Here is a 60,948-nt window from a genome sequence, read left to right as displayed (position 1 = left end):
CACATGGAGCTGCCACTGAAGTCAACGGAATGAAGCTCAGTTGCTGAATCAGTTGCTTAGAGTTCAAATGTCAAGCACATCTTGTGCAGTACCTCTCAATTATTTGCGACTCCAACAATTCTGCAGAGGGGTGTCTCTTACCAGCACAGTGGGGAAAAAACTACAAAAACATGTTGTAACAGACAAGCTGTTTATTATAAATAAAGCATCTCTGTGGCATCTGTTATTGAGTGATAATGTGCAAGGTTGGACAGCATCCTCACAGCTTATAACTCAGGGCACTTTCCGGCTGTCCAAAGTACGGCTGTTTCACCAAAGTAAGGAGATGAGCACTGAGTGGGAGGAGGGCTTGAGGATGGCATGATAACGTGGAACAAAAAATTCTCCAAAGTCTTACATGACCATTCATCACAGGGGGATCCCTAAAGCTAGCATTGAAAGCCAAATTCCACTGGCATTTAGATTAACTCTTCAAATGAAAATGAATAATCAGAATGGTCTGCTCAATAAATAAAAGACCATCTCCATAAAAAATTGGACTAAATCAAGGTGTTTGCACTTCATGGTAGCCTACACCAAGAAACAAAATCAGGCGAGGGCCATGTGAAGGTCACACAGATATACTGCACAACAGTTAATGCACTGTACAACAATAGCCTCCAGACCAATTAATGACACCTTACTGCATGTGTGATTGGTAATTATCTGCTAACTGTCCGACTATCCATCCATGCCTTTCTAGAGATTGTCCATACCATAACACCTAGGCGTCAAATATGGGGTTACTGAAAGACCATCTTTTCTGCCTCTCCTTCCATAGCATCAAAGGTCTACAACTGGAGTGGAGCTGCGTGGAACGAATCTCTTTGGAAAAAAGATGAGTATTTCCCCAATAAAAGTGTACCGGTAACTTCTCGTTAAATGTCTCAATCAGATCTATGCATTACGTGCTATATTTCAGTATATAGTAAAATGGAAGCTATTGCCATCTTAAACAACATCACTGTTATGTCTGATGCCATGTGGGTTTTGTTTAGTATAGAATTTGAATATATTTGAAGATAGGCTTATCGCAATAATGAAGACTGCTCCTGTCTCTCAGCAAGTTGTTAATGTAAACTTTGCACACGATACCATAGGAGAGCTTCCCATGGAGCATCATTAAGAGGCCTGGAAAGAGACGAAACTGATAAGCAGTTCTGATAGCGCTCTGAATGAGTATGAGTCATGAGAGTCATTAATATGCTCACAGGAAGTAGAAGGGTGCACTGGGAGAGGGGAAAGGAGATTGATGGCCTTTCCTGTCATGAGGAAATGCAGATCAGTCAGTGTCAGAATGAAGCTCAGCCAACTTCTCTAGAAGAACAGTGCAATAAAAAAAGAAGTGGCATTGAAACACTGTAAAGGGACAGAGGGCCTGATCCACAGTCTGTTGGAGTCGGTGGAAAGACGCCATCTTTGAGCTCAGGGGGCTTTGGATGAATGGGGTGTTTGAGAGGCTCACAGTATTTGGTGTTGCACAATTTTAAATTAACCTCAATAAAGGACTTGATACTATAAGATACTGAGAATGCTCAAGTCTGTCTATCCACCTATTTACTCACCGCCTCCCGCACTAGCTGGCTCAGTTCTGAAAGGTATTCAGATCCTCCTGTGAAAGCTCAGTACCCTTAGCTCCCATTAAATTCAGTGGACCCAATCCTGCAAGGTACCAAGTGCCCTCTGTTACCAAGACTGCAAGGTTCTGAACACCATCTATCAGGAGGTGAGCATCCTCAACTCCCAGTGGCTTCAGTGGGAGTCAAGGACACTCAGGATATTGCAAGATCCAACCCTAAAGCAGCACCTTGACAAACTACTGGATAGAAAGGGGAAAATACACATTTTAATTTACTAATAAGGGATTTAAGCAAAAAACGATGCATATAAAAAAGCCAAATCCTGATTTGAACGCATTTAACAAAGTGAATAACCTCATAGGAGAGGAAAGGGAGTCAATGGGCTTGTCTACACAGAAGCTTCCACTGGTTAAATTAAAGCACTTTAGTTAACCCATTGCAAAGCGCTGTGTGGACACTCACCATTGTTTCGGTACCAGAGCGGGTTATTTTATTGTAACTTTAGCCTGTTGACAAAAAGTTTCTTGAGTATTTACATGGCCCCCCATTACTGCGGTATCTGAGTACCCCACAATCTTTTAATGCATTCATCCTCCCATCACCTCTAGGGGGAAGAGAAATACTATTACCCCTATTTTAGAAATGGAGAACCGAGGCATAGAGAGGCCAAGGGCCACATTTGCAGAGGGACTTAGGTGTTACAATGCTCATCACTGCAACACCTAACTTTTAGGTGCCTAAAAAGTCACTGGTATTCACCAAGGCTGGTTAGGCTCCTAGGCTCCCTAAACAATGAATGGGGAGAGATAGGCTGCTAAGAATGGGAGCCACAAAAGCCAGCACAGCAACCCACCTCAGCTGGGCAATAGAAGATGGTTCTTGTGACAGATATTGTCATCTTTGGGGACCAGCTTATATTTTATGTTTAAAACATCAAACTTCAGCTAGCCATAATATTGAGATGGGCAGACAGTATGAGCTGTAGAATATCCATAGCCCTTTGTGTCAATACAGGTGATGTGTATTTGTGTGTTCTTGGCTCACTGGTGTGCGTGAGGAAGGCAAGGGATGGGGTTTCCTGCATATTCTGGAATCACTAGGGGGCGATTACTGTAAAATCCCAAGGATGCCTATGGGAATTCCCCAGCCTTTGAAGCTTGACCTCCTGGAGAATAGGAGAAGGGATTGGTTTTACCTATTTTGGGATGCTGGGGTAGGGTGGCCTCTGACACATCCCCAGAATACAGGACATTCCTGCCCCTGTCTGCATCAGCCCACCTGCATGGACCCACCCCCACCTGAGTCACTCCACACAGTTGTGTTGCCCCCACTCAGGTCCCCACTGGCATCCTCCTGCATCCACAATCTCCTCCTGTCATTTTCATCAGACAAAGCCACATCTGGTGCTAAGTCTCTAATGGACAAGGACAGCACTCCACAAAACTAGCACTGTCCACCCCACACTTTAGTTCCGCTGCAGATTATTCCCACCAGAAGCTACATTTGGGGTTTTATTGCCTGATTAGCGTGCATTTATGCATAAAAATGTGGGACCAGATCTTTAGTGTAAATTGGTGTTGTTCGATTCTGGTCACTTAAAACCCTGCTACAGGCTCTGACTCAACTATTCCAGTAACACAGCATTATCGTCCTTCGTGGTTTTCAGTGGGAAGCTAAGGGTGAGTTTATCAGTTCACCTAGCACAGCGCACACTGTTAACACTTACCACAGTGATTAGAAGCAAGCAAAAAAGGAGTGCTAAAGATACAAGGCTCATAAAACTTCTCAGAAGCTCATTTCCAGCAAAGCTTGTGCCCTGTGTCAGGTATCTTTTGCCACAATATTACAGGCAGCTTTGTCATTTTCTTTGATCTTCCAAACTGGAGATGTTGATTCCAGCTGCCTTACCACACACACAGAGACTTGCCCATAAAACCAACCCACACATCCACAGGCTTGACCATAAAACCAACCCACTGCTTTGGTCAGTAAGCATGGAGCTAGCCTCTGCCCCCTTAGACAATCGCTGGGAGCATCCCATAACAAAGGGCCTTCATACTGGGACAGTTTGAGATCCAAATCAGCAAAAAACCATCAGCCACTCTGTGATACACTGAAAGCAAATGCTTACTTGACAAATCATCACAGCAACCAAAAGAGGTCGAGGCTTAAAAAAAAAACAAATATGACTTTAATTAATGGCATACTCCTCCATGCATTCCCCAGGCCATATCATCCACTGGTATAAATTGGTGTAGTCCCATTAATTTCATTGGTGCAACACCAATCGACCCTAAAGATCTGGTCCCATATTTTTAGGCATATATGCAGCCTAATCAGGCAATAGGTTGTATACTCAAACCCAAATGCAGCTCCTGATGGGAATAATCTACAGCGGAACTGAAGTGTGTGGTGGGGGGCTAGCATATGTGTGGCTGTGATGAGACAAAATAGGGGTGCACTTTAGCATTGCTTCTGCATTTGGAGAAGGGAGTTTCACATGGTCCCAAAATATCCAGTTTTACCCTGACTCGTTTCCTAATTTCCCTGATTAAAAGGGAAAAGTGAAACACCCTTTAAACATGCAGGCCAAATTCTGTTCTCACTTCTACCAGTGCAAGTACAGATGTCAGCAGTGACTGTCTCAGCACTTCCTTCCATGATGATCACTGGAGTATTCCCAGTCATGACAGAACTGAAACTAGCAGATCCCCACAACACTAACCCCTCGTGGTCCAGCCTCATACTCTCTTCCAGACCCATGGAATCTCAGCCACGGAGGAGCTTGGAGAGGACTCCCACTATCTAGAGCTACAAGGAAGCACACTGGAGGGGCACTTCTGTGTGTTGGGACACTTTTCAAGCCAATTTTGCTCCCCTCTGCTGTCTGTAGCATTACGTGGCCTTACAGAAACTGAAGATAGAAAAGAGCTGTTAGGTCATCAAAGACCAAACTGTGCACCGACATATAACCCACACAACCCCAAAGACTTTAGTAGGGGTGCAAAGGGTGTAAACCTGCACAGGATTTGACCCTTAATTCATCCCCCTTTGTAGGATTGTCCACACAATATATTTTCCCATGCGTTATGGAATCTTGTTTTAGCAATTGTCCCATGCAACTGGGCTGCCACTGCTACCCTTGGAAATGCATCCCACAGTCTATGAGATGCCACCATTAGAACTAGTTTAATGGTCTACAGAAAAGGAAAGGTAACTTTAAGGGCTAGTTTCCCACCTTGTTCCACTTACATGACTCCCTTGTGGCCAAATTCTTATCTGGCTTACATTGACAGTGTAACTCCACTGGAGCTAGTTCAGATTTACACTGACGTAACTGGGATCAAATGGCCAAAGCTATTTATGAGCTTGATGTACTTGTTATAACTGATGAAAAAATGGAACAGCAATGTTTGTTTAGATCTGGGATTAAAACCTACATTTTTGTGTCTTGCCAAAAACATTTGCATAAAATGACTGTCTAGTAACGTCAGCCAACATTTTAATCCAGTTTATAATATTTGGGAATTTAAGGAATTAGGGTGCAAAGCAACATTGGTCCATGTAGTCCATGAGTTCTCAACCTGCACATCATGACCCCCAATGTCACAAGCAGGTTTCAGGGTGAGGTCACAACCACCCTTCCCTTCTTTATGGGTAGCTGAGAATGGTTCCCAACATTTTTCTTCTGTTACATGGTGGCATGACATGGAAAAGGTTTATAATCACTCATAGTCCATTTCTGTGCCCTTCTAAAGGGCCGACATGTTTCTTAGCAGTTATATCCAGCAATGCTATCTGTCCCTAAATACTCATCTATTCCAGCCCTAATCTCTGTGGACTCAGTGCTGAGGTCGGCCCACTCTGAAGTCAGCAGGAGTGGTGTGTTCATTAGAAGAATTGGATTCTTAGATGTTTTAATAGCTTCATGTATTTAACTGGCATTTCATACTGTATTGTTGTACACATGGAGGGGAATACTATGTACATTTAAAAACAAATTCTGCCACCCTTTTGCCAAAAATCTAAACAATAATATCTATGTTTTTATAGGCCCTACACAAAAATAGTTTATGCTCCTATGCTCCTATGCCATCTTGGCAGCAGCAAACTAATAAACACTATGGGCAAAATTCTGCTCTGAGATCTACATATTGGATCTTGATTGATATTCAGCTGTTCCCAATGGCATACATGTAGGGAGATCCGATTATCAGTGATCAAGAACACAATACTTTGCCTTTTTGCTAGAGCTGTGGCACATCCCGAATGACATCTTCCACAATGCTAGGGCACATATGACAACTGACCCCCACCCCGCACTGCTCACCAGCAGGGTTTGATCTCAGGACCTTCAGTGTTGAGCTCTACCAGCTGAGATAAGGAACAATTCCATTAGGGGATACCAGCTGTAGACTTTTATTCTAGGGAAGACCAGCTACTAAAGGAGATGAGATACATTCTGCTCTTATTTGTTACCCTACCTCCTCTATCCCTCCCCAGCCTCCTTATTTGTCCCATCGACCTGTTATGTCTTCTCTTTTACCCCGCAAGCTCTTTGGGTCAGGGATTGTCATTGATTATATGTTTCTACATAATCTATCACAATGGGGCCCAATTTGACTGTGGCTTTTAAGTGCTACCATAATATCAATATTAAATACTACTACTCTGCCAGTGTGCTACCCACACACACACAAACTCACCCGGGAATAAACTGGATCTCTTGGCTGTTAGTCTATTAAAAGAACTGGGAGACAATTATGAAAAGGCAAAACCTTCATGGGCAAAACATCCTGAAAAAAGAGGTTACAAACAGGATTTAAAAAAAAAAAAAAGCCTAAAATTATTATTTTAAAAACATGATCCTTCACAAAGTTTTTATCGATGTTTTGAATTGCAGGGTCAACAACATTTCCCCTTCACATTCTATATTCACCCAGAATTGTTAGGATTTACGGCCAAACAAAAAACTATCCCAATTTCATTTTTCACATTCTTTCTGTGATTTGTAGTCACACAAAGCTGTTAATTTGAATGCTCCTTTGAAAAAAGAAAGTTGTCTGTTGGCCAAAGAGCCTTCTTCTTATCTGTTCAAGTTCCATGAGCCTAGAAATCCTTCACCTGCAAGATCTTCAGGAATTGCAAGCATTTCAAAGAAAATATACACCTCCTTCCTAAAAAGTGGAGCATGTTGCTGTGGGATCCAGGCAATAATTTTGCACTTGTTGTTAGTATCACATCCTACTTCAATTTTTTATTTTGATCTGTGTCTATAATTTCACCATGTGTTGAGGTGTTTCCCCATAATATTCTGTCAAGTTATTATCCTATCTGGTATCATGAGGTTGGAGAAGGAAGTTATCCAGGATTTAGGGGTAGATTATTATTTAGTAGTAGCATTACAATAGCACCTAGAAATCAGGCCCCATTGGACAAAGCAATCTACAAATACATTGAAAGAGACCATCCCTGCTCCTAAAGGATTATAATCTAATAAAACGAGACAGACAAATGGTGAAGGGAAACAAAGGGGAAGTGATTTATCCAAGCGACATGGCAAAGCAGTGACAGAACTGGTGTGAGGAACGGCCATGCACAGAGCAGCACCAGACTGAGGGGAACACAAAGGGAGATTTAAACCAATTCTGCACGTACACCCTTGACTAGAACTCTCTGCAGTTCAGCCAGCTGCACCAGCAAATCTAGCCTAAAGCACCTGGCTAGGCAAATGCACATTTCAGCCACATGAATGGAGAGCATGGCTCAGACAAGAAACACCTTGGAACCCTGCTCTGCTCAGTATGAGAAATAAAAAGACAACTGTATTCAGAGGAATAACATCATAGCTGTTAGATGGAAAAGAGCTATTCAGCCCTCCAGCCCATCCCCCAGCCTACAGAGGCCATTTGCTAGTGTTCTGACAAGTCTAGTTTGAAAAGTCCCCAACGATGGGGTCTCCAAGATTTCCTCTGGGTGACTATTCCACAGATATGTAAGCAGAGTCAGGATGAGCTCCACCCTGACATCTGGTGGTGAGGTGTGGTAAGTTGTGGAAAAGAACTTCAGGGGCTGATCTCATTTGCATAGGCACACCCACTCTGCCTAGAATGAGGCCATAGCTGCCCAAATGGTCACTTTGGCTGTTGTGGGATCCCCAGTCTCTCTGTTATTGGCAGGAAGAATAAATTGTTATTACCCTGATTATGGGAATCAAGGACAGTGGAACTGTACTTGGCCTTTTGTATGATGGAGGGACTCACCATCAACTAAGTAGCACTCGCTAGACAAGGGACATGGGTTTCAAAACTCTGTGAATGGGGAGAGGTTTGAGATAGGCATTAGTAACTGGTGGTGTGGGCCCTTTGTGAGGGCCTAAAACACCAGTTGCACCTCTGTCTCTCTCCACTGTGGAATGTCAGAGCTAATTTTGGGTCTATTAAGAGTCTTGCTACAGGCACTATGCTGAATTCACTTTGGCCTTATGGTGCACCAGCACTAAGGCTAACACTACTACAAACTGAAATCTCTGAGCACTGTGTCAAGTAGCAGGGAGCCTGAAGATCTAGAGTGCAGTGGGGCTGTTTGTGGATGGGCTGGCAGAGTGTTTGTGAGACGGTGAGCGGAGCGGAGCCGTTCGTGAAACGGTGAGCAGAGCGGCTTCTGGAGCGGTTCAGAGTGAAGCCCTGTGGGGCAGTCAGCTTCAGGTCACGTAAGGTGCCCCTTACCTCTTTCCCCCCCCACACACATTTTTACCCAGACTGGGGAGTAACACTCTGCAGATGAACTTTTGAACTCTGGGGCTGGACTTTTTGGACTTTGGGTGATTTTTGGATTGCTGGACTCAAGAGACGTTTGGGCTGTGGGACTCAAGAACCCGAGGGAAAGGACGTGGCCCAATTTGCTGGGGTGGGTCTTTGCTCATGGTTTGGTTAATGAACACTAGCTGTGGTGTTTTCCCAATTTAATGCTGATGTCGTTTACCTCATGTTATTAAAGATTCTCTGCTACACCGAGACTCTGTGCTTGCGAGAGGGGAAGTATTGCCTCTTTGAGGCGCCCAGGGGTGTGTGTAAGATTTTCCCAGGTCACTGGGTGGGGGCTCGAGACAGTTTTGCATTTGCTTTGATGAGTGGGAACCCCTGTGTACTGAACCCAGCCCTTGCTGCTATCAACTCGGCCTGGCAGAAGGGTTACAGATAGATACGCCTCACACGCAAGGAGATTTTCCTGACATTCAGGTTGAAGTTTCCCCCTCTGAGGCTCTGTTTACACTTGGAGCTGGGGTGTAACTCCCAGCACGAGCAGACACGCTCACGCAGCGGCACATGCTAGCTGCCCTGAGTACGTGGGAGGGTACGCACTCGGAGCGGCTAGCCCACACCATGCTGCTATTTTTAGCATACTAGCTCAATGAGAGCAGGCGCAAGTAGCCCACCCCGCAGCGCCAAGTGTAGACATAGCTTTACTCTGAGTTATACCCAGTGTAGCTCGCTAAATTCTTCTCCCTCCTTTATGTTTATGGTCTTCAAATTTTTGCAGACTAGTATGCTGCGACCCCCTTCACCTACAATCAATTAGTTGCCAAGTTATACATATTAAGCTCTTTAATTTTCCCTCACACATCAATCCCTTGAGACCCCAGCTTTCCAACAGATGGTTCTCTGAAATGACTGCAATCTCCCATGTGCAGTCGCATCACAGCTGTACAGCATATGCAGTTCAGGAAGGGGAGGGGTACAAAACTGGGTTTAGGCCACTTTTATCCTCCCCTGCTCCCAGGTCTGCTTTGAATCTCTCCAGTCCACTGGCATGATGAAGAGCTGCCTCGGATCACCGAGGAGAATGGATGCTCAGGGCCGAGTCTCCTTCACTCCAGTCATGTCCTCTGTGTTGTGGAGCAGAATTGGGGCATCAGAGCTACTCTACCAGCTCCGCACCACTGTGACTGAAGGATTGCCCCATACGGGAGAAATTTCTCCCCTGCCCCCATTGACCTTTAGTTGTATTTACATCTGCTTTACACCACTGGAGCCATACAAAGGAGATTTAGTAGGGCCAAATACTGGGCCAGTTGTTACAACGGGTGAAAAATGGAGGGGGAACTCTTAGCACAGCAGCCATGGAGTGGGGAGAGCTGTGGTAAAGCACACTGAACCTATGTGTTCAAATGCTGCATTCAACAGACAGATTTTTGTAAGGGCAGTTAATGTCTCTAGCAGAGTAAAACTGTTGCTGGAGAGCATGGTAGTAACTATCAGAAACCAAAGAGTACAATAACATCAACCCTGATTTGTAACTACTTTCGTGAATAAAATCCCAGAGTTTGGTTCACTCTGATTTGTGGGGATCTAATTACTACTTACTGGTGGGTATTCTGATGGCGGCCAGGTATGTGTGGGTACATGCTCATGAATCCTAAAACACTCAGGAATATAAATTCATGCAAAAAGCAACACTGTAAGTATATTCAGGATTTGTCATTCTCCTGTTTAAGTAGTGTCACGCATCCAATCCAGATTAAGAAACAATCCCCCGTGATGTAGGTGACACAAAGAAACAAATGCAGACTAGGGAAAGTGAACCACACAAGAATAACCCATGGCAAAAATTAATCCATGAGACTATTTGGTGAATACTCACAAATAACAATGGAGCCTCAGAAATCAAGGCTGGTTGATCAATGACATTCTAACCAAAAGAGGATAAATTTGTAACAAATATTTTTTTAAGATAGTCCAGCTTGCTTTAGAAGTAGCTAAACTCTCTTTTGGCAACTGTTGGACAGAAGCCTCTCTACTTTATACATTCGAGGAAGAGTTAAATTACAGTTTTCCTACGGGTCAGACAGAGAACATCTGGTTTGCATCACCAAGATCTTGTCTCTTTGTGCATGTGTGTGAAATAACTTCATTACCAGGCACCTTCTCACTATCTCCCACTTCAGACCAGTATCGTATTCAAAAAATCACATGCCTTCATATCTCAACACATCACTGGGAACCGGAAGGGAGTTCTCACTCAGGTCCCCCCTAAATGTTTTGAACAAACATTTGAATAGAATTAGTAATGAGGAGAAATGAGAAAATCATGACATTAGTCACTTCTGTATATTTCTCCAAAAGAATCAACTTTGAAGTCTATTTTCCATAACTGAGAAAGAAGTGGGTTAAAAAAATAAACCTTGTCTAAACTCAGCCTCTTACTTTCCCCCAGACTCCCCAGCTGTGCTTAGCTAACAAGATGGTCTTGGAAGCCCTGAGCTGGCTAGGTTGTTTTCTGGCAGACTCCCTTTGCTTGGAATCATTATTTATCAAGAGAAGAGTCCACATCTTGGTGCTTGGAAGAAGGTTCTCAAGTCTCTTGGATGCTTTGTCAAAAATGTGTGGGCACATAGATTATAAAATGAGAAGCAGGAATCAAGAGTCAGAGGATGATCCTTGGAACTTAAATACCAGGCCAAATTCATCTCTGGTTCATCACTGGTGTTACATCAGGTAAATCTGTCCCAAATGGTTTAGCACCATAGATGTAGACTTGTCAGAATTCAGTTTTAATTTTTTTATATAATTTTGACAGGTATCGATGTTTATTTTTAAGCATTTTTCTATTTTTATTAGGGCTGTCAAACGATTAAAAATTAATCGTGATTAATCATGAGATAAAAATAATCACAATTAATTGCAGTTCTAATCCCACTGTTACATTATAATAGAATAGCATTTGTTTAAATATTTTTGGATGTTCTCTACATTTTCAAATATATTGATTTCAATTACAACACTGAATACTATGGGTACAGTGCTCACTTTATATTATTATTTATATAATTTTATATTATATTCAGGAATTTGCATGCCAAATATGCTAAACATTTGTATGCCCCTTCATGCTTCGACCACCCATTCCAGAGGACATGCTTCCATGCCGATGACAGGTTCTGCTCACTAATGATCTAAAGCAGTGTAGACTGATGTACATTCATTTTCATCATCTGAGTCAGATGCCACCAGCAGAAGGTTGATTTTCTTTTTTGGTGGTTCAGGTTCTGTAGTTTCTGCATCGGAGTGTTGCTCTTTTAATGACTTCTGAAAGCAGGCTCCACACCTCGTCCCTCTCAGATTTTGGAAGGCACTTCAGATTCTTAAACCTTGGGTCGAGTGCTGTAGCTATCTTTAGAAATCTCACATTGGTATCTTCTTTGCGTTTTGTCAAATCTGCAGTAAAAGTGTTCTTAAATCGAACAACATGTGCTGGGTTGTCATCCGAGACGGCCATAACATGAAATATTTGGCAGAATGCACATAAAACCACAGAGCAGGAGACATGCAATTATCACGCAAGGAGTTCAGTCACAAATTTAATCAATGCATTATTTTTTTAATGAGCATCATCAGCATGGAAGCATGTCCTCTGGAATGGTGGCCAAAGCACAAAGGGGCATATGGATGTTTAGCATATCTGGCATATAAATACGTTGCAACGCCGGCTACAAAAGTCCCAAGAGAACACCTGTTCTCACTTTCAGATGACATTGTAAATAAGAAGTGGGCAGCATTATCTCCTATAATTTTAAACAAAATTTGTTTTTCTTAGCAACTGGCTAACAAGAAGTAAGAGTGAGTGGACTTATAGGCTCTAAAGTTTTACATTGTTTTAGTTTTGAGTGCAGCTATGTAAAAAAAAATGTCTACATTTGTAAGTTGCACTTTCATGATAAAGAGATCACACTACAGTACTTGTTGAGGTGAATTTAAAAATATTTCTTTTATTTTTTTTTACAGTGCAAATATTCGTAATAAAAAATAATATAAAGTGAGCAGTGTACACTTTGTATTCTGCGTTGTAACTGAAATCAATATATCTGAAAATGTAGAAAAACATCCAAAATAAATTTCAATTGGTATTCTGTTATAGTTTAACAGTGCGATTAAAACTGCAATTAATCATGATTAGTTTTTTAAATCGAGTTAAGCGATTAACTGAAAACAAATGGAGTTAACTGCAATTGACAGCCCTAATTTTTATTGATTTAAATATTCACACTTGCAGGAAATTATGGGGGGGAGGAGTCAGACAATTGTTTCATTACTGTAGACATTGAGATTCAAAAAGTTAAAGCTTTATAACCATTAAAAAACAAACGGTCAACACCACATGTCAAAATATATAAAGTAAATATCCATAAATCAAACTCTAATAAGTTCTCAAGCAGCATTTTCCTTCCTTTGACGATCAATAAATTTCGATGATCATTGAGGAAAATATTTTTTCCTCGGTTTGTGTGTGCATGGTACATGTAGCGTTTACTGATAAAAATTGAATCCTTCCAAGCTCACATATACTTTACAATGTCTCTGAATCTTAATTCAACACATATACATATAATGTACTGGCTTGTGGGTGTGTGCATCTTTGCTCTCTCGTATACATTGTGATTCGCACAACGTGAGTAATGTTAGTCACTGATGGCTTAATCCTTTCTGTTGTCCTGGCTCAGGACTAAACATTTCCTCCAACCCAGTCAGTAAAACATACTTCCTAGGGATCCAGTACTTAATCTGGTAAAGAGACAAAGCTTCATATGTATACATGCATTGGATGCAGCATTCAAATGATCAAAAAGCATCCAACTGGGCCATAGTGACATCTTTGTCCTAGGCTAATTGAAACAAAAGGGGAACATATATGAAAAAACATCTGCATACCCCTTTTCTCTCACACTTTTGACAGTACTCTCTCACACTTTTGACAGCCTTGACCCATAGGTCATTACGTCAGTGGGACTAATATCCTCCACTGACATGTTATGCACGTACATCCTAGTTCATGTGGTGTGTATTAGTGTCCTTTTTAAAACTTGAGCCAAAATCTGCTTTCATAGTGCAAGTCGACAGAGTTGCATGTGTATAACAGAGGAGAGACTTTGGCACATTGCATCTATCACCATATACTGCTTCCCAAGCCCTAGAGCAGATTTTGGGTGCCTCGATTTTGAGTACCTAACAACTTAAAGGGAACTGATTTTTCAGAGGGCAAGTGCTCAGCACTTTGAAGTTGGACACCCAGAAATGGAGATACCCAAAATTACTGGTTTCCTTTAAGTTGTTAGGTACTCAAAATCGAGGCACCCAAAATCGCCTGTCACTTTGGAAAATCTGAACCCCGATATATTAGTGCCCCCTCATACTGGAGTGAGACAGACGTGCTGCATGAGTAGACGAGATTCATCTGCTAGCTGGCTGGAGGTTGGTGCCACTTTGCAGCTGGATGGCTGATAACTGCAATGTTCTCCAGGGAAGTGTTCAAGGCAAACACTGATGCAGCACTTCATTTTCAGATGGTGAATATTCATGATTGACTTCTTTGCCAATACAAGTATATCAAACATGCTTGATAAACAGATTTAACTTGACTTTTGGCTAGCTGGAAATATATATGCTTCCAATTTATCTGTCCAGGACATTAGAATACTTTTCAGAATGTCTCCCCCAGTGTGAGCTAATGTGTGTATTTCTTGGTCTCTGTTCTTATACCATCATGGGGTTATCCAAGCCTCAGCTTTCCTTTGGAGCAAGGAGCAGCAGAGGAGGGAAGCAGAAAGGAGCATGTAGGATAACAAGGGGTGAGTGAGGTGAACTGTTACCCTTGGCCTCTCTTTGGTAATAGATCCTGAAGCAGGATGAGGGTCTTAGACTGTCAGGTCTTTGGGACAAGGACTGTCTCTTCTCAGGTGTTTGTACAATGCCTAGTACAATGGGACCCACTGTTCAGCATCTCTGGGTGCTATTGTAATACAAAAAAATAAACAAAATTAGTCATATTTAATATTAAATCAGGGAATGTCAGGCATTGATATTGCATATTTCTGTACACATACAATGTTCCCTATGTAAATGTCTATTTGAACTTTGTACAGATGTGTCATTTCCCATTTAACCCAACAGCGCATCTGCAATGCGTTTCTCACATTTAATTTATAGGGTACACTTAGACTCAAGCCGAGGAGAGGACGGGTCGGGGAGAGAGAGAATGGACGGATGGACAAGAGAAAGAGATAGCGTGGAGAGACAATACTCAGACAGGCAGATGATGACTGACCGACACTTTATATATTACATTAATTCACCCCAATATTCACCGTGCAGATCTGCATAGCAGGAGTTTTTTCACATGGGTAAATGGTTTTTAAGTCTCAGAAGTATGCAGTTTCTTTACAAGACCCCCACTTCTCTGGAGACACGGTGCTGGATGCTCCAGGGTGGCCGAAGCAGGGCTCGCTGCAAGATTGGAGATGAGGTGGGGGAACAAAGGTGACTCATATGTCACTTCTGTGGCTTTCCAATCCTGGGATTGGCTAAAGTCCATGGGCATTTCGCCTTAATAAGGACTTCAGTACTGGGCTCAGAACGAATGCTGCAGAAAACCTGGATGATTGTATCCAGCAGATTTATGGAGTGGGAGGACTCTGATTAGACCTGGTGGGATTCCATTACTAGCAGTTTTGTTATCGTTGCTGCTCAGCTTCTAAAATGAAATAAACGCTGACCTTTCTTAAGATGATTGGTGGCAGGCAGGATTCATCTGTGGATGTTTACATTGTTTCCTGGAATCAGCGGGGTGCCCTGCATACCACTTTAATACAGGAATGCAGTCCGAGACTTCATTCACTGATTTAAAGACATTTTAAACTGACCAGTCCAACATTTCTGGCTCAGCTAACTGAGCATTATTCATTTTGCCTTTAACTCAATTAGCATTTTTGGAATATCTATAGACTTCACCATTTGAGACATTCTTTGGAAGTGTGCATCAGAGATTTACTGTCATTTATTTCTTTCCCCCTGCGTAGGAAGTCAGGCCTGCTTTAAAAAAAAGGGAAAAAAAAGGGCAGGCTGAGTCTATAAACTGTTCAAAAGGTATCTGATTCCCATCTACGAATTTCTGGATAATAATCCTTCAGGATGAAACTTGCTAAACGTTCAGGATTCTCAAATGTTTTCACAGCTACCCAGAGGCCTTCTACATACTCAAAGACATCACCCACCACCCAAGTCAGAGAGATCCAGATGTGATGCTTGTCGCAAAAAATGTCGCACAGCTTTTTGAATTTTTAACTGGCTGTGCTTCTGGTGCCCAGCAAAGTACACGCAATACCCTGGAGGAGGGGAAACTTTAGTTAGCTACATCTCTCATGAAAAATTACCAGAATTGCCCCCATTGAAGTAAATGGAAAGAAGCCCATTCACTTCAACAGGCATTGGATCAGACTCAGGCCTGGTCTACACTAGGGGGTGGGATCGATCTAAGATACGAGAACTTCAGCTACGAGAACAGCATAGCTGAAGTCGACGTATCTTAGATCGACTTAGAATCACTTACTTTGCGTCCTCGCGGCGCGGGATTGATGGCCGCCGCTCCCCCGTCGACTCCGCTTTCGCCTCTCGCCCTGGTGGAGTTCCGGAGTCGACAGCAGAGCGATCGGGGATCGATCACTACCCGCCGATCCAGCGGGTAGTGTAGACGTGGCCTCAGTGTCCACATGGGAGGGAAAAAATTGTAGTTTTTACAATTCCTGGTCTACACACAGATTTTGTACCAGCATAATTATTTTGGTTAGGAGTGCAATTTTTTGCCAATATAGTTCAACTGCTAGTGTGGATGTCATTATACCGATATAAAGGCGCTATATACAAGTATAGATTATTCCCCTTCCCTGACTGGAATAGACTATCTGGTTAAGAACATCCACAGTAAGGAGGTTGTATTGCTTTAGCTAGATAGTGAAAGCAGTACAACTTTTGTGTTTATGTAAGGGGACTGTTGCCCCCTTACTAACATTCAGTGGGGTGTTTTAGTTGCAAGCTCCAGTACTAAAAGGGGGAAGGGTCGATGGGGAATCAGGACCCCGAGACTGACAGCCCCCAGGAACAATGGGGAGAGGCCAATGCTCTAGGTCAGCCTGAATGACAGGGCGAGCAGGCTAATCAGGGAGTCAGGAGGCCAGGGAGGTCACATCCTCCGTGTGAGCTGGAATTGCCTGGATCAGAGAGAGTGGGGCCGAGCTAAGGAGAAAGCAGGGGCCCAAGCTGAGCTGGGGAGCAGAGCTGTGCCAGATCCAGAGGGACCAGAAAAGCAGCCCAGAGAGCAGACCCTGTCCTGGGAGCAGAGCTGCAGCAACCAGAGCCAGAGGGGCCAGGAAAGCAGCCCAGGAAGCAGGTCAGGGCTGGGAGCAGAGTCACAGAAGCAGCCTGCAGAGCAGACCTGTCCTGGGAGCAGAGCTGCAGCAACCAGAGCCAGAGGGGCCAGAGAAGCAGCCCAGGGAGCTGGAGGCAGAGCAGCAGCAGCAGTGCAGAGACCGAGTGGTGGAGCTGGGGCTGGAGCAGTCCGGAGCTGGGTGCAGTGAGCAGCTGGGGAGAGCGAGGGGGACCCTGGGCAGCGGGCCCAGCACAGGGAGACGCCTCAGCCAGGAGGCTCTGCAGGCCAGACTCGGAGGGGGATTGGTAACCCCGACAGGGCGGGGGCAATGCTGGGAAGAAGGGCCCTGCCACCTAGAGCCTGAGAGCGTGTGGCCACCGCCAGAGCGAGTGCCCAACCCACAGCATCCCTGCAGCACAGCCAGGGCCTGAGCAGGAGGCCTGGGACTTACAAGGAACAGACTGTGAACTGCCCGGACATTCCAGAGACACTGTTTGTGATGTTCCCTGCCACAGAGCGGGGTGATGTGTTTCCTTTAATCTTCCCATTTTTCCTTATTCTTTTTTTAAATTAATTGTTGATTAAATAACTTGCATTTGCTTTAAATTGTATGTAATGATCAGTGGGTCAGAGAAGTGCCCAGTGCAGAGAGAGTACCCCGGAGTGGGGACACCCTATCCCCTGTCCTAGGTGACCACAGCAGGGTTGGGGGTCGAGCCCCCCAGGAATCCTGGGCCCAGCCTTGTTGCGGTTACGAGGACTTTGCCACACAGGAGAGTGGAAGGGGAGCCCTCAAGGGCAGGGAGGCCTCTGGGTAAAGGAAGTGGGAGCGAGGACTCATATCCTTTCGGTAGCCCACTTCACCGGGGTAGTGCAAAAGCCAGGAAAGTTCCCCACAATAGCGAGACTATTCCCCCGCTTACATTTAGATAAGGTCTCAGATCAAAGACCCTCACAGTAAACAGCATATAACTCAGTTTATCTCCTTCTGAAAGACAAAGTGCTGAGTCACCCCATCTGGCATCCAGATGTGTGGCTAAGTAATCTGGGTATTGAGATCCTCATTTAAAGAGAAGAAAGTTCAGGGTGCTCAGTATCTCCCAGGCGGTGCTCAGCACTTTGCAGGATCTAGCCCTTGAATCCTAGACCGCTAGGTAAGAAGAGAGCAATATGGAGCACTATCGTCAAGAGGCAAAAGTCTTGTTAAATAGAATGTTTTCCCAAAGGAAGGAATGGGTGTCTAGGAAACAAACAACAAGAAACCAGACAGACCGCATCACGTTTACTCACGTCTCCCAAAATGTCACTCTCCAAAGATGTGCACATGCTACAAGAATCCTTTCACTTTTTGGTAGTGGCCACAAGGGTGAGCAGCAGTTTCTCCATTACGAACCTCATCACAAAGATGACATTACTCACCTCCCATTGACGGGCATCTGGGTCCAATCATGAAAAACATAAGGAATGCAGATTGCGAATCAGCAGAGCAGGCTGCTAAAAAGGAAACTAGCCCCTGCCAAAGCATCCATCTCTGGAGCCTGAGTCCACTAATCAATGTCTTTTTGCTTGTTTCTTTGTCTTTAGTTATATGCTCATAATCTAGGCTTTTGCCTCTGTGGATTTGAAATTGAAACATCTTGTTTTGGAGATTTTTTTTTTTTTTAACCAGGGATAAAGGGTGATTTCCCCTTTCATATTGGTAAAATTGCAATGGATGATAGACATACAAGGATCGATTTATTCAAGGCTTAATGCAAGAAAACATCCAAGAATTATGACTATTTAAGGACAATTGCATATTCCACACATGAAGAAAGATGGTTTTGTGATTAAAGCATGGGTTGAGGACTCAGGAAATCCAGGCTCCATTCCCATAACCTTCTTGTGTGACCTTGGGCAAATCGCTTAATCTCTCTGTGTCACAGCTCCCTGTGTCTAAAATGGAGATGCTAGCACTTCCCTACCTGTTGTGCTGTAAGGACAAATACATTTATGATTCTAATGAGGTAATTTACTGTGGTACTGGAGACCGCAGATGACCTTTGAATCATGCTGATGTATTACCCTACCACTTTTGCTGGTATGGACTAGTGAGGTCGTTTTCAATCACATTATTTTAAATGTGCACACAAATTGTTTACACTGCTCTTTTCATGCTAGTTTGAATCTAAAGATAACAATCACATGTCTCTGATGGACAAAGGGAGACCTCGTTATATAAAGAACACTGTTGCTTGTTATCTTTGTTCAGCTGTTTGCACATTTCCTCATCAGAAGGAACAGGAAAACTTTAGGGACTGGTTCGTGCTTTTCTGTTATTTCCTAGAAATTACAACTCTTTGATGTTGCCTATTTTTGCGAAACCCAAGCCCAACCCTCCCATTGAAGTCAGTGGCAAAATTCCCAGGGTCACATCCTCAGTTGGTGTAAATCAGCACTGCTCCATTGGCTTCCATAAAACAACACTGATTTGCACCACTCGAGTGTCTAGCCTTCCATTGTTTTTAGTGTGAGAAGGATCCCTTGTTGCTACAATACCTGACACCCTACCAAAGTCAAAATACATCTTTAAAAAGAGTTTTTCATTAAACATTCTTTACTCTAAAGTTTATTTCTCCAAGCTGAATTGTTTACACTGAATATAGTTCTGGTTGATACCAGACCCATGATACAGAAACAGCTTGGCCATGCCTGCTATTTGTTTGATTTCAGTGCCCTTGCTACACTGTAAAGGTGTCTGTTCACTATATGGGAAGCAGAGCTGTCTAATGTTTTCAGTGGGGAATTGGGAGCCAAGAACTGTGCAAAGCTAGGAGCTTTCATTTCTCAGGAGTGTGTGTGTGAACCATTTGATCTTGAACCACACTTTTTTCTTAAATACCAAGTTTTACCCTTTAGGATTCGAGGAGGAAGGCAGAAATCAAAGCTAAACTTGCTGTGTTTCCCATACAGAGCTATGGAGAGGCATATATTTCACATTTCATGGGAAGAGGCAACATTCACGTGAAAGGTCCATGCTCCTCAGCAAAGTTTTCCAGTGAACCTGGTCTTAGTTTTGTGTGGTGTCAGTTTGTCAAACAGCGCAGTGACTCGCTATGGGCTTGGTCCTATATGCATTGAAGCCAGTGGCAAAGCTGCCATTGACTTAATAGTGCAGTATCTGTGCTTACGTGAAATGGGGCAAGTAATTTAATGCTCAATCCTGAAGTCAGTGGGAGTTTTGCTATTTACTTTAATGTGAGCAAGATCAATCCCATTATCTTTCTGTGCCTCCGTTTCTCCTTCTGTGAAGTACGGATGACGATGGTGATAGTAATAAACAGTTACTTAACAAGGGTCTTGGGTGGCTACCTGCATTAATATTTAAAGAGTGCTTTGAGATCCTTGGATGGAGGGCGCTTTATAAAGTGCAACCTATCAGAAATTATTATGTATAATTTCCAGATTATTTTCAGATATTTTCTCAGAACAGACTATTTATGAAACTAAAGTCCATTCCCACCTATATGGTTGCCCTCCTAACCTCTTTACTACATATTAAAAAGTGAGGTTTTGTTCATTCAACCAGTTTACTAGGAATTTTTAGTCAATCTGTATGAAGATCAAAGAGCAATAACATTGTATACATAAATTAAAGCAATCATTTAAAAGATGCTGTTTACAATACAATTATGCCAGGGATGTGCTAAAAATGCAGAGGCTATTCTTTCTGGAAGTCCACACTATCAAAATAAACATCCCTCCAAAATAGAAGCAATAGCCTGGGAATCTGAACATCAAAGTGGAAAATCAGCTTCCTGGTGGATATTTGTAAAGTGCTTTGAAGATGTAAAGTAGTACGTATTAGCTATTACTATTGCGAGTACTGTTATTTTGGTGGGGGGGTTTAAAGTTGTTTCTGTAGAAGTTTTCAACATGTAATCCAACAGAGGCAACATGTTCTAGAGGCCTGCAGACAAGGAACATCAAAACATACACTTTTTCTTATATAGAAGCTTTACTATCAGCAGACACAAAATTCAATATATACACAACAGATTTACTTATAGGCCATTCCCTTGCACTCTTCACCATAGTATCTGAGTGCCTCACAAACATTAATAAACATATCCTCATGTAATAGTGAAGCATTATTCCTACTTTGCCAACAGGAAACTGAGGCAGAGAGAGTAAGTGACTTGCCCAAGATCACATAGGAAGAGCCAGGTGTGATGTTGCACTCCATATGCTTTATAAAAATATGTTTATACGTGTGAATGTGATGTAACTGGAATATGCTTTATGCAAAAGGTCTCTTGTAAGGTATCATTACAAAGCTTATGGATCTACTGAGTGTGTTCATCCTATTTGTATGAATGTATCATTCTTGTATCTAAAACTAGAAATATGAAGTATTACTCTGAAGTCCTATTGTAATTATACAAAGTGTGGGCCATGGTGGTGGCTTGGAATCTTGATGGCTCCCATTAACTAGGACAATTGGTTGTGAATGGCTCTGTTTACTTGCAAAACTTCCTGGGTATGTGCCGGCCAACCTTGGAAGAATGGAGACTAGGGGGGTCTCACAGGACATGTGACAATGTCACATGATACTGGAATCCATCTTAAACCTGGTGCTTTTCCATTTAGAAGGAGGGGTGGGAACCCAGAGAGACACAAAGGATTCCTGCCTTGTGCCAAAGCTATAAAAGGGGGTGGAACAGAACAAAGGGTTCCCAGTCATGTGCAATCCCCTGCTTTTCATCTAATATGCCTGCTGGAACTAACACAGTCTGTACCAGGGGAAAGGATTGGGCCCAGACTAGGAAGGAGTCTAATCTGTGAAAGAAGCTCATTGGAACATCTCTGAGGGTGAGATTTACCTGTATTCAGTTTCTTAATGTATTAGGCTTAGACTTGCATGTTTTGTTTTATTTTGCTTGGTAACTTACTTTGTTCTGTCTGTTATTAATTGGAACCACTTAAATCCTACTTTTTATACTTAATAAAATCACTTTTGTTTATTAATTAACCCAGAATAAGTGATTAATAACTGGGGGAGCAAACAGCTGTGCATCTCTCTCTATCAGTGTTATAGAGGGCGGACAATTTATAAGTGTACCTTGTTTAAGCTTTATACAGAGTAAAATGGATTTATTTGGGGTTTGGATCCCAGTGGGAACTGGGTGTCCAGGTGCTGGAGATAGGAGTACTTGCTAAGTTGTTTTCAGTTAAGTCTGCAGCTTTGAGGACGTGGTTCAGACCCTGGTCTGTGTTGCCACAGGTTAGAGTATCTGGCTCAACAAGGCAGGGTTCTGAAGTCCCAAGCTGGCAGGGAAAATGGGTTCAGAGGCAGTCTCAGCACATCAGGTGACAGTCCCAAGGGGGTCTCTGTGACCAAACCCGTCACACCAGGAACGGAACCCAGATCTCCAGCCTAGTGTCTTTTCTACAAGATCATCCTTCCTCCCTAACCAAGAGCAGTTATGGACTTGATGCAGAAATTATTTGGAGAGATGCTTTGGCCCATATGATGGAGGTCACATTTGATGACCATAACTGTCCCCTCTGACCTTAAAGTATGAGTTCCCTAGCATATAGAAGCTCTGTATTTTAGGAATAAGCTATTTGATCCATATATGCTCCCTGCTCTTCTGCAATGGTTTGGGAATCACCTTTTGCACTGCAAGTTATTTCTTCCCCAGAGATAAGGAATTATCAGTACCAGCAGCTTATTTGGTTAGCATCGGTGGTGCATGATGCAAAGTCTGGCTCAAGTTGTAGTACAGTTCCTAGACATCTGATACTATCCAATTCTAAGCCAGATAAATCATTCAGAAGACACATGGCCACTTTATGTTCTTCATCTCTAGTATCTCCTCCAGTTGCTTTGAAACATGCATTAATAGACTTAAGTGTTTCCACATTCTTACAGTACATGACCCTTTATATGTCTATCATCAATGCTTATTTTCATTTGAGGCCAGAATGTGGGAGTTATACCCCAGTCTGTACGGGGCGAGTGAAGAGAGACACAGACCCAAGGAAAGCATGCAGACTGGACCACCCTTTTTCTAGCACAGCCTTTTCTCTATCCAGCTCTGTGGGTTAGTACCAAGGGCTAGATTATGGCTCCTTGTCTGCTGTAGAGTGATGGTCTGGGATGCAAATCGAGAGTGCAGCACTTTTCTCCCCCAGGTGCAGGCCAGGGAGTTGGTTTTGTCCAGCCCTTGAACCCATGCTTAGGGCCAGACACAATTTGGCCCTTTATGTAACATGGATGGAGTCAAGTGAATTCTATGAGTTGAAGAGACCCAACCTGTGCTTCACGTTGATTGAACCACTGCTACTGACGGTTATGATTAATTTTAACTATTGTTATTTTGACTGCCATAAAAATTCATCAGTTTGGGAAAAGCTGCAGAAGTGATACATTTATTTCACTAGAAACAGTGGGAAGAAGGGGCATGCTGACAATCAGATTGTTTGGGCAGCAACCCCCACTGGTTAATCAAGACGTAACACCATAGTGGTCCCATCCAGGGTCAAGGAAAAGTAATTGCAAGACGGGCTCTTTTAATAGAAACATAAAAATGACAAGGAGCCTCATTAACTTACCTGGGACAAGCTTACAGTAGCTCCATTGTGGATAAGGAGAGTTTCTATGGGAGAGGTGAGGAAAGAACCAAGATAAAGAAGCTCACTGTGCAAAGTTATCTATCTAGATCTTTAATGCCCCCCCTCCATGAACCTAGTGTTGAGCGCCTCCACATCTCTCATGCTTACATTCCATTCCAACCAGCTCACATTTATTTCCTTTTACTTGCTGGGAAGATTGGAGTAAAAATTAGCTGACCAAAAAACAAGCACACCAGTTGGGTTCTCTTAGCAAGCGGTTTCCAGCTGTTCCACTGAAGCCATCAAACAACTTAAAACCCAGGTGAGGTTTGAAATGGTTGCTGGGTTTTATTTATCTGAGATTTTTATAGGCGTTTATCATCTATGTGGACTGATTTAATGTCCTTTTTTAAAAAAACACCAAACCCCTAACTAGCAGGAAGGCAACTGCACTTGTCTCTTTTTAAATCACTAGAAGGCAGGAGGTTTCCAGCCACTGTGAGCAACCCACACAGTGTGTTGATTTCTACAATTTGGGAAGTGGTTTATCACTGACCTCTTCCCAGAGATGCAAATCAAATGACCAGACTCTCCCCAGTTGGGTAAGATGTTTCAGCTTAATCTGGACAAACAGAATAGACTTACTTCTGTTGGGCCTTATTAAAAAGTCCCATATACTTCTTGCTGTGTCTCAGCATTAGGCTTCTGCTCTAAGTTTGTCTCTTACAGTGACCCAACATAGTGATGGTTGTTCTACAAATATCTCATTTCTTGCTTAGCGGGACACACCCTGCCCTCCCTCGGGGTTCCCACTGAGAGGAGAAGATTTAATTTCACATAGTTGCTTCAGAGGAGCCTGGCTAGCAGAGGCTGCCAAGGAAATGCTCCAAATCAGCTCATCCTATGACCAGGCCTCCTCCCCAGCCAGAAATGTTTCATGCCATACTGAGCGTCGCTGGATGCTGTAGCATTCGCAACCACTTTGTGTCAGCTGAGGGGGATGTCCATTGTCAGGGGTTTTGCACCTGGCCTGTAGAAACCAGTGTGATCCTGGGCTGAATCAAGTCCATTACCTACCAAAGTCACCTCTAAATTTTCCTCCTGCTCTCTCTTGTAAATAGGGATGTGCAATGTTAAAAAGACTGTAGAAGTTTCACTCTCTTTATACAAACTCCTAATCCCAGCTCCCACTGGCCTTCTTCCATCCAGTCTGTGTACAAAGCTCACATTCTTCTTGTGAAGTTTAATAACTGAATCTAGTTATGGGCTTCTTGATTTGTTTTCATACATTGAAGGACATGGATCTTTTCATTAAAAGAAAATGCCTGATATATAGAAGGTCTTCAGCCTTTGTCTTTGATATCAGGTTCTTCAGTATGCTCCTTTATTTCCCTTAGTTCATTGATATTACCTTGGAAACCAATGTTTCTTGCAGAGTTTTATGAGTCACCTTATGGTATGAAGGAGCTAAATGAATTTTTGTTTTTACATTACACATAGTGGGCTAGTAAATGCATTTGATGGACCCTCAGCAGGCTGCCAGGCATAACAAGCATTTAAGGGGTTATCAACTCCAGTAGGAAAAACAACAGAATCCAATGTGTGTTTCTTATTAACCCTGTATGCAGAGATAAAGCTTTTTAATGTGTTCGTATTGAGCAAGCAGATCAAAGCTGCCTTTATACACCAGTAGCAAGATCAAAGTCCCATTGAAATCAATGGCCCAGATTCTCTTGTCACTCACACTGGAGTAAAGACCTTGTACAAAGCCTACTGAAGTCAATTGAAGACCTCTGTGGTAGTTGGATTGGTCCCTCAAAGAGGAGTAACTCAACTGAAATTAGCGGAGGTGCAGAATCCAGCCCAGTGAGAATTTTGCCTGTGACTACAATGGGAGCAGGAACTCGGGAAGAGAGAGGGGAAGGATTATCCAGTGGTTAGAGCCGTAACCTAGGATTGGGAGATCTGGGTTCAGTTACCTGCTTTGTCACAGACTTCCTGTGTGACCTTGAGCACGTCACTTAGCTTCTCCGTGCCCCAGTTTTCCATCTGTGAAATGGAGAGAACACTTCTGTATTTCACTGGGGTGTTGTGAGGATAAACACATGAAAAATTACAAGGAACTCAGAAGCTGTGTTGGTGGGGGCTATTACTTTAGACAGATAGAGCCCATTAGCATGATACCACTTTTACATAGGACAGTGGGGATACCATTCAAGTCAATAAAATTCAGGCATCTGTTAACTGACTATATAAAAATGAAGTTGTCATAAATATAAAGGGAAGGGTAACCACCTTTTTGTATACAGTGCTATAAAATCCCTCCTGGCCAGAGGCAAAACCCTTTCACCTGTAAAGGGTTAAGAAGCTAAGGGACCCTCGCTGTCACCTGACCCAAAATGACCAATGAGGGGACAAGATACTTTCAAATCTGAGGGGGCGGGGACAAAGGGTTTTTATCTGTCTGTGTGATACCTTTGCCAGGAACAGATCAAGGATGCAAGTTTTCCAACTCCTGTAAAGTTAGTAAGTAATCTAGTTAGAAAATGTGTTAGATTTTCTTTGTTTAATGGCTTGTGAAATTTGCTGTGTTCGAGGGAATGTATATTCCTGTTTTTGTGTCTTTTTGTAACTTAAGGTTTTGCCTAGAGGGATTCCTATGTTTTGAATCTGATTACCCTGTAAGGAATTTACCATCCTGATTTTACAGAGGTGATTCTTTTGCCTTTTCTTTAAATACAATTCTTCTTTTAAGAACCTGATTGATTTTTCATTGTTCTTAAGATCCAAGGGTTTGGGTCTGTGTTCACCTGTACCAGTTGGTGAGGATATTATTATCAAGCCTTCCCCAGGAAAGGGGATGTAGGGCTTGGGGGAATAGGACTCCAAGTGGTCCTTTCCCTGTTCTTTGTCTAAAACACTTGCTGGTGGCAGCGTTTTACCTAATCCAAGGGCAAAGACTTTGTGCCTTGGGGAAGTTTTAACCTAAGCTGGTAGAAATAAGCTTAAGTGGTCTTTCATGCAGGTCCCCACATCTGTACCTTAGAGTTGGGGGAAGGGGAAGGAACCTTGACAGAAGTAAAAGGAACAAACGTTAGAAACTTGAAGAAAGGGAATGGGTGCACTTCTCGAGATGCCTGCTTGTTTGGGTTTGAACATATAACGTGAAAATGATGTACAGAAACAGTTCACTCTCTCATTCAGTTATAAAGTCAGTCCATGAAATATCCTGAAAATGCTGGGCCAAATTCTGCTCTCGGGGTGGAAATCTAAAGGAACTCCACAGAAATCAATAGAATGACCCCAGTTTTATGCCAGAACCGTGAGCAGAATTTGTCCAATTTAATCTAAATTTTATTTCAAAATGAGGGTTCTTATTAAGAGAAAGGATGTAAAAAATGTGAATTATAATTACTGGTGGAATATAGACAGGTTTCAGAGTAACAGCCGTGTTAGTCTGTATTCGCAAAAAGAAAAGGAGTACTTGTGGCACCTTAGAGACTAACCAGTTTATTTGAGCATGAGCTTTCGTGAGCTACAGCTCACTTGATGAAGTGAGCTGTAGCTCACGAAAGCTCATGCTCAAATAAATTGGTTAGTCTCTAAGGTGCCACAAGTACTCCTTTTCTTTTTGGTGGAATATAGGAATTGCTGGATCAGACCAGTGGCCCTTCTAGCCCAGTATCCTGTCTCTAACAGTGGTCAGCACCAGATGCATCAGAGGAAGGTCAAAGAAACCCCACAGTGGATCTACAAAGGCTTGGTGGTCAAGCTGAGTTAGATGCGTGCCCAAATCTTATCCAACTATCCATAATATTTGGGGCAGCTAAACTGGCTACTGAGATTTCTTGCTTCTGCCTGGAGCAGAAACTTCATGAGCACAGTCTTTTTCGTGTACTTTTGAAAAAATTCTGGCCATTAGAAGACCCTAATTCATTAGCACCTCAAGAAAGATTCAGTTTGATTCAGTGAAGATTTGAAGAAGTTCTTACAAGACCCAATGTGGATTGCTTATCTAACTCACCTTATACTTTGACCCAGCATGCGTCAGCAAATACTCCCGTCTTATTTTCCATGGGTGCCCTTTATCTTTTGAAGGATATCACTGAAGCTGGGTGAAATTTTTAGGACATTGCATCCGATGAAGTGAGCTGTAGCTCACGAAGGCTTATGCTCAAATAGATTGGTTAGTGTCTAAGGTGGGACAAGTACTCCTTTTCTTTTTTAGGACAGTTTATTCACCAAAAAATGCTGTTTTGGTCGACCTGAAATTATGTGTGAATTTGATACAAATTTGCTGAATACATTCAGCTAAAAAGATCTGAAGAAGATGCCAAATCCCCCCTTATAAACTTCAACCAACTAGTTAGAGCGCTCACCTAGGATGTGGGAGACCTGGATTCAATTCCCCCCTCTTCCTGATGTGGAGAAGGGTTTTGAACTTGCCTCCCCAACACTGCAGGAAAGCACTCTGGCCCATGGGCTATGGGATATTCTGGGGCAAGTCTCTGAATCTCTCCAATTTTCATAACCAGCTCCATGTTTTTTGTTCCCTGAAGTTATTGTAATTTTATGTGGGGAATTAGGACCATAGTGACAAAGGGATGGGGGTGTGGGGGTGGGACGGGGGAGGGATGCAGTGAGAGGGATGGGGTGCAGGGGTTTGGGACAGGGAGGGATGCAATGATGGGGAGACAGGGGTCTGGGGACGGGGAGGGATGCAATGAGGGGGATGGCGGTGCAGGGAGTGGGACGGGGAGGGATGCAGTGAGGGGGGATGGGGGTGCAATCCCATTCCCAGCACTCAGAGATGGGGATACACGTACCTCCAACTCCTGGGTGCTGGCGATGGGGCAACAGACAGACTGTGGTTCGCCACAGGGCACGCGTTGCAGTTCGAGCCCAGCCACACGAGGAGCGCGAGGAGAAGAGGGCTGGGCAGCAGCAGGAGAGGCGTGCACCACATGACCCCTGACCCAGCCAATGGGAGCTGCGCCAGCGGCAAGGGGCAGGGCAGCACATGGACCCCCTAAGGCTAGGAGCCGGACATGCCAGCTGCTTCCCGACCCGGGAAGAGTGTTTTACCCTGTTATATTTACTTTCTGTTTAATATAATTACTGTGTTGAATATATTGTATGTGTTGTTTCTTGGGAGTCTCCAGCTATCTGGCAAGTAAGTGGGGGTTACCCTGTGGTTAGAATTTTCCTTCCAAGCTGCCGTGGTGACCCTGCCAGGAAGGAGTGAGGGCGATGGAAGCACCGCTAAACACATTCATACGAGAAGAAAATAAGGAAGTTACACCCTGCTGAGCTGGAGGCAGGATCCAGATGAACCCAGGCCTGTCCATCAAAACCCGTAAGGAGACTGGCATTAAAGGCAGTAACTGGGTGGATAGGCATACTACACACTTTGTATGAATAATTAAATCATCACTGGAGCAAGCCCCTGAAGCTGGGAATACCACATCCTAGGTGAAAGCCTTTCAGGTCAAACAAAACACGTAGTTTGACCCAAAACATATTGTTTCCAGGCATTTTTAATGAGCCCAGTTCACAAAGTGGCTGGAGGAGGAAGAGTAACTCACTTTAACTTTTAGCACAGGGGTTAAGGCATTCATGTGGGACATGAGACACCCAAGCATCAGTCTCCTGGCATAAATAACCAGTGATGGTACTTGGTGTTCATGTGAAAATGACAGCTACTGTCTCAAGGAGTGTGATTCATTTTAAACTAAGCTACACTTCTGCCCCAGGTGTGTCATCCAGTACATGTGAGAGGCAGATAACAGAGTGCCGGAAACTTCACATTAAGGATGAGCTAGCTGGCTCAGAAAAAAGTATATCAAAGCTTCAGCTAATGCCTAAATTGGAACCAAGCAAACCAACAGTGTCAGTTCCCTGCTAAAATATGGGACTTAGAAGCAGGCCACCTGGGTGCCCACGTAGATCTACGTGCCCAAGAAGTACAAATAATACAAAAAAAGATTCATTCTGACTCAACATCAGTAATGAACTCACCTACCCAATCACCCTATGGACAAACCTTACCTCTCTCCATTAGCACATTGAACCCAACTGAACCCATCTCTCCTCAGAAATATGGGAGAACTGATAGGACTTGCAGCACTGGCCCAAAGAGATTATAATTTAATAGACAAGGTGGACAAAGGAAGGATTATCATCTGCATTTAGGTGACTTGCCCAAGGTCACACAGTGAGGCTCTGGCAGAACCAGGAATTTAACCCCAATTTCCTGAGTTCCACTCTAGTGCCTTATTGACAAGGCCATGCTCCTATCTGTAGCTGCATGATAAAAGTGCTATGCACATCCATGGTACTGTATACGTAGTAAATAATAATTAAATCAAAATCCAGAGTAAATTAACTGTGACGATCTGGCCAGGAAATGCCTATTGAGTGACCCCTTCAATCCACTCTCACATAAAACGCACATCAGAATATAAAAATACTTCTGTTTCAACTTCTCTCCCTCTGGCTCATCATTAGGCATCATCTATGTAACCCAGGAGATTTCTGACTGGTGACATATTGGAAACATTCTCCCTTTTATCCCCCACTGTGGCTGCATGTCTCATTCCCTTTCTTGGCCTCACTGCTCTTCTGATTCAAAGTTTCACCATATGGAGCTACTCAGATATGAACTAGATCTGCCCAGGGTGGCTACTGGCTTGTCAGCTTTTGAGTGTATAGAGCTGGTGACTAATACTTCAGGTTATGATTTTTAGGGATTTTCATACTCAACCTGTTTGGTTGACTCTCTGGTATGTAATATGTGGTCTACAAAATTCCTGATACATCACTCCAACTGACACTAAGGGCATGTCTACACTGCAATAAAAAACCCACACCACCGAGTCTCAGAGCCCAGGTCAGCTGACTTGGGCTCATAGGGCTCGGGCTGCAGGGCTGAAAATTGCAGTGCAGAAGTTCGGGCTCAGGCTGGAGCCTGGGCTCTGAGGCACTTGCTCCTTGCAGAGTCGCAGAGCCTAGGCTCCAAGCCCAAATGCCTACACTGTAATTTTATAGCCCCCAGCCCAAGCCCTGCGAACCCAAGTCCTCTGACCTGGACCAATACAGACAGACCCTAAGACTGGTGTAGTTCCTAGGCATGATTCTCTTCTCATCCCAGTGCAGCTCCATTGATTTCACTTAAGTCACTTGTGATTGCCATGTTTTTAAAATAGGATCAGAATCAGGCCCTCTACATGAAAGCCTTTTTGTGGGGATGAGGCACAGGCATTGCTCTGGGACCCCTCTGACTCCAATACTTCTACTGTCCCAGTCATCTTCAGAGCCACCAAATTGTCAGTTTTTTCTCTGGCTGAGCAAGGCTCCCTTTAGAGCCAAGAAATACTGCTCCTGATTTGAACAAGATTCTCACTTAGTAACAAGATGAGGTATTTCCTCCTGCATGGCTTGGTCACTGACTACAGATCTCCTAGCAGTGACAATCTCACACAAAAGGGGAAACTCACAATTTAAAGTCAAATCCTCCACATGGCAAGACATTTCATTAAAAACATGGAAAGTGGAGATGAAAAGATGAAAAACGTGTTAAGTCATCTAGTCCATCTCCCTGACAATGTAGGATTGTTCCCTATGATGACTGCCATTAACCGCATGCCCTCTGATGTTCGGCATAGCATTTCCAGGTGTCTAGTTTTTGACTGGAAAGTCTGGTTGAAAGGACACTTGTGCAGTGTCTGGTCAGTACTGCTGACTGGACACCAAAAGTCCGGTTACAGTAGTAACCACAATCGGCCTTCCCCGCTGGGAGGGTGGGAAGTGCAGCTGGAGGAACTGATTCCCAGCTCTGGTGGAGAGGTAGGTACCAGGACTGCCCGGGGGAGGGATTCCGACAGTGCACGGCATTTGAGTGGTGGGGCCGGCAGCTGGCCTCGTCACCCATGACAACCTGTCCCGCCTTCTTAGCTTCCCAGGTCCCTGGCTCTCTCCAGCTCCTAGCTCCAGGGACTGACCTCCCCCTCCATCCCTCAATTACCTCCAGCCCCTCAGTCTGGGGACTAACCCTCCCCTCCGGGGACTGCCCCCACCACCCTGCTGTGTCCCAATTGTCCCTGGCCCTTCGCTCTGGGGACCAACACCCCCCGCCCTGCCATGCCCCGATTAGGCAGGCAGGCAGGCTCCGCATCAGCTCCTCCCAGCCCGGCTCTGCAGCCGGCAGGTGAGTCCCGGGGGAGCAATGCGGGAGCTCTGATCCAGGCTTCTGCAGCGAAGACCTTATGAACTGTACTTCCTCCAGTCCTGAAACCATATTAAAAGGGAACATACTATTTTGTCTGCTGGCTTCTTCTTGCCCAGGGCTGTTAAAGTGAACCTACTGCTGCCCCAGCTGGGGGAAGGTAAGGCACGGCACCCCTGCAGCACCACACAGGCTGCAAAGGCATCTGCGGGAACAGCCCATTCATTCTTTACCAAGAGTCTGCGCAGAGCCAGGAATGAACCTTATCTCGAATCCAAATCCAGTGCCTTACCCACAAGACCAAGTTTCTCATTAACACATTCTTTTTCATGAAACCTAACATTATATTATTTTTCATATCCTGAATCACAAGGAAAAAATCCCTTCTTCAGATGGATGTTGTGCTATACAGAAAGCAGATTCACACTCAGAAATCCTTAAATCCTACCCTGACCTAAAACTGTGTGAAATATGAACATCCATTACGCAGCTTGTGAGGGGAATTTTAAGTACAGTAATAAATCCATTCAAATAAACTATCATGTGGGTGATGGGTGAACAGTCACTTTGTCCAGGCAGGGGTTTTATGCCATTGGAACATAGTGGAACGGTCTCAGACTTGAGGAATAAGTCAACATTTTTTGAGATTTCAGCGCTACAGTAGTGAATACACCCCTGCCCTTGTGCAATATGTTTCCGCTGTCCATACAAGTATGGCTGACTGATATATGAAATGCAGAATAATTTAGATACGTTATTATGTTAGAGCCAAAACAAGCCACAAGCAGACTGCAGGTGTGCCACCTTGGACTGCATTAGCAACGGATCCAAGAAACTAATCAGGATTGATGCTGCAAGGTAATTTGATGGGAAAACCCAAGTTGAAAGAAGTAGCAATATTGGGGAATCAGTGGTAGTGAAAGATATTGGCTAATGGAGGAGCCATCAGCAGCGATATGGTACTGAGGTCCTGACTTCTTATGGTAATTAAACATCCCACTGGGCTTTTCAGGTGATGTTTCCAGGTATGTCCTGGCCTACTTCCAAGGTGGCTAACTATACAATGTGTAACGTAAATTCCCTCTGCCGTTGAAATGGGATGAATATTATTTATCACTTTCTATCGCTAAATGGCTAGGTAGGGTTGCTGTTCACTGTGATTGCATTCTGCTCCATAGTTGCATTTCAGTGCCGGGTGAATTTCTCTCTCTGCTTGTAAAGTTTTTTGGCATCCTTCAGGATAAGAGGCGCTGTATCATTGCAAGCTATCATTACAAGGATGCTATGGGGATAGAGCCCTTCCAACAGCACCTGAACCGTTTCTTCCATGCTACTGCTACATGGGAACACCCTCCCCAAACTAATCCACAAAGCCACTACCCTGTCCTCCTTCAAATCCTTCCTCAAGCCCCACTTCTATCGTGGTGCCTATAATCAACTGCCAGCCGATAACAACTAGGCAGGCAGGCAGCCAGCAGGGATTACTGATATCCTTAATCTCTCTTGTTTAGTAAGAAATAAACAATGAAGCCTACAAACTGGGCCTGCAGCTGTTTTGTACAAACACTTGTTCTTGTCACTGATACACCCCCTTCTCCCGCTCCCTCCATTTGTTACACAGTCTCTTGATGTAGGATGAAAACACTTCTGCATAGGGACTGTCTTTGACTATGTGCATGCACAGTGCTTAGCACAATGAGGCCTTGCTCTGATTGAAGCTTCTGGCCTCTATTGTAAAATAACTAATTCATAACAGAAGAGCCACAGAGGCACTCTGACGCACCCAAGCTGCCCAGAGAGGGGAGACAGAGGAAAGCTGAAGCGCAGGTGTGCTCCCTGAGCACAGTACTGCTCCCTGACTCTCTGCATTGTTAGTCTGTGCTACTCTGCTGCATCTCTGTTGTGTGTGTGCCTAGACAGGCGCAGTCAAGCAACAAAATGGACGCCAGCACACCTTGTCATCTCACCCAGGTTGGCAGGCAGGCCCAGGTCACACAACTTCAGCTCCAACCGCACCACTCGTTCCATTCTTCACAGGGAATCAGGCAACCTATTGCAAAGGTTTTTCACAAAGCCCTCTGGAGGCAAAACGTGCACATTTCCCTTTACAACTCTAGTATAACCATGCATGCAGGGTCTTCCTCACCAAAAAAAGAATCTGTCAGTGGTTCTTAGGCGTCCCAGTATCATTCATCCAGTCATCCTAGCTATCCCCATTTACAACTGCACAAATCTAGTTATCCTTTTACCAGGTAAACTCTTTTAAGTGTCTTGTCTTCCTTACCTGCATAGCTTGTGACATAAATAGGGCGACACACTGCCAATGTTTGGGTTACCCAAACAAGGGAGTGAAGGTCTACCTATGATTTTGTCCTGAGCAATATATGCAGCAAGTCTGTGTCAGCATTCGGATCTAAATGGATCCTACGTACTCCATAAGTTTCAAACAGCCACTCATGTGTGTACGAATATGTACTGATCTTGCCGCAGCTGCAGTCTATATAAAAAAATTCTCATGAGAATCTTTGAGGCCCAAAAAATATCAGTGAAAAAAGGCAGCAGGAATGAGCTGAAATTCACAATAACAAAAAAATAGCATAGTGAGATTCAATTCTCCCAGATTTTCTCTTTTACTCAAATTAACAATATGTGTTGCATTGAGTTACTGTCCAGTTGGATGGGGGCAGGGGATCAATAAACCAGCTTGGAGCTAAAAAGGCACATATAAAAACTTGTGAAAAGGTCCCTTTTTAAAGCACACACATAAATAACTAATCTTGTTTCAAAAAATTTCCAAGTGCAGTTTACTTGGCTTGGCCTACAATACAAAGCAATTCTCTGGCCCCAAAATTTCTAGCAATCAGCGAGAAAGATGTGAAGAAATACCACTGAGACACTTAATTCTGAAAGTTAACAAAAAAAAAAAATCAGAGAAGCCCATTATCGGAAAACATCACAATCTAATTCCGAGGGGTTAAAAACCAGCAGATCCCATACTACTGATGATCAAGACTCAGCGACCAACACATCTCAGCAAACATGATATGACTGTTAACATCATATAATCATGAACAAATTCGTAGATGCTGTTCCATCCTCCAGAAAGCTTCATGGGTATCAAATATACTATGAGGCTTAAAAAGAAGAGCAAATAGCCTTCTAAATTGGGAATATTGGTATCTGTGGAGAAAATGAGTAAAGTCTTAGATGGCAGTGTGGCCACATCCAATACTTAAGATCCATAACTGGGGTAATCCAAATTGTAGACATTTGGAGAATTGCATACACCTTCATTCACCTGGTTTTGAAAGCAACAAAGACAGAGTCAGCATCAAAAGAAATATATAAAATATACATCATGTAGGCTTGAACTTCCATAAGGAGCCAAAGCACTGCACTCTACAATCAAATTATTAGCCCCTCGAGCGGAATCATGTGACTCTTTTCTTACTAAAGCTTCAGTTCAGCAAAGCATCTAATATATGCTTAAATCCACCCTATTCAGCAAAGCACATGCTTAACTTTAGGCACATGCTTAAACAGCTTTGACTTCAATGGCACTTAAGTACATGCCTAAGTGTTTTGCTAAATAGGGATGGACTGATGAATTAGGACCTAAATTTACAAGCCTCAGAACAGTTTAACACACCTTATGACCCTTAAAAGGTTTCCTCACCACTCCTTAAGATTCATGTTCAGAATCTCAGGTCTCCTGTTCTAACAATGATACCACAGATTTACATGCCTGTGCTCTAAAATTTGCAGTCAAGTTTCAAGTTACCTTATGAAAATTCCACCAATCTCCAATGTAATCATTTGTATAAATTTGGCATGTTAAATACATGATTGGAAAACTGCTCCAAAAGATTAATTCTTAAATCAAAAAAGCTTCCGAAAACATGCCTGGTCTTTTCACCCCAACCCAACATTCATATCTTTGCACCAATGATAACATTAGCCACAGTCCAAGTGCTGTCCTTAGTACAAGTCAAATATTTATCCATCAGCAACTATCAAGTGTGCAATACAGAGAATCAAAAAGACACATACATGCTGGCCTTTCTAAATTGCTAAAGAAACATTTCCATAGACTTACATTTCCTCCCGTTGGTCAGACATTGAGCTGCTCCATAGTGCACATTCAATCTGCCATTTTGCCCAAAAAGCATTAGTGTGAGCCTTGAACAGAAGAGTTATTATTAATGGAAATATTTTAAGAAGACATGTAGGACCAGATTTTCAGCAGTGCTTCATGTCCATAGCTGGGGCCAGATTCTGAAGGGAGCTTGTCTCCCATAACATGCATCTAAATTAGTGGACAGATTTTCAGAAGTATTCTGCGTACTGAGTGCTTTTTGAAAATCTATTAGCTGCCACAGTGGGAGCTGCTGGGTGCTGATCATTTTTGGGAATCTGTTCCTGATTGTGGGTGCTGCGTAGAGCCACTCAGGAGTCTTTAGATGAAACAAGAGCCCAACCCACTGAACAACTGGCTATTCTGAGGTATTTTTTTTTTATTAAAACTTTGGAAAGGGCTTGGTTTTAAAAACTCAGAATTTCCCAATAAGCAGAATTCTTGTTTTCCAGCGAGCCCCAGTGCGGAGCGCTAGGAAATTTTGGCCCTGAGCTCTTTTGAAAATCTGGCCCTTAGTCTGCCACAAAATGGAGTCCATTTTGAGCATAACATTTCATCACATAAAGAAAGCCAGTACAGCTGTGCTAATGTGAAAACGCCATGCAGCATGCCAAACAACGCAGTCACCAAACAAAACACATCATTGTTTTTATAGGTGGACTTATGGAGGCAGTGTGGGCTAGTGGATAGAACAGAATGGAGCTCAGGAGATCTGGGTTGAATTCCCAGCTCTGCCACTGCACTGCTGGTTGACCTTAGGCAAGTCACTTCACAGCCCCGTGCCTCAGTTTCCCCGTCTGTAAAATGGGGATTTACCTCCTTTGTAGGGTGCTTTGAGATCTACCCATGAAAAGCACTTCAGGGGACCTAGGTGTTATTACATAGGCTACAGCCTTCACCGACAAGTTCTCAGGGAGTTGTCATCCATGGCAGCCCATAAAAAAGAAATTTAGATCAAACAAAAAGTGGCTCTCTCAGTCAAAAGAGACCCAATTGCTCATGATTGTCCCTCACCAAACAGTAAGGTCTGATTCTCAGGTTTTGGGTGACTTAACTCTATTAGAGTTTGCTTACCTACTGATCAGACATACTTTATAAACAGCGACAGGGTCTCTTGACCCTGGAAGCTGATCCCTGGAGGCAGACTGCTGCACTTGTGTGGAGGCCCATGCTGATTCTTTGTATCGGAAATCAGTGAGGCTTCCATGCAGTTGCAGAAGTCTGCCAGCATAGAGACGCTTGTAGGAATGGACCAACCTTTGCTACGGTTATACTGACGTGCATTTAAGCAGTAGCATGCAATGATGCAGCACACCTAAGTGATTCCTCAGAGACACAGTGGCCTAAATCTTAATCGTTCTTATATGTATCTACTAGTTATGTTTTCCCATGTAATTTAGATTCTCAAGAACAGATATTTTTAAGTGGGTTAAATAAATACGACAGAGCTGTAGAAAGACGACACAGGAATCTTATGCTCACCTCACTGAATTGCAGTTGATGGTGTAATGAAATGACCGTTCTGCAGGGGTGAAAGTAAGTTAAAGGACTTACCAGTACGGCGGAGTCCTGAGGAGGGGGCATGGCCTCAACTAGAAGAGGCAAGGCCTTAAATCCCCAGGATCAAGATTTAAAGGGCCCGGGGCTCCAGCTGCGGTAGTGGTGGCTGGGAGCCCTGGGCCCTTTAAATCACCCCCGAGCTACCAGCTGCAGAGGCGGCTGGGAGCCCTGTGGTGATTTAAAGGGCCCAGGGCTCCAGCTGCCGCTACCGCAGTGGAGCCCCAGGCCCTTTAAATCACTGAGGAGCCCTGGGGGCTCCCGGCTGCCACCGCTTCCCCAGGGCTCGGGGCTCTGGCAGAGCTTTAAAGGGCCTGGGGCTCCGCTGTGGTAGCAGCTCCCTAGTGCTCGGGCAGCAGGGTTCCGGCGGGGATTTAAAGGGCCGGGGCGGTAGCGGCGGCTGGAGCTCCGGGGCCCTTTAAATCCCCGCCGGAGCCCCGCCGCTGCTACCCCGGGGCTTTAAATTGCTGTCTGGGAAAGCCGGTCCCGGTACGGCGCACTGGCTCTTGCTGGTACGCCATACTGGGGCGTACCAGCTTACTTTCACCTCTTCCCTTCTGTAATGATTATGCCGTTAAAAGTGTCTAGATGAGCATCTGCTGTATCCCATTGCCTCTCAGATATAGGTGATAAGGGCCTTATCAGGGTACATGGAGGAAATCTGTGATTTTGCTGTTGCCCATGGTTTAATGGCAACACTGACAGGAGGCCTCATCAACCATGCAGCTTTCTATGCATGCACATACATAAGAGTGCTGCAAATGCAAATGACTCCAGCAGCTGTGTTGCATACATCAATAGATCACATCTCAACCTGCATTACTTCAAGCTTTCTCTTTTTGATTGTGGTATGTAACCACTGCAGAAGCACCTAACTACTGGGGGTACATGAATCAGAATGCAGCACAGGGAATAAACAGAGAAATATCTGTCCTCTGAGTAAGCATGGGTTACCCTGACACTGAGATTGGCTAAAAAAATCTCAGCTCAGGACACATATGTTGTTAATTTCTACATCATAGCCTGGTATTTTAATTGCAATTGACTGCAGGCTCTGCTGCCTGACACCTGACTGGCGAGTGGTTTTGAGAATTGAATGAGTACTTATCCAGTGTGTGGCTAAGTGATGGGGTCAGAAGGCTCAAGGAATCCTTTCCTCCCTTGTACCTTCAGTACAGGGAATAGCAATAATACTGCTTAGCCCTGCTAGAATGAGTTTCTTCAGTAGATCTCAAAGCACTTTACACAGGAGATTATCTTCATCACCTCTATTTTACGGATAGGTGGAACTCCCTTGCCTATGGTCACACAGCAGGCCAGAGACTGAGTTGGGGCTAGAACCAGCTGAGTCCCGGCTAGGGGGAGCCACTGGGCAGTGTTCCCGTCTACCTTCCTGCAGTGAAATATCTTGTGGGTGCTCCTGCTAGGGAGGTATGGCTCCTACTCACCACCAAGGCAGGGCTGTGGCTCAAGGGTATATAAGAGGCCTGTCTAAAGACAGTTGGGTCCCTGGTACATCATGTTCATTGGGGCCCCACCTTCTCCCTTTTCACTTTATTTTCACAGATGTTATGGGCCACGCTGAGCTTGGGGTCCGTACAATTGTCTCCCCCCCCCCCCCAGCCTTGGCTATAAGAGGGCTATACAGAGACATGCTGGTGTTTAAATTCCAAGAAAGGAGAAGAAACGATTAAGGTGGAAGAAGGGGTTATAATGAGGAGAAAGTCCTGAGATTAAGGTACGGGATTGGCACTTATAGAATCTGGGTTCAGTTCTTGGCTTTACTGTGTATCTTGGGCAAATTGCATAATCTCTGCTTCAGATCTCTGTCTGCAAAATAAGGATAATAATCTTTTCTTTGTTGATCTGATCGATTTAGACTGTAAGGCCTGGATCCACAACTGGACTTAGGCATAGCAATGCCTTGCTTTTAGGCACCTAGAAAACTGCCAGAACAACAATGGGATCCACAAAGCCAGGGTTAGGAGCCTAGACACCCTATTCAATGAATGGGGAGAGACAGGCACCAAGAATGCGATCTACAAAAGCCAGCATGCGGAGCTACCTAGGCCAGGTCTACACTACACACTTATGTCAGTACAACTATGTTGCTCAGGGGTGTGAAAAATCCACCCCCAGAGTGATGTAGTTATACCGACCTCACTCCCCGTGTAGACAGCACTATGCTGACGGGAGAGCTTCTCCCACTGACATAGCTACTGCCTCTACGTCAGCGTCCCCGTCTTCACTAAAGCACTGCAGCGCTGTACGTGAAGACAAGCCCCTAAGCTAGCCAATGGGAGATGCTGGCAAGAGGGGCATGTCCTATACCCTGCCCCTCTTGCAGAGTGATGGGCCTAAGTCCAGGCTGGAGGGAGGCATCTATTTCTGCTTGTGATCCACAGCCAGGAATCCCACTCCTGGAGTCAGGCGGCTTAGGTGCCTTAGCCGTTCTTGCAAGAAACGCACCCAGAGAGGTAGAGCTGCCTCCCTTATAACTTTGAGCCCAGTGATGAACACAGGATCTGGGAAAGGCAAGTTCAATTCCCCCCTCTACCTGATGGGGCGAAAGGATCTGAACAGGGTATTTCCCAGGAGAGGTGCCCTAATCACTGGGCTACAGGACATTCTGATGTAGGTCTCCCTCAACCTTTCCTCCTGGTGACTCCTGGTCTTCAAGGCAGGGCTCTCTCTCTCTCTGGGGTTGTCCTCACTGCAGTAGCTAGCTGGAGTTAAGTGCGTTCAAGGTGCTGCGCTTGAGTTAGCTCAGCTCCTGTGAGAGCGACCACAGGTCACAGCAGCACTCCAGTTACACAGAATGATTTGATTAGCCGCGCAGAGCCATTGCATTAGTTGCTGATGAGTTGTAAACTGAGCTCTTGCATCCCCACTGCATTACTAGCTCAAGCTTCAGCAGCACTTGACCTTCAACCCCCACTCACGCGGACTAACTAGCTTGAGCTCAACACACCCCTTAACTCAAGCTAAAGCTCTGTGTGTGTGGATGGGAGTCGAGCTAGGGTAAGACTCGAGTTATAATCTGAGCTAACTGTTCTGGGTTTGTACAGTACTGAGTATAATGAGCCTTAATGTTAGGTGGAGCCTCCCGGCACTACTGGAATATAAATAAAAATACTATTTTTAAAAGGAAACTTTAGGCTGAACATCAGTGTAGAATTCATAAGAGTGAAATCCATTAGGATGTGGAACAATTTTCAAAGGTGGAAGCCCAATTTCCTAAAACATACAGCTGGAGAAATGACTAGTCAATTCCTGTTCTGGTAGGGAGATGGAGTAGATAACATCATAGGTCTTTGCCATCCTTAAAATCTGTGACTCTCTCAAAAGTCTCCAAGACTCCCCTATATTCAAGTCTTGTTCAGCAGACAACATTTACTGTCATCTGAGGCCCAGATAGAGTGAGTGAGTGAGTATATATTTACTTACATAGATCTTGTTTTATAATTTGTTCATCTTCATGTTATGGGGGAAAAAGTTATGCAAAATGTTTTTGCCTGCCATGGAGGCAGGCTTGTTTTCATTTACTCCATTACAGCATGGATGAGTCTGAAGAAAATTCTTAGTCATGCATTTAGCACTGCACGAGGGGAAATTCCTGGGGCTTGAACAACAGAAATAACATCTGACTGTAACCATTTAAGAAATGTTTTCCGAGGCTTCCTCGAAATTTGCCACCATCTAAGTGAGAAGCACAGCACTGCAAAGGTAAAGACAGTGGGGTCCTGTCCCATCCTGTCCTTCCTACAAGAACACCATGTAAATCCAGGCTGACTCCACCCACTGTCTTCATTAGAGTTACCCCTGAATTCACACAAGTGTAACTGAAAGCAGAATTTGGACAAATGGGATTCACTTATAAGATTTAACAGAGGGGTGAACACAACTTACCTGTGGGGAGGAAGGATTTTTGTTGCTAAAACAGAGCCCAGAAAATCACTGTAGAAAAAAATGTATCAAATACATTCCCTGTAACAGCACTGATGTACAGTAAGCTGTGTTTCCAAAACTGTGTGCCTACATTCACATCTGAATGTTCAAACGACCACATAGGTATCAAAATATCCATTTCAAGCTTCTGACAATTTGAGCAACCATGTACTGAACTAGGTGCATTGACTTCAGCACCTAAATATAAAAATTAGGATTCCTACATTTCTTTTGACCTTTATTTGGGAACATAAAGGTTTAGCATTCAAATGATATTGTAAACTATATGGAACAGGCATTTATCATACCTTTCTTTCTTTGTACTGAGCCTAGCACAACTGGGCCCTGACCCTGATTAGGGCTTTTGGGCATTACTGCAATACAAATAACGACTAAATAATAATTACATATAATACTTCTGAATATATGGATAATCATGTAAAAACAGTAATAGCTGGCACTTACGTATTACTCTCTGTGCTCAAAGAGCATACAAACCAGGATGGATTGATTTAAAATTATTTAAATCACCGATTTAGTAACAATTTAAATCAGTAAGCAGGAAACTATGATTTAAATAATCTATTTTCATTGTGTGTTGCATTTATATTTTTTAGTTATTTTCCTAAAGAATAGTTGATTCTCACTGGTTGATAACCATTAAAAAGATCATATATGGAGGATCTTACATTAACGCCTGCAGCTCCCCTACTTTTCTGGCCAAGGTAATAGTCATCAGAAATGCCATCTTCATGCAGCTCCGAGCAGGTAGCCAACGTTCAAACAGGGGACCCATAAGTCTTGACAATACCAAGTTTAGATACCACGCGGGAACAGGGTCTTGCACTTGAGGGTACAATTTGACGAAGCCCTTTAAAACCTTATGGACACATCATTGGGGAAAATAGAGTGATTGTCCAAATTAGAACCGAACTCTAAAATAGCAGCCAGATATACTTTGATAGAACTAAACCACCAAACTGTGGTATTTCAGGTACAATAAGTAGTCCAGAATATGCTGAACTGAAGAATTGGTCATGATACCCCATACTGACAAGACCAGATGGAGAACCGCTTCCATTTAGAAAGGTAAGTAGCTCTTGTTGAAGGCTTTCTGCTATTTTGCAGGACCTCTTGAATGTCTTGCGAGCAAGCCTGCTTTCTACTTTCTAGCTGTGGCGCATTCGTGCAATTAAGTGAAGGGATTGTAGGCTCAGGTGGAGTACTTGACTGTGATCCTGGGAGATTAGGTCTGAGGCTAGTGGAAGTTAAATTGGAAGTGGTGGTCTGCTAAGTTGGTCTGTATACCCAGCAGGTAAGATTCTTCTAGATCTATTGAGTTGGCAATACAGAGCTCCCAAAGTAGAGTTATTTCTTGATGGAATGGAGAAGAGCAGGCTCCCCTCTGCTTGTTGAGGTAAAACATGCTGCTGTGTTGTCTGTGAGGACTAACAAGCTGCTGCCCCTGAACTGCAATAAAAACACTTGGCATGGCAGCCTGACAGCTTTCAGTTCTCTGTTCCAGTTGATGTGTAAAGCTAAGTCCTCTGAGAACACAGACCCTGCATCTGTAGAGATCCCATGTGGGATCCCCATCCCAGAGCCAAAGCATCTGCCACTAGCATGAGAGTCAGTTGTAGGTGGGCAAACAGAATGCTACACATACATTGGCTGGATCTGTCCACCATTCAGAGAGGTGAGGACATGCGAGGGCACTCTTCCCACCAAGTCTAACTGATGGTGGCTTATCAAGTAGACTCAGCCCTTCTAGATGAGGGCACTGGGCACGCAATATGTGGGAAAGATCTGGAAGCCGGGAGAAAACCCCAAACATTCCAAAATTGCCACTGATATGGGGCAGGGCCCCAGTGTCCCAGCCACATTCCCATGGCAGGTCCCATTGAAGGGTCACAGTGGCAGGTGGGAAGAGAGGATGGGTGCAGAGACCGGTAGGTCCTGCTTAAGGTTGGTGATACATAAGATCCGACCTCTAAGTCAGATGATGAGGATTCCCCTTCCTCTGAGGCTGATCCAGGCAGTGCCAGGGACCAGTGCTGAGAGCCTGGCAATAGACAGAGCAACGCCATCATAGCAGGCTTTCCCTTGGACAGTACTAAGGGGCTGCCTTTCTGGGGAAGCAGGCAACTGCAGGACTGGAGGTTGAATCACTGGCAGAAGTGCTGGGGGACCGGACCCCTGTAAGGAAGGAGACACCAGCACCAAGAGACAGAACAGGTTTCTTGCCGCTGCAAAAGCCTCCAGGGTTGCTGGCATCAAGATAGGCTCTTGTTGCAGCGCCAAAGAAGGTGAGAGCACTGCTTCCAGCACTGGGCTTGACAGTGCACCTTGAGGAGCTGGAGCTAACTGTGCTGAATCAGGCCTTGGTTTCAGGGGCACGGTATTCAGCTCCTTCTTGATGCTCTGCCCAGACTTAGAAGATGGAGAGCTTCCCCTAGCCAGTGCCTCTCTGGAAGCTTTGTATTTCTTCCTCAGTACAGGCAAGGGAGAATTGTGCTGGGATTCTGCTAAATCTGGGGGGAGGGATAGCTCAGTGGTTTGAGCATTGGCCTGCTAAACCCAGGGTTGTGAGTTCAATCCTTGAGGGGGCCATTTAGGGTCCTGGGGCAAAAACTGGGGGGATTGGTCCTGCTTTGAGCAGGGGGTTGGACTAGATGACCTCCTGAGGTCCCTTCCAACCCTGATATTCTATGATCCTATGGAGGTGTACTTCTCACTGAAGCTATAGCACTGAGTCCAACTGTGGACAGCCCCAATGCTGGCATGAGCGCTGCTTCCATCAGCAGGAATTTCAACCTAGCCTCCCTATCCTTCGTCCTAGGCATGAACTCCCTGCAAATCTGGTGGTGGGCTTTCACATGTGCTTCCCCCAAGCACTTCAGGCAGCTATTCTGTAGGTAGCTCACTGACATAGGCCTGGAGCAAGATTAGAAGGACATGGCCTGTAACCCAGTGACCAGAACATACCTCAGTACTGTGGACAGAAAAAAAATGCAAATGGTGAAAACAAGAGAAAAAACTTATATATATATATATATATATATATATATAAAACACAGCTAAAACTAAAGACTAGACTAACTGTATGTATACACACACACACACACAGAGTTCCAATGACTATTGTGGCCGCTCAGAAGGAATTGAGGGGAGCTATGGGTGGCTCTGCACTTTATACCTGCACACACTGTCATGCAGCAGAAATGGGAGCTTGAACCAGCTAGCAGGTGTTGCTGAGGGGAAAAGTTTTAGACAGCTGTGCACTACGAGCACCAACACCAGGATTGCACATGTGCAATCACTCGAAGATGAACTAGTACATCTCATCCTCTCACACCTAGTTTTTATTCACAGATTGGAAGAGGAAAAGGAAGCTTTCCTGCTTTTTAAACTCCCAATTGATTTCTTAACTTTGAATGAACCAGTCATTGAACTGAATCAGTTGAATTAATCTTAAATGAAAAATATATTCTCTCTGCGGTTGCAGAAGAAGCTACGGCTGTCAAAAAATTGGTTTAGTACTTCAACTAACTCTGGTTCCATGTGCTTAGCCAATGATTTCCATCAGTTCAGTGCTCTGACTTTCTTTAAAACTTGGCAGCAAACATGTACTGCTGAATATAATTTTTGTATTTAATTTGAATGATTTTACTAGATTATAATTTTAGGCCTTAACGTAGGTTGTCATTTCAACCATAACTTTAAATAGGTTTATTTTTTTTAAATGAACCTGTATTTAATTTAAATTTTAAAAAATCCCATTAAAGAAACCATTGATTTTTATCCTCCCCGACTCCATCTAATTAATTTTCACAGCACTTCTGGGAGGTATTATTAAAAATGGGGAAACTGAGGCAGAGAAAGTAAGTGACTTCCCCAAACCGCAAGTTAGTGTAGCACTATTTCAGTAATGACTGAAGTTGGTTTCAGGGTGACATTTATCTAATGAAAGGCAAGAAATAAAGTAAAACATATCAGTGCTACTGTAATATCTGGTCTTGCTGTATTGTCTCACTCAGTCCCTGGTACTTGTTTTTGTCTATATCTAGGGCCATACCAAATTCAGGGTCCATTTTGGTCAATTTCATGGTAATAGGATTTTAAAAATCGTAAATGTCATGATTTCAGCCATTTAAATCTGAAATTTCATGATGTTGTAATTGTAGGGGTCCTGATCCAAAAAGGAGTTGTGGGGGGCTTGCAAGGTTATTGTCAGCGGGGTTGCAGTACTGCTACCCTTACTTCTGTGCTGCTGCTGGCGGCGGCGCTGCCTTCGAAGCTGGGCAGTTGGAGAGAGGCAGCTGCTGGCTGGGAGCCCAGCTCTGAAGGCAGAATCTCTGCCAGCAGCAGCGCAGAAGTAAGGATGGCATGGTAAGGTATTGCCACCCTTAATTCTGCACTGCTGCTGGCGGGGGCTGCCTTCAGAGTTGGGCGCCTGGCCAACAGCTGCTGCTCTCCGGCTGCCCAGCTCTGAAGGCAGTGCAGAAGTAAGGGTTGCAATCCTGAGACCCCCCTAAAATAAGCTTGTGACCCACCTGCAACTCCCTTTTGGATCAGTACCCCCAGTTTGAGAAATGCTGGTCTCCACAGTGAAATCTGTATTGAACAGGGTAAAAGCGTACAAAAGACCAGATTTCATGGGGGGAGCCCAGATTTCATGGTCCATGATGCGTTTTTCATGGCCGTGAATTTGGTAGGGCCCTATCTATATCTGTGAAACAGGAAGTTAAGCTCTACATAGTGTCCTACAGGAGGTATAGCAACAGACGCACATTCTGAAGTATACTGTACAAACCAAGGAGGGGTGAAGTACTTCAAAAAACTGCAAACCACCCTGAGCTGAAGTTTTTTGAAGATCTGAAATACTCATCAAACTCTTTTGATTTTTTTTTCTTTTTGCAATTGTTCCTACACTTCTTGGTTCACCATACAAGTGGGAGAGCTGAAATACTATGAGGCTTTTCTTCTGGTGGAAGCAGGAAGTAGTGGAAATCTCACAAGCAAACCTGTTCTTGTGAGATTTCCAGTCAAATTCTAAAAACTCAAGTGATCAGTTTCATCCCTAACCCCAATGAAGTCAATGGGATTTCTATCATTGATTTCAATACAAGGTCAGTAGACACCAAATGTTACTATCTGGTGGCAATTCAGCGGCCACATGAAATAAGTGTGGTGATCTCAGTGCAGTTTTTAGTTGCCAGGTGTCCACATAACAAAACTACCACCCCCACAGGGCACTAATTTGCAATTAACAATTTCATAGGAGAGGCTACAATTGTGTAGGGCCCAGAGATTATACTTTCCTACTCATGAAAGTGGTTCCATCATTCATGACTGAGGCACTATGGCAGGATGGTGTGGGGAAGTTTGCACTACTGTTACCCATGCTGCACCTGTTCTGTTGCTAGACAGAGGACTTTAATTTGTTAGTGGAGTTTAGTTTTGAAGAAAAGCTTTATGTAAGCTCGAAAGCTGGTCTCTCTCACCAACAGAAGTTGGTCCAATAAAAGATATCACCTCTCCCACCTTGTCTCCCTGTTCCATGTTAGTACACACACACTTATGGCTAGCTGTAGCCTGCTGTCAATTTTTATTGAACTCTCCAATTGACTTCAGTGGGAGTTCCTCACATGGAATGAAGGCAGAAACATGGTAATTTAGGGATTGCCTTCTCAGAGCAAACCAATGGTCCATTGAATTCAGTGTCCAGTGTCTGACCAGTATTTGGCCAGTATTAGAATCATAAAACTGGAAGGGACCCCCCAGAGGTCATCTAGTCCAGTCCCCTGCACTCAAGACAGGACTAAGTATTATCTAGACCATCCCTGACAGGTGTTTGTCCAACCTGCTCTTAAAAATCCCCAATGATGGAGATTCCACAACCTCCCTAGGCAATTTATTCCAGTGCTTAACCACTCTGACCATTAGGAAGTTTTTCTAATGTCCAACCTAAACCGCCCTTACTGCAATTTAAGCCCATTGCTTCTTGTCCTATCCTCAGAGGTTAAGAACAATAATTTTTCTCCCTCCTCCTTGTAACAACCTTTTATGTGCTTGAAAACTGTTATGTCCCCTCTCAGTCTTCTCTTCTCCAGACTAAACAAACCCAGTTTTTTCAATCTTCCCTCATAGGTCATGTTTTCTAGACCTTTCATCATTTTTGTTGCTCTTCTCTGGACTTTCTCCAATTTGTCCACATCTTTCCTGAAAATGTGGCGCCCAGAACTGGACACAATACTCCAGTTGAGTATTATATAATACTAATAATATAATAATATAGTATTATATATAAATAAAATATACACACACTAAATACTAATTGCCAAATGAGGAAAAGGACTACTTCTCTCTCTCTTATTTATATATTATATATATATAAAATAAGAGAGAGAAGTAGTCCTTTTCCTCATTTGGCAATTAGTTCATTGTGCTATGGTTAATTTACCAATTTCCTATTAAAATCTCATCACAAACATTTTGCCTGCCATTCATCCATAAATAAATACTCCAGACTGGCTGTTTAAAGTCAGTAAATTTAAAGCATTTGTTTCAAGCATAGCTCTTCTCTTTTATTATCCAGTATTAAATTCAGCATAGCCATTGTCTTTAAAAATAGCAGTAGCTTTCAGTGCAAATGTGAATTTCCTGCTTATACCTCTTAAGGCTCCAAGCATCCATATTATCTTCAACAAGGGGACATGTTTTCCCAGGCTCCGTTATTTTAAGATATTTTAAGACGTGGTTTACAATTTACATCATTTTTTCCAAACAAAATGTCCCATGGAAAGTCCCCAGCTGTGAAGGTTTCACAAATAAGCAATGAATTGGTATTTGGCACCAAACCTAACAGAATATTTTTAAAATTAAACTCCAAAGGAAAGGAAAACAAAAAAGTACTGGGGTTTAAAACAGAAATCAACTCATATTGTCTTCTTCCCATAGGCCTGCAATCCAGCTTCACAATTGGCTCCTTCCTTAAACAGAATACAATATATCTATTTGGTGATGCAGTTGTTTGTACAGAAGCGTCACAGAACTTGTCACAGCCCATGATAGTATATTATGGGCCTGAGCCAAAGCCTGCTGAAGTCAACAGAAAGGCTCCCGGGGCCTGGAGCTATCAGGAAACTCCAATTGGGGCAGAACGCTCAAGCCCATCGTCTCACCAACATGAGCTACAGCAAGCACATCACCCCTATCGTCGGCTTTCTACACTGGCTCCCCCTAGAATAGCAGAGTCACGTTTCAGGTCTCAGCCTGTATCCACAAGGCACTGCATGCCTTCCACCCAGAATATCTACAAGATCAACCAAAGCTTGGGGATAAAGACCATGGTCAGCAACGCCCATAGGAGCTAAGGACCATCACAAACCTCACCCCCTTCCACTCCAAGTGCAGGACCCATTTCTTTATCCTGCCTTCTCTCACATATATACAGAGCAGTGTGTATATTTAAATAAACAAGCCTGCCAAAATAAAACCTCTGGTGGCCTGGTGCAAAATCTGAAACTGAGGCTCTCTACCCTTCTAAAGCAATTACCACTGAGGGGAGGCACTGCAGGGGAGCCATTGGAGAGCGAGCCTGCCCCATACTCACTCTGCAGCAGCGGCTTCTGTCCCATGGGGCTGGGCCTGGCTCCCCACTCCAGTCATTGCAATCTGCCACATAGGGTTGCAGCACTATTCAGGTTTGGCCCAGCCACCCTTCCACATAATGGAGGGGCAGCCAGGCCAAATCTGAGTGGCTCTGCTGTCCCGCATACCAGGTCACACCACCACTCGGTTTGAGGAACTTCTCAAACAGGAGCTTGGGGCAAACTGCCCATTGCCCCTTCCCCCAGGTATCCTGTGAAAGGCATTCAGATATTACTGTGAGGAGAGTGGAATAAGAACCTATAATACAGAATAGAATAGAATACAATAGGTTTTAGATCAGGGGCTATGGATCTGATTGGCCTTTCACTTACACCAGTGCAATCCCAATGGAGTAAATCTAGCACGAGATAAGAATCAGGTCCTATGTGAGCAAACCACAAGTATGCAAAAAACATTCACAACCCAAAAGGAAGACAGGCAAAATTACAAATGGCAAGGTTCATTGAGAGGTTTGTGAACTCGGTGTGTGAATGAACCTGGACCCAATTTTCAGGGAGCCTTGCCTGATTTAGGGTTGAAAGCAGGTGCATCAATACTTTGGGCTGTTTGCTTTGAGTTTTGAGGTTAGTTCTCATTTCACCTTATTGCAGAAATTGCATTTGTAGCACGTCTCAACTCAGTGGGGTTAGCAGAAATTATAAGACAGACACTGCAAACAATACCAAGTGCTGAATTATTTCTCATGCCAGTAACAACTTAAGTGAATAAACACTGTGGACTGTGAACAGGCAGTTCAGTGTGCATGTCCATTCAGTCTTGGGCCTTTCTGCCACCCGGACCAACACAGGGTACCATTAGGGTGGAGGGGTTGTTTTTTGTGGGGTGATGTGGCCACTTATCCACTAGGCACTGGTCTGAACCCCCTTATCTTACACTGACCATCAAACAGCCAACAGAATAGCCGCCATATTTGTTTACTACCAACTCAGGCAGAATTAGAATTAGTGACTTAGATTCTGATTCAGCAAGACTTAAGAAGGACTCATCACGTGCTTAAAGTTACACACATGCTTACATGACCTTCGCAGTGACAAGCTTTGATGATCCTTACCATCCCCCTTGAGCCCATATTTCTGCAACTGTCAAAATAAATGACTGTGATGTCACACTAATCATATTTCTTTTCAACTCCCCATTTGTGAATAAGAAAACCCAACCCTGGATCTGGCACAGACTTCAAGGGATGTTCTGAAATTTTTCAAACCAGGCTGTGACAGAGACCATTAAAATGAAAGCTGCACTATGAAACCAAAGCTCGCTAGGTGAGTCACCTGGAAACAGGAAATGTTTTCAAACTAGAGAAAAGGAGATGAAGAAATGGAATCAACCTACGCAGACATATGAGGAAATGTACGAGGAAATCATACCACAGAAGCTCTATAATTAATACACTATCAGCATTCATCTCAAATTAGCACTACGTCATTGAAGGCTTTTATGAAAAAGAGCCTTGGATTTCCCCTAGAAATCTGAGAGCGGGGGCATATTGATCGAAACCTATTCTGTGTAATTAGCAGAGACATCTAAACCTCAGACATTAAAGAAGACAGAAGGTTCTGAAAGCAAACCCTGACATAACAATAAAGAGTCATACAATCTGAGAGAAATGGGTCAAGCTAGGCTACAAACATGCTACCCCATCTTGGCCTGTGAGTTTGTCAGATCTCATAGCTAACTAGGGTTAGGCTGAGTCAATACTTAGAACCCAGGTGCTGTAGCAAGCTCTGTTTGTTAGCCAGTAGATAGTACTTTTCACTCTGAGGATTTAATCCAGCATGACCATTTCAGTGCCTCTTGCAAGCAGCTGAGTTCACTCAGCAGCTCACAGCATTGGACCCAGAGTCTGCACTGAACCAATCCAATAGCAAGACGTCAGTGGGCGCTGTTTTGCAGAAGTTGATGAGATGTAAAGCCAAAGTGGTTGTTAAAAATCACTTGTGGTTGTTAAAGATTCCATGACACTTATTGTAAGGATGAGAAGCTGGGTGTTCCAGCCAAATCTCACCTCTTTTCATTAAAAGTCTGCCTCATACAGCTTCAGCTGGACGCAGTATTTATCCTCACATTCTGTTCAAAACTATTGCGTAGTGTTGCTGTGCAACAGAAAAGCTCGCAGCATTTCAGGGAGAAGTGAAGTGAAGCCTATATATCCCCTACCTTTGTCACAGAGCTGTTGTAAGACCTAATTAATGCTTATACATGGTTTTGAGATCAATGGATAATCTTATAGAAGTGCAAAACCGCATCGTTATTAGCAAAGTGGGTTTTATTCTTTTTTGTTTTCTTTTATATATTGGACCAAATCCTCAGTTGCTGGAAATCGGCATATGGCCTATGACTTCAGTGGAGCTGTGCTAATTTGTGCCAGCTGAGGATTTGGCCTATTATCTTTTAGTGCAGAACAGCATCAGCTGCGGACACTGGAATTCTAAAGGTTTTGTGTCGCACTAAAGTGCTCAATAAAGTACCTTCCGTTGTCTAACTAAACTGCTATTTCTAACTTCACCAGAACTAACAGAATGGAAACTATTGCAGGGCCGGTAAACCCACTAACCCGTCATTCAGAAGGTAGTAAAGTTCAATTGGAAGGGGATCATTACAACACATTCTGTTACAAAGGTCTCTCAAAGCACTTCACTAAGCAAGGAGTTAAAAATTGCTAGGCCAATGACTGTAGGGTAAATCCTGCCAACTGCTTTGCAGCCATGTGGGGCCCCGTCACAGCAGAACTGGGGCAGTTCTGCCATGCAAGAGATGGGGCAGCAGTACTTCAGTCTGTACAGGAGGCAAGTACCCCCATGGGCTCTGGGACTCCACCATTGTGGAGGAAGGTTTCAGGGGCATTCCCCCTGCCTGTGGACAAGGAGGAGTGTAGCCAGAAAGCAGATCCACTGCCATGCCATGTCCTGAGTGGGACAATTTGTACCATCCACACAGGAGCCCCACACACCAAACCTGTATATTCAGGTTTAACCAAGGATGTGCCCCTTGTAAGGAAATGGAGGAGACCTTGTGTGGTGAGCAGTAAGTCATATACAAGCTTGATGCTCAGAAGCCTTTTTGATAAAGAAGGGGAAATGCTTCTCTGCTGACTAGAGCCTCCTGCCTGTTATTATTGTACACTGGCTATTGTTTATCCTACAGATTAAGATGTCACAGAATTCACAAGATATCTTACAATGCAGGCCTGATTATCAAACAATTAATAGCTACTTCTTTCACTGATCTCAAACATTGAGCACACAGTCCACTAAGGGAAATATTATTTTTCATAAGACTTTACACAACAGGATTAGGAATCAGTTGATGAAGCAAATAAATGTATTGATTTGATCACGTACAGAAACTTTTACATCAGTCCTAGAATTTACTTACTGTGAGATGTATGTAGTGTTCCAGGTATAAGGCCAATGAAGTATTCATAGTAAAAGAGACAAGCAACTATAAGGCCACATCTACACTACAAACATTGGTTGATGCAAGTTATGTCAGCATAAAGGCACTGCAGTTAGCATATCACTTGTGTGCGTGCACACTTGGATCCTTGTGTCCGCACTGTGTGTACTCACCAGAAGTGCTTGTGTCGATCGACAGTGTGGTGCACCATGGGTTGGTATGCCCATGTGCAACCCTCCACAGTCCAGCATGCTGCCTTTTGCAAAGTTTTAGCAATGCATGGTGGGGCAGAAACAAGTCACGTAGGGGTGATTGGGAGCAATTTATGATGATTACACTGTGTATCACCAATCCCATGAGTTGTGTCACACTGTAGAGTGACAAGTGGGTGCTTTCAGAACTGCTAGGCACTCTGCAGCATATGTTATGAATGAATAAAGATGAATTATTTTCCAAATAGAATTTTATTCAGTAACAACATCAGTGCAAAGAAAACTCTGTGCCATTTAAAAGCAAATGCATTAAAAAACTCAATAAATTAATGGAACAGAACTTAAAAAGGGAAAGAACATGCATGTCCATTTTAGCTACACATACAGCAACTCTGGTTTTCACAGGTCAGTGTATGTTAAGTTGCGGCTGTCCTTAATGTCCGTTGGCGTGGAGTGATGGGGGTAGGGATGCGGCTCCTGATGCCATGTGGAATGTTGAGGGGACATGTAGGGAGATGCTGCAGTGAAGTTTTCCATGGACAGCAGAGAGGTGAGTCTGGGCTTTTTGAACCTGTAGGTCCAAAAGAGTCTGCAGCTTCTGCGTTTACTGACACAGAAGGTCCATTCTGTCCTAGTGCATCTCCCTCTCCTTTTCCTGCCGGGACTCTCTCCTATCCACTCTTTCCTTCTCCAGGCTGTCTGCCATGTTTACCCTCCAGGCCCTTTGCTCACGATCTGGCGCAGCTCTGGCTTGCAGGATCTCACTGAACATGTCATCCCGAGTCCTCTGCTGTGTCAACCTCAGTACATTGACCGTGGCTCAACACCACTCAGGGAGGTGGTATTACTATGTCAGCGTAATGGTGAGCTTACATTGGTGGGAGACATGCACTACTATGTTGATGTAAGGCAGCTTGTGTCAACCTAACTTTGTAGGGAAGACCAAGCCTTAGTGCCAATTTCCAGAGTTTAGGTAAATCTCAAGAACGGGACATCTATAACTCTTGATCATACGGTACATTCTATATAAAGGAAACAAAATCAGATATGCCTTTGAGTAATGGTCAAAAACACTGTAGCTTGCAATCATAACAGTGCAGTGCTCTGAGTGATTATCCTAAGATATGCTAGTATTGTTTTACAGGGCATCTCATTTAAGGGTCATTGATTTTAAAACAAATGTTAACTGGGCCTTTTTTGCATTGAGCTCCTCAAGGTACCTTATCTGGTAAGGAGAAAGTAAGCAAGAGTCTACTTTTGAGTCCCTATCACTCACCGCTAGGGTGACACCTCCTCCTGGCTGCTCTGGGGATTAGCTCCTTCCAGGTCTGATGCCCTCTTCCATCGTCTCTCTCTTGCCACGGCCCCACTTGCTTTCTGGGACTCTGTGCGCTTCCTCTTCACGACTCAATGCTCCAGCCAGGAGGTCACTTTACAGTCCTCCCCTAATGGGGTATCAAAGTCCTGCTGGATCAGCTGCCTTCATCCACTTGAGGCAGTTTTCCAATCCAAGGCCAGGTCCAGTGCCACATTCCCAGTGGCTGGTAAGGGAACCCAGCTTGACCATTACTTGGGGTTCCAGTCTAGGGACCCAATGTCTAGCGATGAGGGTCTCCTTGCACCCGGACCCTGTTGCTATTTCTCTGGACTCTTTCCTACTTCCTTTCTCTATCTTCTACCCTCCCCCCAGGTTTACCAGCCTAAATTACTTCCTCCCAGGAAGTAACTGCAGACAACCAATCTCTGTACCTCAGACACACCTCCCTCCTCCCAGGGAATAACTACAGACTACTTCCCCTACAACCCTTCTCTGCTGCCAGCTTCCTGGCTTTACACTGGCCCCACCTATTCCTTCTCAGCTGGGCTCCATCATCAATCAGAGGTTGCTTAGGCCACCTAATTCCCCTGAGGTGTGGCTTATCTGGTTAATTGGCCCCTTCTCAGCCTCACTAACCCTTTCACAGCCCCTCAGTTTATTTATCAACTGGGCATTTTTTACTCTTAAATCCGCTCCTGTTCACATTTCATAACTGTCCAGACCTAGTCCATTTCTAATTGGCCTTTACCTTTTGGGTTTTATTTGGAGGAACTCATACTGCCTGATTCACCAGTGTGTTACTCCAACTTTACTCTGGTGTAACGCCATTAATTCTGAAAGAGTTACACTGAGTGAATCAGGAGTAACACACGGGTGAATAAGGATCATTTAATGAACAAGAAGCCCAATTAATCTTACTTCACAAGAAGTATTCAATGGGATTACTACATGACTGGATTTGGGACAGGGAAAATACATCACATGTTTGTTTATTTAATACATTTCATTACATGGGCTCCACTGTACAAGGACTGACTTATCCTTCCAACCTCCCCCACCCTCCCTTTAATTCAGTGAAACATATAGCTTTGTCTTTCCAGAATCCCACAACACTCTGAGTAATGCAATTAATAGTCATCATATTTTATTTTTTATTTAATCAGCCTGCAGAGATATTCAGTTTACCTCACAAGAAGCCAATTTTTGTTTTAGATTCTAAACATCCTTTAACAATTAATTGTACTTGTGAGTCAGTCCCCTCTAGCTATAAATCACCCCCTGGCCGCCACACTGGAAAAAAGCTTTCATACTCTCTGGGTATGGCTGTGACAGAGTAGAAGACATGAAGTCAATTGAACACCTCTTCTGCTGTTATTTCTAAAGTTTTTCTCTTCAATGTGAATTTTAGTGCTGGTGAAAGGTGCTTGGTTGAGACTTTTAGAGACTGAAGTCCTCTCTCTAGCTACAGAGCAGGTTTCCTCTGCCATTGCAATGGAAGAATGACCACAGCACAAGCAAGTCTCAAACTGTTAAAGTTTATGAGGGAAAATAATCTTTATGGAAATATTTTGTATGGAATGATATAGGGCCTGATCCAAAGTTCACTGAGTCAGTGAGTCTTTCCAACGATTTTAATGGGCTTTGGAACAGGCCCATAGTAAGCACTGCTCTGCAGTGTAAGAATCCAGTGTAGAAAGAGGAATGGGGTTGGAAAAACAAGAAATAAATATGGGACAAGGAGACAGTGTTCAGATCTGGATTTGGATTATGATGAAACTACCGTACAGGATTCAAGACTGAAGCCAAGTGAAGGCTAGAATTTCAGTACCAGATTTAGACTCAGTGATGCTGAAATCTCATGAGATTTCACTCGAAGTGGTGGAAATCTCACAAAATCACACGTGCTCATGAGATTTAGCTACATCTGAACTAAAACAGGAAACAGAGACAAAGTTTAAGTGCCGCGGCTAAATCTCCAGAAGGATTCATTGCTGGCTACAGCATTACAGCTCAGAAGTTGCTGGCTCCCAATACTTTGCTCATTAGACCACACCTCTCCGTATGGGCCAGATTTGGATACTCTTAGTCACATTAAGCAGCACCTTACCCCACAAGAAGCCCCATGGGATTACTTCTGGAGTAAGGTACTACCCGATGTGAAGGATATCAGAATCTTGCCCTAAATTAGCAGTAGCATACAGACAGCGATCTACAATCTATCCGCTTACCTAAATTCCTATACAGTGCCCACTGAGCGGTATTTGACACATGTACTCACCTCCCTCCATACGTGCAGCCCCTATTAGCATCCCTGAGATTGACACAGAAATATTTTTAAAGCTTGGTTATTTCTGTGTTGGGTGTTGGAATTTAATAACAATAACAACAATGTGAGATTGTCGAAAGAACAGGCTCACATGGAATAATTTAATCAAAGATTAATACTGCACTATACAGTATATAGACAGAAAACATACGTACCACTCTTTGGCTAAGGTGAAGAGCTGGCCCCTGTGTCCTCTCTCTGTAACTGGTGGGAATCCTGGCAGTATTCATTCCCTTCCTAGTGCCCAAAACCTCTTTTCTTTTATAGGGTGTGAGACAAAGAAATTCCTTTTTGGAGGGGAAAAATTACTTCCCCAGGATGTTTACTGTTTTTGACATCTCCTTTTACTTAATTACGTATGGAATCTCTTTTAGAGTTATCTTAGCTTACCTAATTGTTTATGGAATTTCTTGTATAGTATCTTAGTTTACATGATTGATAAGTTAAAGGAATTTCTAATTCAATTGTTGTTATGAAGAACACCTGCTGTAATAAGCACTTCTTAATGAGTTAAAACATCTTTCAATGGGTCATTATTTCTTAAAACACAGAAAACATCTGCAATAACAAATATCCCTTATCAATTATAGAACATAATTGGATTATGAGCACCCCCTTGTCAATTACCCAGTCTTGTTTATTATAACATATTTCTGTAGGTTCCCTTCATGAGTTTTGAGGGGTCCCTTTCCTGGATATCTGGGCTATATTAGTAAGGTCATAAGAATATAAGAACATAAGAATGGCCATACTGGGTCAGACCAATGATCCATCTATCCCAGTATCCTGTCTTCTGACAGTGGCCAATGACAGGTGCTTCAGAGGGAATTAACAAAACAGGCAATCATCAAGTGATCCATCCCCTGTTGTCCATTCCCAGCTTCTGGCAATCAGACGCTAGGAACACCCAGAGCAGTGGGTTGCATCCCTGACCATCTTGGCTAATAGCCATTGATGGACCTATCCTCCAGGAATTTATCTAATTCTTTTCTGAAGCCAGTTATATTTTTGACCTTCAAACATCCCCTGGCAATGAGTTCCACAGGTTGACTGTGCATTGTGGGAAGAAGTACTTCCTTTGGTTTGTTTTAAACCTGCTGGCTATTAATTTCATTGGGTGACACCTGGTTCTTGTGCTATATGAAGGAATAACACTTTCTTATTCACTTTCTCCACACCAGTCATGATTTTATAGACCTCTATCATATCCCCCTTTAGTCATCTCTTTTCCAAGCTGAAAAGTATCAGTCTTTTCAATCTCTCCTAATATGGAAGCTGTTCCATACCCCTAACCATTTTTGTTGCCTTTCTCTGTACCTTTTCCAATTCTAATATATATATATATATTTGAGATGGGGCAACCAGAACTGCACACAGTAGTCAAGGTGCAGACGTACCAGGGATTTATATAGTGGTATAATGATATTTACAACAAATCATGTTCATTTATGTGTCTGATAGTTCTGTTCTTTACTATAGCTTCAACCAATTTGCCTGATACTGAAGTTAGGCTTACTGGCCTGTAATTACCAGGATCACCTCTGGAGGCTTTTTAAAAAATTGGTGTCACATTGCTGTCCTCCAGTCACCTGCTACAGAAGCTGATTTAACTGATAGTTCTGCAATTTCATATTTGAGTTCCTAGAGAACTCTTGGGTGAATGCCACCTGGTCCTGGCGACTTACTACTGTTTAATTTATCAATTTGTTCCAAAACCTCCTCTATTGACACCTCAATCTGGGACAGTTCCTCAGAATTGTCACTTAAAAAGAATGGCTCTGGTGTGGGAATCCCCATCGCATCCTCTGCAGTGAAGACTGATGCAAAGAATTGATTTAGCTTCTATGCAATGACCTGGTCTTCCTTGAGTGCTCCGTTAGCATCCCAATTGTCCAGCGGCCCCACTGATTGTTTGGCCGGCTTCTGCTTCTGATGTGCTTTAAAAAAACTGTGATTAGTTTTTGTGTCTTTTGCTAGGTACTCTTCACATTCTTTTTTGTCCTGCCTAATTATATTTTTATACTTGACTTGCTACAGTTTATGCTCCTGTCTATTTTCCTCATGCCTTTTTGCCTCTAAGCACTGGTTTTATTTTGTTGTTTAGCCATGGTGGCACATTTTTGGTCCTCTTACTTTCTTTTTTAATTTGGGGTATACATTTAATTTGAGCCTCTATTATGGTGCTTTTTTAAAGTTTCCATGCGGCTTGCAGGCATTTCACACATGTGACTGTACCTTTTAATTTCTGGGGTAAAAGGCAGGGTAAAAGATTACAGACATTCCATTAGTGAGTTGATTTTCCCTTCACTCACTACATTCAATTGAAGGACAATTAGCTTTTCAGTTTCAGTAGGTACAGGGCACTAAATATATTGCTACACAATATAAAAATGATTTTTGGTTAGCATATTAAAGAATTATGAGAGTTTAAAATAGTAAATATTAACTTTTTATTATTTTTGTAACATCTGTTTACCATTCTTTCTATTCATATGATGAAATCTGCTGGTGATAGTTCAAGAAACCTCTGTTTTAGTGACCAAACTCGTAAAGGACTTGCCTATGTTTAGTAAAGGGACCATAAGGTACAATACTTCACACAAACAACACAGCGTTGCCAAAAGAATTATGCATTTGCTTTTTGTGCCAGGAATTGCATTCTCCAAATGTGATGGCTATAGGATGCTCATTGCAATCAGTGGATGCATTAAACTGCTGGCACCAAGCAGTTAAAACAGTTAATCATTTTTCTGGTCTGCCAAGATCTTGGTTAAAAGTTTGTTCAGAGATCTCCCCAGTCCACCTCCTTTAATTACAAACTGGCTGATTCTCAGCCTCGTTCTAGTTAAAAGAAACTGCAGCTGTGACCTGAAAATCATGTAATGTTTTTTTTATTATTTTTCATAAGCATTTGCTATTCCATAGGAAGTGTGTGAAACGGATTGTTACTGGACAAGTTTCAATTCTGCAGAAAGAGGCACTAAAAAAACCAATAAATCTCTTATTAAAAATGTTAAATCTGAGCAAACTACTGGAATCAGTTTCCTTCTCTGAGATGTTTCAGAGTAGCAGCCGTGTTAGTCTGTATCCGCAAAAAGAAAAGGAGGACTTGTGACACCTTAGAGACTAACAAATGTATTTGATTATCTTGTAGTGATAATCAAGGTGGGCCATTTCCAGCAGCTGACAAGAACGTGTGAGGAACAGTGGGAGTTGCACGGGGGGGGGGGGGGGGGGAATAAACATGGGGAAATAGTTTTACTTTGTGTAATGACACATCCACTCCGAGTCTTTATTCAAGCCTAAGTTACTTGTATCCAGTGTGCAAATTAATTCCAATTCAGCAGTCTCTTGTTGGAGTCTGTTTTTGAAGTTTTTTTGTTGAAGAATTGCCACTTTTAGGTCTGTAATCGAGTGACCAAAGAGATTGAAGTGTTCTCCAACTGGTTTTTGAATGTTATAATTCTTGACGTCTGATTTGTGTCCATTTATTCTTTTACGTAGAGACTGTCCGGTTTGGCCAATGTACATGGCAGAGGGGCATTGCTGGCACATGATGGCATATATCACATTGGTAGATGTGCAGGTGAATGAGCCTCTGATAGTGTGGCTGATGTTATTAGGCCCTATGATGGTGTCCCCTGAATAGATATGTGGACACAGTTGGCAATGGGCTTTGTTGCAAGGATAGGTTTCTGGGTTAGTGGTTTTGTTGTGTGGTGTGTGGTTGCTGGTGAGTATTTGCTTCAGGTTAGGGGGCTGTCTCTAAGCAAGGACTGGCTTGTCTCCCAAGATCTGTGAGAGTGATGGGTTGACCTTCAGGATAGGTTGTAGATCCTTGATGATGTGTTGGAGAGGTTTTAGTTGGGGGCTGAAGGTGATGGCTGGTGGCATTCTGTTATTTTCTTTGTTGGGCCTATCCTGTAGTAGGTAACTTCTGGGTACTCTTCTGGCTCTGTCAATCTGTTTCTTCACTTCAGCAGGTTGGTATTGTAGTTCTAAGAACGCTTGATAGAGATCTTGTAGGTGTTGTCTCTGTCTGAGGGGCTGGAGCAAATGCGGTTGTATCATAGAGCTTGGCTATAGACAATGGATCATGTGGTGCGGTGTGATCTGGATGAAAGCTGGAGGCATGTAGGTAGGCATAGCGGTCAGTAGGTTTCTGGTATAGGCTGGTGTTTATGTGACCATCGCTTATTAGCACTGTAGTGTCCAGGAAGTGGATCTCTTGTGTGAACTGGTCCAAGCTGAGGTTGATGGTGGGATGGAAATTGTTGAAATCATGGTGGAATTCCTCAAGGGCTTCTTTTCCATGGGTCCAGATGATGAAGATGGCATCAATGTAGCGCAAGTAGAGTAGGGGCATTAAGGGACGAGAACTGAGGAAGCGTTGTTCTAAGTCAGCCATAAAAATGTTGGCATACTGTGGGGCCATGCGGGTACCCATAGCAGTGTCGCTGATTTGAAGGTATACATTGTCCCCAAATGTGAAACAGTTATGGGTGAGGACAAAGTCACAAAGTTCAGCCACCAGGTTTGCCGTGACATTATCGGGGTTACTGTTCCTGATGGCTTGTAGTCCATCTTTGTATGGAATGTTGGTGTAGAGGGCTTCTACATCCATAGTGGCTACACAAATCAGACATCAAGAATTATAACATTCAAAAACCAGTCGGAGAACACTTCAATCTCTTTGGTCACTCGATTGCAGACCTAAAAGTGGCAATTCTTCAACAAAAAAACT

The 60,948-nt window shown here is 43.5% G+C and overlaps 1 long non-coding RNA gene across 1 annotated transcript; it reads left to right on the top strand.

The window, feature by feature from the left end:
- Positions 1-11,009: 11,009 nt before the first annotated feature.
- LOC141981309 (uncharacterized) lies at positions 11,010-28,339 on the top strand. Its single transcript, XR_012637730.1, has 3 exons — positions 11,010-11,116; positions 14,175-14,244; positions 28,296-28,339. It is a non-coding gene; the product is annotated as an uncharacterized LOC141981309 (long non-coding RNA).
- Positions 28,340-60,948: the final 32,609 nt, after the last annotated feature.

Source organism: Natator depressus, chromosome 1, assembly GCF_965152275.1.
Source record: "Natator depressus isolate rNatDep1 chromosome 1, rNatDep2.hap1, whole genome shotgun sequence".
Taxonomy (NCBI): Eukaryota; Metazoa; Chordata; order Testudines; family Cheloniidae; genus Natator; species Natator depressus.
The sequence above is the reverse complement of the archived record's forward strand: the minus strand, read 5'-3'. Positions and strand labels throughout refer to the sequence as shown.